We start from the raw sequence: 72,089 nt of genomic DNA, 5'->3' as shown, positions 1-72,089 counted from the left end.
GGGTTAAAACTTAAACAGGGGAAATTTAGATTGGATCTAAGGAAGAAATTCTTTACTGTGAGGGTGGTGTGGCCCTGGAATGGGTTACCCAGGGAAGTCGTGAATGCTCCATCCCTGGCAGTGTTCAAGGCCAGGTTGAACAGAGCCTTGGGTGGCATGGTTTAGTGTGTGGTGTCCCTGCCCATGGCAGGGGGGTTGGAACTAGATGGTCTTCAGGTCCTTTCCAACCCTAACTATTCTATGATTCTATGATTTCTGGAACTCTGAATTCTAACCCTAGCCCTAATTTGCATTGTGTCCTGCAGTCTAACATCCTCCAATCAGATGGGTGTCCTAGAGGAGAAAGGTGTGGAAAGAGCAATGTTAGCACACTGGTATGCCCCCCTTGGCATGCCTTTTTCAGCTTTAGGATCTTTGTATCCATAGGCTTTTCAGCTCTATGGATGCTAGCCATAACCCTAATACTAATTTGCGTGGCCTCTTGGAGCTGATGCTGATGGCCACCAGCCACATCACCTTACCATTTGAGGAAGGTGTTGAAGGAGCAAGGTTGGTGCAGTGCCGTGATCCCCTTGGCATGCCTTTTTCAGCCCAGGTATCCCCACATCCATAGTCTTTCTGGCTCTCTCAACCCTAATCACAACCCTAACCCTAACCCTACTTTTCACGGTGTCTTGGAGCTGAGGCTGACATCCTTCAGCTGCATGGCTTTCACACACGAGAAAGGTGTTGAAGGAGCAATGTTGGCACAGTGCCATGGTCCCCTTGGCGTGCCTTTTTCAATGCTTGTATTTCAGATGCTGTAGGCTTTCTGTCTCTCAAAATCATAATCCTAACCCTAACCCTAATTTGCATGGCATTTTGGAGATGAAGCTGACATCCTCCAGTGAAATGGGTCTCCCAGAGGAGAAACATGTTGAAGGAGCAATGTTGCAGTGCTGTGCTCCTGTTGGCCTGCCTTTTTCAGACCTAGTATCCCTGCATCCATAGTCTTTGCCTGGTGTCTTGGCGCTGAGGCTGACATCTTGAAGCCGAATGGGTGTCTCATTTGAGAAAGGTGTTGAAGCATCAAATTTGGTGCAGTGCCATGATCCCCTTGTCCTGCCTTTTTCAGCCCAATTATCCCCACATCCATCGTCTTTTCAGATCTCTAAACCCTAAACCTAACCCTAACCATAACCCTAACCCTAACTGTAACCCTAACCTTAACACTGTTTTTCATGGCATTTTGGAGCTGAGGCTGACACTGCATCTGAATATGTTTCCCGTATGAGAAAGGGGTTGAAGAAGCAATGTGGGTGCAGTGTCACTGTCCTTTCGTTCTGCCTTTGTCAACCGTAGGATCCCCAGTATTGTAAGCTTTGTGGCTCTCTAATCCTTAACTCTAAACCAAACACTAATTTGCATGGTGCCCTGGATGTGAGCGTGACTTTCTGCAGCAGAATGTGTTGTCCCAGATGAGAAAGTATTTGATGAAGCATTGTTGGTGCAGTGCTGTGCTCCCCTTGGTATGCTTTTTGAAGATCTAGTATCCCTGCATCAATAGGCTTTCTAGCTCTATGCATGCTAACCCTAACCCTCATTTGCGTGTTGTCTTGATCTGAGGCTGGCATCCTCTACTTGAATGGGTGTCCCAAGGGATAAAGCTGTTGAAGGAGCAGTGTTAGTGTAGTGCTGTGCTCTGCTCGGCACACTTTTGACAACCCCACTGTCCCTCACACTCTAGGCTTTCAGGCTTCCCAATCCTTAACCCTAACCCTGAACCCTAATTTGCCTGGTGTTTTGGAGCTGAATGGGTGTCCCATTTGAGAAAGGTGTTGAAGGATCAAAGTTGGTGCAGTGCTGTGGTACACTTGGCATGCCTTTTGCAGCCCAATTATCCCCACATCCATAGTCTTTTTGGATCTCTAAAACCTAACCCTAACCCTAGCCATAACCCTAACCTTAACCCTATTTTGAATGGCATTTTGAAGCGGAGGCTTACATGCTGCATCTGAATATGTTTCCCGTATGAGAAAGGGGTTGAAGAAGCAATGTGGGTGCAGTGTCACTGTCCTTTCGTTCTGCCTTTGTCATCCGTAGCATTCCCAGTGTTGTAAGCTTTGTGGCTCTCTAATCCTTAACTCTAAACCGAACATTAATTTGCACGGTGCCCTGGATGTGAAGGTGACATCCTGCAGCCAAATGCGTTGTCCCAGATGAGCATTGTTGGTGCAGTGCTGTGCTCCCCTTGGTATGCTTTTTGAAGATCTAGTATCCCTGCATCAATAGGCTTTCTAGCTCTATGCATGCTAACCCTAACCCTCATTTGCGTGGCGTCTTGGATCTGAGGCTGACATCCTCTAGTCGAATGTGTGTCCCAAGCAATAAAGCTGTTGAAGGAGCAGTGTTGGTGTAGTGCTGAGCTCCGCTCGGCATGCTTTTGACAACCCCAGTGTCTCTCAAGCTGTAGTCTTTCAGGCTTCCCAGTCCTTAACCCTAACCTGAACTCTAATTTGCCTGGTGTCTTGGAGCTGAGGCTGATGTCTTGAAGCTGAATGGGTGTCCCATTTGAGAAAGGTGTTGAAGGATTAAAGTTGGTGCAGTGCTGTGATCCCCTTGGTATGCCTTTTGCAGTGTCAGTATCTCTCAAGCTGTAGGCTTTGCGGCTCTCTAACCCTTAACCCTAAGCCTAAAACTAATTTGCATGGAATCCTGGATCTGAGGCGGAAGTTCTGTAACTAACTGGTGTCATGGATGAGAAATGCGTTGAAGGGTCATGGCTGATGCAGTTTTGTGCTTCTCTTGGCATTCGTTTTTCAGGTGTAGTAACCTAGCTCCCCTTGCCATTTTTTTGGCAGTGCCACTATCTGTTGAGTTGAAGCCTTTGGTGCTCTCTGAATGCTAACCCTAATCCTAACTTTCATTTCCATGATATCTCGGAGCTAATGCTGATGTCCTCCAGCCTAATGGGTGTCTCAGAGGAGAGCTGTCTTGAAGGAGCAATGCTGGTGCAGTGCCATGCTCCCCTTGGCATGCCTTTTTAAGCCCCAGTATCCCTGAAGCTTTAGCCTTTGTGGCTCTTTAGTCCTTAACTATAACCATCACCCTAATTTTCATGGCTTCCTACATCTGTGGCTGAATCCTCCAACAGAATAGCTTTTCCAGGGGAGAAAGGTATTGTCATGGTTTAAAACCCAACCATAGTCTCTCTCTCACCCCCCTCAGTCTTTCTTGCCTTCCCCCCCACCCCTCCGGCCCCCCCACCCTGCTCCCAGAGGGATGGGGAAGAGAATCGAAAGAATGTAACTCCCACAAGCTGAGATACGAACAGTCCAGTAACTAAGCTATAACACAAATCACTACTGCTACCACCACTAATAATAATGGTAAGGGAAATAACAAGGGAAGAGAATACGATATCACCTGCTGAAACGAGCCCAACTCGGAAGAGCGAGCCCTTCCCGGGAGCTCCCAGTTGCCTCCCCGGGCATGACATGCTGTGGTATGGAATACCTCTTTGGCTAGTTTGGGTCAGGTGTCCTGTCTCTGCTTCCTCCCAGTCCCCCCTCCTCTCTGACAGAGCATGAGGCTCAGAAAGTTCTTGGCCAGAGTAAACATTTGAGCAGTAACTAAAAACATTGGTGCTATCAACACCATTCCCAGGCTGAAAGTCAAAACACAGCACTGCACCAGCTACTAAGAAGGAGAAAAATGACTGCTACTGCTGAACCCAGGACAGGTGTTGAAGGAGCAAGGTTGGTGCAGTGCTGTGATCCACTTGGCATGCCTTTTTCAGCCCAAGTATCCCCACAGTCTTTCCAGCTGTCTAAACCCTAACTCTAACAAAGGGTTTGAGATACCATAACTTAGAAAGACACACTCTGTGGTTTCAGACAATATCATCTCTGGACAAAAGATACATTCTGTGGTTAAAAAGAATACTATCTTTGTACAACCTATGAAACTAAGCTTGTGTATGCTAGTTAAACAGTAAGTTGAGGTACCACATGTCTGCCACAGAGTTACGGAATCAAACCACAAATTGAGACATATAAATAAGAGGAAGGGGCATACGAAATCGAGTAAGGGGAGTTGTAAATGGAGGTGGACAGTTAGCATGTAGATTATATACATCGGATAGGCTATAAACCTTGGAGTACTCAACCAGTGGGGAAACAAGGAAGGGAGCTTGCTGACAGAGGTAGGAAATAGAAATCATAGTTCTGCTTTTGCTGTGTGTACTTACTTGCCAGGACACCATTAATAAACAGCTGCTTCACTGCTGTGTCTACCCTGAGCTCAAGTTTTTATCTAGAAACCATTTCTCACAATTTGGGGGCTCATCCAGCATCAAGTCAGTGTTGAGGGGACCTCCACTGCCAAAAGATGGGGAGACACGTCTCTCTGATTTCAATGGCCTCATGCAGAATTGAGAGGTGTTCTGCAGAAGCTAACTAAAATCCTAAGACCAGTTTTATAAGATAGACCCAGTGAACCAGAGGGGGAAAATATTAGATGAAAATGAGTGCACCACTGCAGCAAACAGGCAACTCTGCACAGAGCAGTTGCATTCTCTTCCCTTGTTATTTCCCTTATGGTTATTATTATTGGTGGTAGGAGTAGTGATTTTGTATTATTTTTGTTACTGAGCTGTTCTTATCTCAACCCATGGATGTTACATTCTTTTAATTCTCCTCCCCAACTGTCTGGGAATGGGGGGACTAAGAAGCACAGGGAGTGAGTGAGCAGCTGTGTGGTTGTGTGGTGCCTACGGGGCTTAAACAACAACACAAGAGAAACATGGTACTACACCAACATTGCCCTTTCAACAGCATTATTATCTGGAACCCTCATTCAGCTGGAAGACATTAGCTTTACCTCCATGATGCCGTGGAAATTAGGATTAGGGAGAGCAATAGGGTTAGGGTTCAGAAAGCCGTGAAGCCTACAACTCCAGGGATAACAGTGCTGCCAAAGGCGTGCCAAGGGTAGCATTGCACTGCATGAACATTGATCCTTCAACACCTTTCTCATCTAGGGTTCCCATTTGGCAAGAGGATGTCAGCCTCAGCTGCTAGGTGCCACGGAAATTAGGGTTAGTCCTAGCGATAGGGTTAGGGTAGAGTAAGCCATGAAGCCTAGAGCTCCACCGATTTTGGTTCTGCCAAAGACATACCAAGGGGAGCATGACACTGCACCAACATTGCTCCATCAACACCTTTCTCATATGGGACACCCAATCAGCTGGAGGACGTCATTCAGCTGGAGGGCTGAAATAGGCAAATTAAGGGGACCACAGCACTGCACCAACATTATTCTTTCAAAACCTTTCTGATTTGGTACACCCATTTGGCTAGAGGATGGCATCATCAGCTCCAAGAATCCATGCAAATAACGTTTAGGTTTAGGATTAGCATTCAGTGAGCCACAAAGCCTAAAGCAACAGGGATCTGGGAGCAGATTCTCTTGGAAGGCATGCTAGGGCACATGAAAAAGAGAAATGTGCTTGGTGACAGCCAGCATGGCTTCACTAAGGGGAAATCCTGCCTGACCAATTTGATGGCCTTCTATGACGGGGCTACAAAAGTGATGGACAGGGGTGGAGCAGTTGACGTCATCTACCTGGACTTGTGCAAAGCGTTCGACACTGTCCCACATGACATCCTTGTCTCTAAATTGGAGAGACATCAATTTGATAGGTGGACCACTTGGTGGATAAGGAACTGACTGGATGGTTGCACTCAAAGAGTTGTGGTCAACGGTTCAATGTCTGGCTGGAGATCAGTAACGAGTGGTGTCCCTCAGGGATTGGTGTTGGGACCGGTCTTGTTTAATATCTTTGTCGCTGACATGGACAATGGAATTGAGTGTGCCCTCAGCAAGTTTGCCGAAGACACCAAGCTGTGTGGTTCGGTTGATACGCTAGAGGGAAGGAATGCCATCCAGAGGGACCTTGACACACTTGTGAGGTGGGCTGATGCCAACCTCATGAAGTTTAACCATGCCAAGTGCAAGGTTCTACACCTGGGTGGGAGCAATCCCGGGCACAGCTACAGGTTGGGCAAAAGGGAAATTCATGGTAGTCCTGCGGAGAAGGACTTGGGGGTGTTAGTCAATGAGAAAATGAATATGAGCCGGCTTCAGTGTGCACTCACAGCCCAGAAAGCCAACCGTTTCCTGGGCTGCATCAAAACGAGCGTGACCAGCAGGTCGAAGGAGGTGATCCTGCCCCTCTACTCTGCTCTCGTGAGACCTCACTTGGAGTATTGTGTGCAGTTCTGGTGTCCTCAACATAAAAAGGACATGGTACTGTTAGAACAAGTCCAGATGAGGGCCACGAGGATGATCAGGGGACTGGAGCACCTCCCATATGAAGACAGGGTGAGAAAGTTGGGGCTGTTCAGGCTGGAGAAGAGAAGGCTGTGTGGAGACCTCATAGCAGCTGTCCAGGATCTGAAGGGGGCCTACAGGGATGCTGGGGAGGGACTCTTCACTAGGGACTGTAGTGATAGGACAAGGGGTAATGGGTTGAAACTTAAACAGCAGAGGTTTAGACTGGATCTAAGGAAGAAATTCTTTACGGTTAGGGTGGTGAGGTACTGGAATGGGTTGCCCAAGGAGGTTGTGAATGCTCCATCCCTGGCAGTGTTCAAGACCAGGTTGGATGAAGCCTTGGGTGATATGGTTTAGTGTGAGGTGTCCCTGCCCATGGCAGGGGGGTTGGAACTAGATGATCTTCAGGTCCTTTCCAATCCTAACTATTCTATGATTCTATGACTAGTGGGAAATGAAGGTCCAAGTGACTCTTCCAGTGGAAATGAAGATCTGTCTGGAGTGAGAGTAGACTTGTGTTCCTCAGTGGACCTGTCTGAGAGATCCTGCAAACTCTGATGAATTCTCTAGTGGCTAAAATCCAGGCCAAACACAAATTAACTGAAACAGAAAAATTGCAGCTCCTAGACAGATCTGGGAAAGTTTGGCAGGGCTAGACTCACATTTCTTTGGTGAATTCCAGTGCGGAAGGATATGCTTCCAGTACAGATAAGGAGCTTCAGCTTTAGTTGCATTAACATGCACACTGCAGCTAACCACTGGAATGGGGATGCCCATAAGTTGCACTATCTTTGGCTTCTTAAATCCTTTTCTGGAAGTGGAGGAATTCTTTTGATAGCAGCTAGAAATATTCTGAGGTGCTAAAGGAATATAACCAAAGCCTGAGATACTTCTTTTTACTCCTGTGGTTATTTATAAGGAGCAGAACTGCTGCAAGGACATTTTGTGAAAAATTTTATTGAACTTTTCTGGTGCTTTTCAGTGCAAGATCAAGTCAGAGTTGCCTTGCAGTGTACTGAATTGGCTTGATACACCTGGTAAACGCCAGGACACCTCCTACTGCTTTATTTATCTCTTCTCTGCTCTCCCACTTGTCTTCTATCAATACCACAGACCTTCGGAAGATGTTTCTGAAAAGGTCATATCTGTGGCTACTGGGGCTTGGGAATGGGTAAAAAGAGACTTCCTACTAAGAAATTCAGATTTGGTAAAACCTTAGGTTTCATAGAGTTCCTCCTGTGTTCCCCAAACTTTTCCAGTGGGAACAGCAATAATCTCCATTGAACAGGGGAGGATACCTTGCCTGCCTGTAGTTAAGATGGACCATGTCACATAATTCACATCTATGAAAGAGAGGAATCTCTCCTTCAGGAGTCTTTACAAGCTACGGTAAAGAGTGATATTTGTTGCTATTGTAGAGGTAGGCTGCTCCAGTGCTCTGGAGGGCTCAGTGTAAACTTTTAGTGGACCTGTGGCATGTCTTCCTTCCATGCAATACAAATCCATGCTGTAAATCTATAGAAACAATAGGATGTGGCTAAAAGTTTCAGGGGATTGATCTAGATACCTAGCTACAAACAAAAGCTTACACTGCTATCCATGGTTGTGAGACCCCTCTGGCTCTGGCTTGTCTGACAGCCTGGTGAACTGATGCAATGTACCACCTGCTAGAAAACTAACTCAGCAGAAAGAACGATTAGTTTTCTGCTGGGCATGTAAGCTGAACTGGCTCTGCTGTGACCTGCTGAGTTCTGCAGAGGGTGCAAGGGGAGCAAGAGAAGGATTGATGGTAGGAGAGGGCTCAGCTGAGCTGTCTCTGGGGGTAGCCAGACACAGGGGATGTACAGCTGCTGAAGTCCGTGGAGGGGCTTTTTTATTAATGTTTTTGCAAAGGGATGTTATGTTCCAGGATAACTTACTGGCTGCAAGAAACAAATATTGCACCCTTCTCAAAGTTTTATTTATCAATGAAGATCTGTTGGAAATGACAGCCACACAAGTGTTCTCAGGTCACAAAGAGGAAATTCTTGAGCAACCTAACTAGCTGGTACTCATGAAGGTGCTTGGCAAACCCAGGTCATGTAAGAAGCAGAGAATGTGTGTCCCAGTAACTTCAGTAGGAATTAGTTTTCTTTTGGAATATTCTGAGAAAGGATAATTCAGATTTATGATCAGCTTGTTACATTTATTCTTTTAGAATAATCTTTTTAGGTGTCTGCACATCATTCCGATTCCTACATTAAGCAATTAATTCCTTGATTTTTTTTTTTTTTCAACTCCATCCCGGTGAAATGAACTTTGATGTTAGTCAACCCTCATCCCAAAATCAATTCATCATCTTGATAAAATCAGCAAACCAACTGCATCCAATGCCAGCAATATCCGAACTTTATTAGGTCACCCAAAGTACTGGAAAATAGAGAGCTGGGTTTAGCTGAGGCTATATGGTGAGTTTCACTCCAGAGTAAGTCTTTGCAGTGGAGATATAAATCCTTGGACATAGCATAGGAATGCTAATGGACCCTCAGTTTCAGTGCCACTACCAGGCAATGATATCTGTAGTAGCAGCTAACAAAGATACAACAAAACAAGCCCTTCAGGGTTCAGCAACCTCTCCCAGGGTTGGAGCAGAGCTCATTCATTTTCTTCTCTTCATTCCACTAGAGCAGCTCCAAGCCATGACAGCACATGGGGATAATTGAAGCAAAAGTGTTCAACCCTGACTGCCCAATCTTCTCATAAAACAATCCCAGGATTGTTCTGAGGACCGTTGGCACAACAAACCTTGCACTGCAAATTTTGCTCCATAATTAGCAAGCAGTTGCTGTCATGCCTGTCAGATGGGTTTATGTGACAAAGTGAATAGAACAACAATTGACTGTCTTCCCTTACAACCAAGGAGAAGAAAAAACCGTTTGAGTGAAGCTGACAATTATGTGAAAGGAACTAAATGAATTTGGCTTACGGTTCACACTTACCCCTCACAGATGGAAGGCAGGACCTCTGAGGCCCGTTTCTGAGTTCTTGCCCCTTTGTACCTGACTGGTCACTGGCAAAGTGCCTAATGAGGTTCAGAAGAAACAAAACTAATACTGAAGGCTTTTTATTGTCTTTCTTTTCTTTAGGGAATCACCATGTGGTTTCCATCCAAGTTCAAAATCTGATCTTATCACCCAAAGTTAATGACAGACACAACGGTACTTTCACAAAGACAGAAAGACTAGTGATACCATGAGTTGGACAACAAAGGTAGAAAACTGAAGAATCTTTGGAAATTTTAGATACTCCACGCCTTCCCAAGCTATCTGTACACAAGGCAGTCCTGTTAGGCATTTCCCACTCACCCACTGATCACAGTGGTAGAAGCAGCAATGTAGAGGGGAGTTCTGAGATGTCCTGACATTTTACCATTAGTAATTTCTAATCTTGTCTAGGACAAGCCTCATGAGGAATATAGAAAGTCTGGCTCTCTGTGGACAGTAACAGCTGCAGATGCTCCTGGAATTGGTAGAAAGGTAGGTTTAGAGTGTAGGAAGACTGAGAGATTAGTACATGCTGATCCTGATCTCATTGCAGTAGGACCAGGGATGAACAAACTGAGCTATTTTTTCCATCAGGGTGAGTATTCTTTCTTTTGCTCTGAAATACATAGTATGTTCCTCAGGAAATGTCCCAGTACAATGTGACGTGTGGGATCACGTCTGGGTTGAACTTGCAAGCAGAAAGATGTATTATTATGCTCATGGCCCATAGAATTGATGCGGACCAAATTGCTCCTGTCACCTATACCCAGGCAGCTTGTCTGCACATCCCAGACTCACCAGGGACAGAAGGAGTGCTGCTGCCCAAGAACCTCAATGAATCCTGACATGCTAGAAATTGCCTGAGTGAATTGATTAAACTGGTAAAGGCAGAGCTTGGAATGTGCAAAAGGAAAGAGCTGGGGATGTCAGATGAAGCACAGAGGTGCATAATTCAGTTGTCTTCATTCCAGTTATAGCTGTCTTTTTCAAAGTGACACTACCTTTTTCTAACTATAATATTAGGTTATTAGAAGCTGCAGTTTTCAAATGTGGCTATGGATCTTGGAGCTGAAACTGTGCCAAATACTGATGGGTTCGGCTTTTTTAAACTGTATGTTTGAAAGGGAGAGAGAAGAGAGGATTGTATTTGAGAAATATTTTCATTTAGTGCAAAAACCAGCTGTCAGACACAGGCAACTCTGTTCTGTGACTTTAGAGAAGCTCCTACCAGAAACTTTCATGAAAGGAAAACCCAAGAGGACCTGGGGAAGGGAGCCTACAAATGGTGTTTGTCTTTTCTGCTCCCCTGAAGTATCCCAGTGAAGACAAGACACATTATTTTCATCATAGAGAAAATTCACTGAGAGGTTTAGGGCTGGCCTATCAAATTTATCTCATGATAAAATGAAAGTTCTTTTATTTTCCTTGTTTACTTCAACTTCGTTAAGAGGCGTTAGCTACCCTGAGGCAAAAAAGCAGCTTTAGCACTGAAGTCAAGCCAGAGGATCCCACTACATTCGCTGGAGAATAGAATGTGACACACTGTTTACTTTCTCTTCCAAATGAATTATTTATATGAATGTTTTAGCAATTATGTGATTATACAGAAGTTAATGCACAACAATAAACCAAAGGATCATCAAAGAAATGCTAATGGCAGGCAATGTTTTTTGTTTAAATTGTGGATTCACATTTTTTTTCCTTTTTCCTTGAGGGCTACAAGAAGAGAAGATTTGCAAACCTAATAGAAAATTCTGCAAATGTCAAATGTTTGAGTACAGGAAAGGAAATTAAATCCATGTTCCTTTCTCTTTTTCTCTCTTCCACCTCCCTTGAAATATGAACAGCTTTAGAAAATTGACTCTTTTGTTTCACCTTTTTGTTTTGGCCTAAATTATTTTGTGAATTCTAACAAGAATGACTCCATGGCTCTTGGGTGAATTCCAAAGCCCCAGGGCCTAGGTGGGCTTTTATGTAATCCTGCCAGGGAGGGTGGAGGGCTTGAGGAGGACTAGGTTGTGCAGGTCAACACCTGGTTGCACAGATGGTGTTGGCAACAAGGATTCAGCTTTTACAGCCATGGGAATCTGAGAATCAAGGACTGCTAGGGAGAGATGAGACCAAACTGAGCAAGCAGGGCAAACATGTTTATCAACAGGCTGGCCAACATGGAGGATAGACTCAAAACAGGGACAACAGTAAAGGGAGATGAAAACTCACAAAGAATGGTGAAGTGGCAGACCAATATGGCAAGCAAAGGACATAGGGTGGACTGGACAGGAAAGACCTCAAAGTCAAGAAATAAGACAGAGATAAGGCTACCCTAACATATGCACACAGATAAGGAAGAGGAGTCCAAGACAGATGGTTGATTTGCAAAAGTCACCTCCTCCAAGCTCAAGAGTTGTCAATCTCAATGTGCCAAAAATCAAAGGCAGAGAGGCCTGTATGAATTAACAAGGCACTCTTGACAAAAATCAAGCAGAAAAAGGAAGCACATGAATAATGGAGATAAAGTCAGAGGACCTGGAAGGGAGACATAATCTGACTATGGTGTTAGGAAAGGCCATTTGGGTAACCTCAATAGGATGGAGAAACAGGATGATGGGAACCTGGGCTGGGACATTCCCAAACATGGATGAGGCTAGGTGTTAAGTGAATTGAGAGCAGCCCTGTGGAATAGGACTTGGGGGTTTTGATGGATGAAAAACTGAATATGAGCTGGCAATGTATGTTCACAGCCCAAAAAACCAATGATATCCTGGGGTACATAAAAAGAAGCATGGCCAGCAGGTCAAGGGAAGTTCTTTATTGTGAAAGTGGTGAGGTACTGGAATGGTTTGCCCAGGTAAGTTGTGAATGCTCCATCCCTGGCAGTGTTCAAGGCCAGACTGAACAGAGCCTTGCATGGCATGGTTTAGCATGAGGTGTTCCTGCCCACGGCAGGGGGGTTGGAACTAAATGATCTTAAGGTCCTTTCCAACCCTAACTATTCTATGATTCTAAGGGAGGCGATTCTCTCCCTCTTCTCTGCTCTCAGGAGACCACACCAGTAGTAATGTGCTCAGCCCTGTGGCCCCCAAGCATAAGAAAGACTGCTTGAGCAGGTTCAGAGGAAGGCCACAGAGATGGTCAGGGTGCGGGAGCACTTACCTTTGTGAGGACAGGTTGAGAGAGTTAAGGTTGTTCAACCTAGAGAAGAGAAGGCTTCAGGGGAGACCTTATAGAAGTCTTCCAGGACTTAAAGGGAACCTACAGGAAAGACTGGGAGAGACTTTTTATCAGAGAATATAGTGATAAACTGAAAAAGTGTAGATTTAGATTAGATATTAGGAATAAATTCTTTACTGTGAGGGTGGTGAGGCAGTTGAACAGGTTGCTCAGATAAATGGTAAATATCCCCCCCTGGAAATGTTCAAGGCTGGGTTGGATGAGGCTTTGAGAGACCTGGTCTAGCAGAAGGTGTCCCTGTCCATGGCAGGGTGATGGATCTAAATGATCTCTAAGTTGTCTTCCAACTCAAACCATTCTATGGTTCTATGATTCTGTGAACCTCATGAAGTTTAACAAAGGGAAGGGTCAACTCCTTCATCTGGGCAGGAATAACCCTATGTACCAGGGCATGATGCTGGCCATCCAGCTCAAAAGGAGCTCTGTAGAAGAGGCCCTGGGACTTCTGGTAGATACAAAGTTGAATATAAAACACAACACTGGCCTTGCAGCAAAGATAGCTAACGATATTCTGGGTTGCATGAGGATGCACATCAACAGCAGGTCAGGGTATGCTATCCTTCCCCTTTGCCCAGCCATCGTGAGGCACATCTGAAGTGCTATATCCATTTCTGGATTCTCCAGTACAAGACAAGCACAGACATAGTAGAGAGAATCCAGTGAAGGACCATGAAGACGATTAAGGGACTGGAGCATGTGACATATGAGGAAAGGCTGAGAGAGCTAGGACTGTTCAGCCTGCAGAAGAGAAGGCTCATGATGATCTTAAGCATATAAATATCTGATTGGAAGGAATGGAAAAGATGGACTCAGGCCATTTCCAGTGACAGTGTAAGAGGACACTTAGAGATGAAAAACACTTTTCTTGTAGAGGTGTTTAAAGGAAGAATAGAATTTGATGTAGCAGGAATTTACTAGGTGCTTTTAGCTATGCTCCACAGTGTAGTGTTACAGAATTCTTCTGTTGGTGTTAAAAACTTTTCCATTGGTGCTCAATAGAGCATAATTGTCTGAAGTTTCAATTCACTCTAAGCTAGAACTTCAAACAGCTCAAACTGGCATTGTCAGAGTTGCATTCTTTATTCGTAAAAGTTTATTTGGTTTGTTGAAAATAAGTATTAAAGCAGTGAAATGTTCTCACAATAAAATATACTTTCTTATTTCAGCATTATGTTCTTCATTAAGATAAACTAAGAATTATTACTTGAAAAGTTCCAAAACTTTAACATTTTCCTTAAAGGATTTTCCAGTCTGAACCCTCCCCAAACAAAATTATTGTAGTGCAAGAAAATCTTTTTCTTAACAAGAAGGGATGCTTATGAAGTGGTAAAGGAAGCAATGGAACAATGGTAAATCACGGCACAAATAGAAGGAGTCGTCAGGTATATCTAGCTCTTAAAAGCAGGTGCAAATACATTCACTTTCATTTGTATAAGTTGGACAATCATCTTATAGCCTACTCAGTTGTCAAATTAGATTTGTAAATCTCTTTGAAATTTTAAACAATGCTTGTTTAAAAGAAAATTTTCAGGTTGGACAGATATGACCTGATACTTCTCCTTGAATAATTCCATTGGCATATTATTTACATTTATGCTATATAAACTTCTCAGTTCAGAAATCTGACAAAATGAACTGGGTTCACCTTGGTGCACAGTAGTGATGAAGTCCTTCTTTTCTTCCATTCTAGCTTCATGTCAAGTATTGCATTTGCTATTCATTTCCCACTGCACAGTAATACATTCAAGATCTAGACTATTATGTACAGTTCTGGTGTCCTCAACCTAAGAAGGACATGAAGCTGTTGGAGCAAGTCCAGAGGAGGCCCACGAGGATAATAAGGGGGTTGGAGCACCTCCTGTATGAAGACAGGCTGAGAAAGTTGGGGCTGTTCAGCCTGGAGAAGAGAAGGCTGCGTGGAGACCTCATAGCAGCCTTCCAGTATCTGAAGGGGGCCTACAAGGATGCTGGAGAGGGACTCTTCATTAGGGACTGGTGTGACAGGACAAGAGGTAATGGGTCTAAACTTTAAAAGGGGAAGTTTAAGTTAGATATAAGGAAGAAATGCTTTACTGTGAGGGTGGTGAGGCACCGGAACAGGCTGCCCAAAGGAGCTGTGGCTTCCCCATCCTTAGTAGTATTCAAGGCCAGATTGGATAAAGCCTTGGGTGACATGGTCTAGTGTGAGCTGTCCCTGCCCATGACAGAGGGGTTTGAACTGGATGATCTTAAGGTCCTTTCTAACCCTATCTATTCTGATTCTATGATTCTATCTCAGATTGGCTGGTAGTTCCAAGTTTGGAGCAACAAGAAGAAATTCATTGCTTTAAGACATGTGAAGTAAAATGATGATGAGGAAAAAGCGCTATGTCAGGAAGGCTTCTTGTACTCTAAGGGCTTTGTGGGATATATCACGGAATATGTGTTATGAGTAGCATCCTTTTCACCTTTCTATACTGGGCCACCCATTCTTCTGGAGGACCATAGTCTCAGGTTGGAATTGCCATTCAAGTTTGGGTTAGGGTTAGGGTTAGCTTTGAGAAGCCACAAAGCCTATAGCTCTAAGCATCCTTGGGGCCACTCAAGTTATGCCAAGGGGAGCACGGCGCTGCACCAACATTGGTCCTTCCACATGATCTCAATATCCCTTAGCAAGTGTTGCCTCAACCTTTTCAGCTTCCTCGAGACTCACATTAGGCATCAGTATTACAAAGCTTTCCCTGCAATCTTTTCTTGTCACACTGCTTGCACCGGTAGTGGTGCAGGACTGAGGACTTCAAGAGTTATACTGTGTCTCTAGCATCACTGTTCAATGTGAAGAAATACAACACAGCTGTCCCCCTTCGTGTGCCAAACCAAATCTAAGTTTAATTACTCCCTTGCTTCTGATCCTTGATAATGCAGATGAAGGTGTGAAATCTGAATCCACCAAGTTTCATATTAGTGTGTAGAAAAGTTATGGCATGAATAAGCTGGAGAATACTGCAGAAATAATCTCCATTAAAAGAGCTTAAACCAATGGTTTGCGGACAGGCTTTTGCTGTGTATGTCCCTTAGAATGAGAAGCATAATAAAAGTTTCAGATCTTTATTAGTATAAGTCTTGTGTGGCAGTCCTTTAGTTGAAGTACAAGGCTATGCAGCATCCAGGAAACCCAGCTTTGCATTTCAAATATTCATATTCGTTGTGAATGCATGCTTAATAATATGTTGCACTGTGGTGCTGAGCACAGGCACAGTGGGAGATAAAGTAAGAGCTTTTTGAAAGTCAGTGGGAGATTGACTGCCTTGAAATCAATGACAAGTTTCAGCCTTGAATCACACTGCTGCTTAGTGGGAGGTGGGAATGATAGCGATGACTTTGAGAGCGTCAAATTTGCCCTGTGCAGTAGAGTTGTCTCCACCAGACCAGGGATCCTCAGGGTATGCCCCTTGTGTTAGCTTGATCTGCTCTTTTCTCCCATGCCATGCATAGTAGCTATGGCACAGTAGACACAAAGTATGTGCTATAAAGCAGGTTTTGTGGTTTCTTTGGACGTTTGAGATTGAGACAGTCCAGGTTTTTTTAGGAAATCCAATTTAGAACACTTTTCAGTGGTGACTCAGAGCTGAGTTATTTCTAAACAATGAAAAACATTATGCCCTGCAACTCATAGAAGACAAGTAACTAAACTGTTATTGCATACTGGAATGTGTTGTCTCTGGCACTGAAAAGATCACAAATTTAACATCTGTAATGGTATCAATGAATGTTTGAGGCTGAAATCCTGCTCCTATTTTGAACTGTTGAACCCCAGAGAGGTTGCTCTTTGCTGTAAGCCATAATTTTTTTATTTGTTTCTGTTTTATATCCTACTACTGTTAACTCTTTGGGGGCCATTCTGCTCTCTATTGAAGTTAATTAGGATTTTCACATTGAGTTCAGGGGAAGCAGGACTTGACCTTTATTGAATATCAATTGGAAATGGAAGCCAAGTTTGTGTTCTGGATACTATTACTCTATTTGCTGTTGGAAACTATGCCTGAGTTATATGGATACTAAAAACTTGGCAGGAATGCACCCTAACAGATTACTTTTGACTCTGAAAGGGGTTCAGTGAATATCATTACAATTTAAACACTCACCTTTTTGCCTCTAGCTTCAAATTGGTGTCTTATTCTCTGTGGACATCAGTATAAGACCCAGAGACCTTAGGTAATTGGGTAAAACAGCCTCAGTTCAGTAAACCAGCACTCAACTTCCTGCAATTTGGAAATGTGCCAGAGAGGAGGCAATGCTGCTACCTGGTAATCAGGCAAAGCTAGTGCATATAGCTAGCTAATGCTTAGCCTGGTAGAAAGAGCTCTTCTAATGCTCTGCATCCACATTTTAGCTTTAATCTTCTCTTCACCAGTAAAGACAGTAGCTTAAACATCCCCTTTGCTGGAGCACCAGCTTTGTGGACAAACTCAGGTAAGGAGGCTTAAAGGCATCGAAGGAAACTCTAAAAACTACATTAAATTAATTTTACTACTTTGGTAGCACAGGAAATATGCAGATGTAGACAAAATAACAAGCATTTCTACATTATTTTCTTTTTCTTGGACCCCTCACTGAGCTTGAGCAGTACTGGAGTATAAACGAATATCTGTTTTCACTTCCTCTCCTCTAGATCAAAGTTCCTTTTTCACGTGAATCTAGGTTTTTTCTTCCTCACTAAAATACTGCAATGTAAGATGTCTCAGTATGTGGTACAGTGATGAAGAAAGGCCAGTGGGAACAAACAAAAATGTTATCATGAGCAGAGGGAGTATTGTTTTATCCTCTTCCTCCACACCATTACCTCCCATATCCTCCCTGCCTTCTCAGTGCTGGTTGTCCACTTCTGTCAGTACTCACCAGCTGTGCCAGACACCTTAGCTCAAATCCCAAACCAACCTAGAGGGACTTGAACCCATTTCAGACACTTCCTAGGAAAACATGCTGAAACTTTTCCTGGGTAGACTTCGTTTATGGATATCTGATTTAGACTAAATAGACAAGACAGTATTTGACTAGAAAGAATGGCAGTTAAGGTACTTGGATGACATGAGAAGAAAATATGGCATCCAAAATCTCCCTCAGGCATGGATAGATCCTTTGCTATATATGAAGGGCAAAATTTGAGAAACAGAAACTGGGATACTCAGAAATGCATGCCCAGAAAATTTATACTTATGCATGCAGAGCACTTTACTCTTGGATACTTAGTGGTGTTGAGTGAAGAATTTGAAAGTCTAAATTTTGGACTTTGCCACCTGAAGTAGTACTTAGGAGCAGCTAGGTGTTTAGCTGACTCTGTGAATAGTCCATAAGGAACTAAACTTGGAGTTGTGGAGGCTGGGGTTGAGGTTATAGGGAGCACTTGTATTCTAAATTTGAAATTAAATACTTTCTAACTTTGCCACCAAACATAAAAGTCCAAATCTATGTTAAGCTTGAAACACTTCATATGTAATGTGAACCACAGGAGATCTATTTTTTCTTTTGAAATGTCTGAGGCAAATCATCTGAGTCTTTAGGATTTAAAATGCAGGGAAAAGCAGTCACATTTCTGACTTCTAAAAATACATCTTAAAGAGAGGAAAGTCAGCAGATACAGGACAAACCTGGTGATCCTGTACAAAGGACAAGGAGAACCTGACAGCCAGTCTAGCCAGTCGCACTTTCCTGGATAATCTGAAGATACAAGGTGCCTTAAAAAATCCCACTCTTCTTCTAAGGATCTGCCTTGTAATCAACAAATCTTCCTGGTCAGGAGTAGCTTCACTTTGCAGGAATATGCTATTTTCACTTTATAGGTACAGTGCTGTTTTTCTTTTGGCAGGTCTCCCACTCTTGTCTCACACATTTCTTCATATCTGTCAGTTTCTCTAAGTACCTGGGTGCCCTCCACTGCTCCTTGGTCATCTTGACCAGATGTCACCTCTGTTTAAATTCTGGCAGGCAGCCAGGGAATACTCCTTTGGAAAACCAGAAAAAAGCAGTGAATTCACAGCCAGCACACCAGTCCTACATGGACATCTTTGGAGAGCCTGAAGTTGCTTGTCCTTTTCCAAAACTGGCATGTTCAGTCCTGTCTGCAGGAGAGTCACCAAAATCCTAGTGCACACCTCAGGGCAGTTGGTGGAAAGGGGGCTGATGACTGTGAGTCAAGAAAGAGGAACGTGGTGGGGAAGTACCTGAGATCAGCGAACCAGCATGCAAAACCCAAGCAACTTACAAACAGAAGCAATAATAAATATGCCCTGCACTGCCATGCAGCTACCTAGGGACAATGTGTGCTGAAACGCTTGCTTATTTTGGAAAAAGATGAGAGCCTTTTTTTCTGCTTGGACAATTGTTAAAATGTCTTTCACTTTACAACACTAGGGCCTACTTTCTATCTCATACCTAAGCTCCTAAGGTTAAAGGGCAAGCCTTGGATTCACATGATCTTCAAGTAAAAGACACAAGTTTTAGCAAAAAAGGGTTGAACAATGAGAACCTATCTTCTGTGGTCCGGGTGGCAAAATTCCAACACTGGGCAGTTTTATAAGGATATTTGATCCATGTCAGTTGTAGAATCTCTGTCGGTTAAGTTATACAACCTTTTGCAATCCCTTCCAGTTTTCCTTTATTTTCCAAATTGCATCTGTAAACTAATGCAGTGCTAGTCAGCCTGAAAAATAGGAAGCCTGGCCATGTTTGCTGTGCAGCTGAGGTAGTTGAGGTCCTGAGGTAGTGATTGATGAGCAGCTGTGTTCCTTGTAAGTTGGATGACTATGGCACATTAAAAAGCCAACACAGATGCTTGTGGTGATCTACTGAGAGGCATGCAGATAAGGAAATTTCCATGTACATTGATGGCCTGGCTTCGCCAGCAAAGATTTCGGGAAGGACTTTAACCACGCTTACTACAAGCAGGATGACCAAGGGCAAGTGGGATATGCAAATCTGATTAGAAAAGGGTGCTTAGGCAGTCAGGGAGTGTCTGACCAGGACTGACATCTCCTGAGCAATCTCGAGCTACCCATAAGCTGGTCTGCCCCCATGCAAGGTTGGATCTGCAGCTTCCCATGCACCTTGTCGCCTGCCGGTTCAACCCTCACCTGTCCATGCATACAAGGGAGAGCCAAGCCCTTCCAGCCTGCACAGTGGATGTTTTAGGTGAGGCACAGCTTGTGCAGAACTGGCCCTGCCCTTTACACCTGAGGTTTAACTGCCATGGCCTAGAGAGCTAGGACAGTGACAGCAAAGTCCACAGGTCATAAGTTTTATAAGAGTGTCCTTCTCTTAGATGGCAGGGCATACAAGGCTGGACGAGCTCCATTAAGCCAGGTTTGAAGATAGGAGTTTTCCTTCTCCTATGTTCTGAGCAAGACTGTAATTTCCTGGTCAATCTCCAGCGACCGTTATCGTGAGCCCACCAAGGCTCCGGCAGCTCTGCGGTATCACTACATCTAGGTGTGATTCTGACTTACAGGCATTCAGCCATAAGCCCGCAGATGGTTTCCTCGCACCAGTCGCTCCTCAGCCAAGTGCACACACCAGGGGTCTGAACCTGTGGTTCCTCTCATACTGAGCAGGATTACTATTGCAATAACACATCACCAGTAGGGTAAAACTAACCTGTCTCATGATGGTCTAAGCCCAGCTCACATTCCCTATTAGTGGGTGAACAATCCAACGCTTGGTGAATTCTGCTTTACAATGATAGGAAGAGTCAGCATCGAAGGATCAAAAAGCAACGTTGCTATTATTTAGGCATGAATAGCATAAACTGAATGTGCAACAGTGCATGCAAGTAGAGGTGTCAGGTGTATGCCTTATGTATAGATGAAGAAATCTACCGAGAAGATGCGTAATAGGACAACAACAAAATGCAAATGCACACATGTATGTGTGTGTGTACGTATATATGTATATATATGTACATATATACAAAAAGGGATATAGTTTGGATTTTTTTCTGGTGTTCGGTCAGTTAAGAATCTTGTCCTCTTTATTAGGTCTGATCAGATTTAGCTCCCAGTCTACCCAAGAGCTATGTGGGTATATGTGTGGTATGTAGGAAGCTGTAACTGTGATGAACCCAGTGCTGAGCTTTATGGTTGGGAAAAGTTTAATCCCTATTGAGGCCTGATTCCTTAATTTGTAAAGAAAAGAGCATTATGAACAGTCTGGAGCAGCCATGGTTCTGGATAAGCAGCTGTCCTCATGTAGGCTTCCCAAGGCTCTGCAGCTGGTCAGAAGAAAGGGCAGCCTAAGGGAGGATAGCCAAAGGCAGCAGGCTCTGCTCTTCTGAACTTCACCAAAGTCTGTGACTATTTCGACTCCTTGCTCAGCTGGGGCCAGGTTATTATTTAATGGCTATCCACAAATGTTTGCACAAAAGGCTGGCCTTGCCTGCTTGCGCAAACTTTTTGCAATAGTTAATCTTCAGTCAATAAATCATGGTTTGGGAGCAGAAATAAAATAGAAAATAAGCAGTAGTGACACAGAGCTCTCCTCAGCTGTGCCAAAGGATAATCTAAAACCTGCATGTTCTTCTGTGGCCACGGTGGATATTGGCAGATAATCTCCTACCTCCCAGTCTGTGACAGAGCTCCTCCTGGTCATGTTCAGGCATGGTAACATTTTCTTATATGGGTGGATAACTGTTGCAGCTATAATTGCAGATAGTAAACACATTAGAAAAGATAAAGTATCCTGGTGAGTGACTCACGAACAGGAAAAAGGACACATCTTGTGAAAGGCATCCACAAGAAGTGGCTAACTCTGGTTTTCCTCTGGTTCAGTGAAGCTAGGTTTCCAGCAATTCAAGCTGCACTTAGGCTCAGCAGCAATTCAACTGCAGAAGCATAGATCAAGGGATCATGTCAGAAAATTATAACCTAAGAAAAGATCCCTTGAACAATATTGTCAGGTGTTGTGGTGCTGGTCTTTGTCCCTCTTCATTGATTTGTTTACATTGGAATGGAAAGGTAAAATAATATTCAGTTTTGTAAACAGATCACCAGTAAAATATCCTTTGTTAATATTAATAAATGGCTTGCTTAAGAAAAAAACCAAGTCCCTGTGGTAGGTATTAGCCTTTGGTTTCCAGTTACTCAGCCTCTTTACAAGTCTTAGAGATCTCATAAACTTTGAATGTTGCAGTAAAAATATTTATAGGATAAGTTAAAGAAAAACATAAAATTGCATTCAAGTTTTGATAGGAGTAAAACTACTTATCCTGATTATTTTTTATTATAGAAAACTGGATGCTGTGACCTCACTAAAAAATGATAGCTATTTAAGTAGAAATGTTGGAAAGGATTCTGTGCATGTTAGTATTTCCTTTCTGAAGTATTAATATTTACCTTGGGAAACTCTTAAGTGCTTACTTGGAAAAGACAGACAAGAGGTGCTTGTGATATCACAGGCTCTATATGGAGTTACAACAAAACTCTGCATGATAATTCCTGATGATACTTCAGTCAGCATCTACGCTGACCTGTATTTTCACTTGTTTAAGATTTGGTCTAAATAAGGGCTAGATCTCCTATGAACATCTGAGTTCCACCTCAAGTGTTTCAACTCAACAGTCAGATCCTAGAAAACCCACTTTCAATTTTGTCTAGTTGTGTAGATGCCTAAAGCCCCTACTGCATCTCCATTTTCACTGGCACCCCACCCTGATCCAGATATCAGCGAGCTGCAGCAAACTCTAGGTAAGATTTTGCTTACATTTGCTTTATCTTGCTTCTGAAGCATGAGCCACCTGGGAGGCTTGGAGCATGCTTGGTGCCTTGGACTTTGGATGGTAAACGTCACAGGCCACAGTTTCCAGGATTGGGCTACCTGCCTGATGCTCTGTGTTGTATCCACCTGGAGGGGAAAGGAAATGGAAGGGTAAGGGAGACCTGATCTTAAATTCTCACCTAGTTTCAGGTCCTCTCCGATCCCAGGGAAGTGCTTGAGGCAATCTGAGATGTATTTTCCTCCAACTCCTTGTTGACTTTGGTTCTATGTTGTACTTTGATACAAAGTATCTATGTTAGATACTTTGGGGAGGCTGTAAGTGAGACACACTGATTAACCTCTATGTTTTAAAGATACTTACATGAGGTATGCAAAAGGTGCAGTCAAGTCAGACCCAGGCTGAGAGAAATAAAGTATGCTAGGTTTCTGCTCTCTAGTAGCTAGGCTGTTTAGGAGACCTGGCAATGAACATCCTAAATCATTAATCTGGCTTAAAAATTCAGGCCTAAATCCCATAAAAGAGATTAAAAGCTTGGTCTGGGCTGAGAAGAGAAGCAGAAAAAGGTCTGCAACTGCTTTGCTTAAAATGCTTGTGTTAACGGTGAGGATTTCCATTTTGTAAGAGACTGCCTAATTGAGAAGCTGCTTGACACCAACAGAGACAGTCTAATGACAGTTCCTGAAAAGCAAGTGCAATATAGCACACCTAGTACAAGTCTAAGAACTAAATTTTTGAGGGGCTTGAGATACCATTTAGGCGCTAAAACAAGTGGCTGAGGTTTTCTAAGATCTGAAGTGATCTTAAAAATTGTGTTGGTCCTGTATCTGACAGCACTTGAGCTGAAGGTACCTCTGATCACCCAGCTTTCACCTGGCTTCCTCCATGAGAGAGCAGCTGAGTGGCTGCCGGAAAAATCTTTTCACAAACATTTCCAAATGCAAATTCCTTTTTGTCACTTTCCTGGTGAGGATCAATTCTTCTCCCTCAGCAGCCGGGTTTCAGTGATGTCTGATGGTGTTCAGACTGCAGGGCACCTCTTCCCCACACTGAGAGCTGAGGGCCTGCTCAATGGGAATCTTTCAGGATAGCCTCTCCTGTAAAAAACATTGCATTCCTGATTTGTTCTAGGTTTTGAAATAAAAATTATGTAATAAAAAATTAATTTTTCTATGGGGCAAGCACTAATACCTCTCCATATTCTATAGCCTTAGGAATGCATCCGTGTGTTGCTCTGCAAAGGGAGCCTAGCCCAGGGGTTTTCTCATCCTTGCTGGGTGGCAGCCCATACTGCTGTGCTTAACACTCTCAACTCTGACAGTGTTAACACACACCTTGAGATTTTTATTACTATTATAAAATGGGAGTTTAGGTAACTTATTGTCTGACCATATTTAGACAGAAAATACCCAAAGATTTTAAGACCACAAGCCAAAAGCTTCAAAATGTGCTATAAGTCCCTGCCTCTGTTTTGAGAACTCTTTTTCATTAAGAGGTGACAAATATATGACTGTCCTTTCTCTTTCTGTGTCTTTTGTAGATGAGGCATTGTGACTTCTCTTAAGGTTGGTTTTTATGTATAACAATACAGAAAAAATTTCAAAAGAACTCTCACTTCTTGCAGCATCAGCTACAAGTTACAACATAAAACCACCAAACCCTTGAAGATCATGAGAGAGCTATAGTTTGATGAGCCATTAAATCAGGTAACCATTATTCTGGATATTGCAATTAAAAAATGTTTTAATGCTGTCTTTTTACTGCAGTACTTACTTTGCATGATCCTGTTTTTAATCATCTCCCTTGGTAAGAGCCATGGATAAATACCACCTTTGCATGTGCGCACAAGTTCTGAACTTTGCACGAATGCAGTTTGTTAATACATATTAATCTATTTACTTACTTAGCCTGTGTCTGGTCACAGCCAATAAATCCACAAATCCAGGCACCGCTGATTGTATGGCAGGCATGTAAGCACATAGTACACAAATTAAAACCTGGAAATTCGTCAGCTCATGGAATGCTGGACCTTACTTTGTAAAATGGGATGGTGCATATGCTAAAGATGTGTCTTCAGAGGTGTGCTGCTGTTTACCACACACTGGTAGCTCATGTGGTTTTGCACACAGTGCAGAGCAGGATGCTGCTCTCACCTCAAGGATGTAATTCCGAAATCACTGACTTGCTGGATGTTACCTATGAGCCCAGCCTCAGCGAATGCACCCAAGCCTCATGCAAGGCATTCAACCATGTTTTATGAGGGGTTTAAACGGGTTTTCCTCATCACGCACACTTGGTAGAACCTAAAAAGGGTTCGATAAGAGTTCAGTCTTACGTATTTTACATGTACGCAGAATTGGTCGCTTTGTAGGATGGACACACAGATGTTAATTAGGTACAAAGATGTTGTGCAACCTCACTGAGGAGGCATGTGGTACTGTCTTGTTTTGGGTGTGTTAATGCTAAGCTTGATGTTGTAATGACTGTGTGCCTCATTTGAGGGCTTAGGGATAAGTGGCCTCCAGGGATATTGCACTTTGAGTTTGAACTGAATACTAAAATCATCTGACTTCTTTGCAAAGAGAAAAAAAATTAAAATCAGTATTTTAGGTCACCTTCTGAATGGGACAAAAGGCTGAGGAGAATCCAGGTGCAGCTTCCTCTGTACAATCTCTCCATCTCTCTCTTGTTTTTGATATTAAGGCTCACCAGCACACAGATCTGGGACAGAGCATCTGGAGAGTAGAGCTGTGCTTAAATTTGACTGAAGAAGTGCTACTAGGTGGAGGTCTGGGGGGTGTGGGTCTCTACCCCATCCCCCCAGCTCTGCTTCCTATAAGCGCCTCTGGAGCTTGCTTCATGGAGTGTACAGGGGGTCCGGTAACACTTTAGTGAAGACAGATGTTAATGCTGAGTGAGCAGAAGCTAACAGATTTGCAGAGCAACCTTGGCAGCAAGCCCCATTTTTTACATTTCAATGTACCTACAAAGACTTAAAAAAAAAACGAAACAGAAGAAAGCCTCTCTACATTTTGGCCTCAAGCAAACTCTGGTGTAAGTAGTTCATCAAGACACACTCTCTTTAGCTCCTTAAACACACAGCTAGATCAAAATAAAGTATGAAAAGCATAAAGTAACTCACAGACACCGTTTATTAACACTGAGGCCTGCTGCAGGAAGAAAGCAACCTAGTAAATATCCTCCCCGAGTAGTAAAATAGCTGCTGTAAGGAGTTATAAGAACTTTAGTGAGCTGTAATTCCCTAAGGAAAAAAAAAAAAGAAAAAGAGAGAGAAGTTTTTACAATCTTTCATCTCTGCTTGAAAGCAGAAATAAAAAGCCTGCCCCTAAACTACTAGGTGCTTGTGATCAGCCTGCTAATAATGTCATCTTCTGTCTGGTCTTAAAGGAAAAGGAGAGATATGGAAAAAAACCAAATGCACAAACAGCACTGGTCAGCTTTATATGTGCTACAACTTCAAAGACTGGAAGAAATGCTCCCCAGACTGGCTGTTTTGAGGATCAAGAGTTCAGGAGCTTTAAAGGGCCTTTATTAGGAAAATTCTTCATGAGAACCTAACAGCCCCAATAATGCTGCAAATGGATATCTTGCAGTGGCAGTCCTGTGTGTAACGAAAAGCCAGCACTACTTATTTTCAGTTGTAGATATTGTATTTTAAAGAAGCATACTTTATACAAGACTGCAGTGTGGTGATGTGTGTGGATACCATCCCCTTTTTACTGGTGACTAAACTGAGATGGAGGAGAAGTGCAGCCAAAATTTTCATAAGCAATCTTAGGTTTGGGATCCTTCCATCTGAGTTGCTGAATACTTAGATACACAGACACGTCTATTGGGGAGCTCCAAATAAGTGTGATGAAAAAAGATCTGGAGGGTACTGCTCTGTCCTGAGTGGGTGCTTTATGTAGAAAGGAGGAAAGAATTGCAGGATGTTATGGGGAAACAGATTTCGTAATCCAAATGTTGTCCTCATTAAAATATCCATTCTCTGTTTTGCAAACAAACAAAAACATGGCATTTTAGTCCTTTCGGTTTGCTTTTTTATTCTTGCAAAGTGTACTGCATTAGATTTACATGGCACATGCGGTAACTTTGACAATGGAAGAATAAGACAGATGCGTAAGTTCCTTAGACACTCTGACATCTTTATCAACACTGGGCAGGAAAACCAAGACAGAAAAATTATGCTGAACTATGTCCAATTAAATGTACTTTTGCTTAACCTCTCTGTACCCCCTTTTTTTTTTCCCTGTAGCAACTGCTGATCTGAGTTTAGCTGCACAGGGTCTAAGAAAGTTTATAGTAAATGTTTTAGCAATTAGGAACGTGATCATCCTCAAAGGATTTAGGACAGCAAAGGGAATGCATATCAAAAGAAAAGCTAGAATGATCTCTCCATTTGCCATACAAAAAACTGTGAAATATGCTAAAACAAAATGCAGCAGATTGTGTGCTATATGCCAGAGTTTGCAAATAATGAGTTAACCAGCAAGTTGACCAAAATAAATGTGCTTTTTTTTTTCTCTTCTGTGGACAACTGAGTCTCTAACAAGAACTACGTCTGTAATAAAAGTTATGATGTCTCTAGCAGGAACTGGTAGTGCAAATCAAACATACCGTTAGCTTGTCAGGCTCAGCCAAGTGAAATAACAAGCAGCTGGGTAGTGCTGTACACTGAAATGGAAAACTGTTGCCCCTTAACAGAAGATTTCCTCAGAGAAAATTAAGCATGAGGGGCAGCGACAGACCTGGTTATTCATGAGCACAGTGTCACCGGGAGGTCAGTGGAAGGACCTGACTTAAACCATCATTCTGTTTCAGGAAATGCTGGTTGACTCCTGAAGTTATTGAAGCAAACTCTCCCCAACACCTTGATGAGTAAATCAGGGTAGTGGGGAAGTGCCTGGCACTGGGCAAAAGAAACAAGGAAGGTGTAACATGTGATTGCCCATGTGAGTGGCCATGCTCGGCCATGGGACTCAAGTGCTTTCAGCTCTGAGAAGACAGAGGGGAGGATGGAGTGTACCTGGGTAAGGGAGGAAAGGAGATCTCTTCTTTTTTCTAAGGGTACTGAAGAAAAAACCTGGAAAGTGAAACATTTCCCTGTGGCAGACAGGGAATTGGATGCAGACTGTGCTGGGCTAGATGAGTTTTTGTACTTTGGGCTCTCAGCTAAAATGAAGCTGTTTGTGTTGTCGCATGCTCTTTTACAAGCTTTTGGCCAATGGAGCCTGGGTGGCAGAGTGGAAAATTGTCTGGGAGTTTCGCATAGCCGTGTGTGTGTTCTGCGGCCCCGAAGCCAGACATTGTTTATTAAGTCCTGCCAGGGATCCTGGTAATCACAGCTGATTTACAAAAGCATATCTGTTGCCCATGTGTATCAATTAGGTTGCAGTATTTGTGTACAAATCACAGGCTTGATATTGATCCTGCAGCTTGTGGCCAGCTAAGAGCATTTTTACTCTTGTCTGGAGGGAGGTAGTGCTATTAAGCCATGATACTCCGTTTCCAAAAAGATCTGTTGATCCTGCAAAAGTGCATCCAGCTTTCAAATGCAGCTCCTTCCAATTGACTTTCAACCTGCAGAATGTCCACAGACATCTGATCACAACCACCTGCCTGGCCTGCCAAGATCACCTGGATCATGAAAGCCCCGTATCCGTTTTTGGGCCAATGGTCCATGCAGGAGAAGGTTGGGTTGCATTTCCTAGAAGCCAACTCTTGAAAGAGGGCTTTGTTCAGTTTTGGTCCCTGATACACAAAAAAGATGTGGACAGAGGACCACCTTGTGAAAAGAAGGCCCATGGAATACCTTATCACCCTGTTCCAGTATTTAAAGGCTGACTACAAAGAAGATGGAGACTGGCTTTTTACAAGGAATCACATGGAAAAGATGAGGGGTAATGGGAACAAGTTACTCCTGGAGAGAATCTGACTGGACACAAGATAATTATTCACGCTAAGATCAATCAGCCATTGGAATAATTTCCCCAGGGTAGTGGTGGTTTCCCCAACATTGGACACTTTTAAGATTCGGCAGGACACTGTGCTAGGACATCTAGTGTATGTCATGCTTTGTCTAGAAAGGTTGGACCAGATGATCCTTGAGATCCTTTCCAACTGAATATTCTACAATTTTACGAAATGTGTTTTTTATGGCTCCGAGTGCTGTTGGTTCCTGTCCTCTTTTCAATGCTGGAATATATACAAGTCTGAATAGAAAATGAAGGAAACAGCATTTTGACCAAAAAGCTTTCTTTTCACAGAGCAATGCTAAACCACTTCCATGTGCACATGGTGCATGTAGGCACTGCTTCCACCAGCAACGTGTCTAATCCAAGCCCAAACTTCTCTCCTGAAGAGGAGCTGCCAGGCCATTTCTGGGTCAGCAGAGGTGCCCCAGTTACTGCTAGGCGCTTGGGCTCTCAGTATCCTGGGAGGGGCAATAGAGGCTCCATAAGCTCAGCCCTAACTGTCACCGTTTGGGGCAATTTTCAAGCTCCAAATTTTCAGAATAAAATCTGGGGTGTTAAAGACACACAAGCTTTTGCTCCAGCTCTAATAACTGGAATTGGTTAGAAAAATGCTACAAGCATAGTGCAAAAAGAAAATCTCCAAATGCTTTTCTTTGCAACTTTATCTTTCTTTTTTAAATTTCTTCTTATTTTTTCTTTTTTTTAAATTAAAAAATACAGTTCAGTCAATTTTTTCATTCAGGAACAAAAGAGAAAGCTCTCTTTTCCTTCCTTCCCTGCCTTGGGAAAAGGGGAAAAAAAGGAAGGGAGGAAGAAAAGAGTGTTACTGGGATGATAATGACTTAAAATGTTTTTTCTTGAAAATTTAAAGTATTTTTGACAGAAATTGTCCACATTTCTTCTGCTTTTGAAAGATCCTTTTCAAGAAAAATGCTTTAAACTCCAAGTATTGGCTAACTTTATAAACAAGATTCTTTCCTTGTTTTATTAAGGGAAATAAACAAGGCACAAGTGATGGCTGAAGCAACAGTTTCCAAAATGGCTGACACACGGGAACTTTTATCTTTTCAGCTATAAACTTCGATTGGTTTTCATCCCCCTGCCTCACTTCCTCCTTTCCTCTTTCTGAAAAATATTGCCTTTCAGTTTGCTTTAATGGTGTTTATGTAATGTCATAAATATTCTTGTTTAGAACTGCTATTATTCCCTGCGATTAATTCTGAGAGGTTGTGCAAGTTTTTCACTGGAGGGTATGTCTTTTATGCTCATGTGTTTCTCCATGTAAAACGTAATGTGCCCATTACTAAAGCTCTGCCTGGGAAGGCAGGGTTAATGCTTTTCTTTCTTCCTGTAGCAATATTTGGAAGCAGTTTTGTGGAGTGTTTAGTATCATTCCTCTTTGGGTTGGGATTAAGGTAATTGACAAGGCTTTGGGCCAGGGGTCCTTTAGCAGTACAACCTCGGCTGCATGGGGTAGAAGCATGCCATTGCCAAAGTCACTTCCGTTCTCTTTCTTTTAGATCCCATTAGTCTGCCTGTGTTTTCGATTTCAGAGGAATTCCTATAAATACATAGACTGTAGCTGCTAATTGTGGGTAAAACATGAAATATGTGGAGACGGTGGGAGTTTTCCCAAAGTAAGGTCTATGGGACTCAGCCACTCAGCCCTCTCTGTTCTCTGAAATGTATTTTCAATTCATTGAGATAACGATCAGCATTTTTGTGACAACTGTTCTGTGTTATGACAGGGCAAACAGTTGAAATCGGACCTGAAATAACTGGCTGTGTCCAAATCAACACTGCAGAAATGACTGACAGTGCATAAAGGGCAGATGAGGTACATGGTGCCCAGCACATTTACATTTGGTGGTGTGACTCACGTAACGGACTAAAGGAAGATGGATAATAAATAACAAGACCTTTGCGTCCCATGGCAAAGGAAAGAAGCTTGACGGAACCAAGTAAAAGTTATACTTCGAAGAATATGTAGAACCATAGAATCATTAATGTTGGAAAAGACCTTTAAAATCATCAAGTCCAACCATTAACCCAGCACTGCCAAGTCCATCACTAAACCGTGTCCCTATGCACCACATCTACATGTCTTTTAAATACCCAAGGGATGGTAACTCTACCAGTTCCCTTGGCATCCTGTTCTAGTGCTTGATAACCCTTTCAGTGAAGAATTGATATTCAAAATATACAGATTGTCTGCTTCAGTGTCTTGTGGGCATATTTTTACCTGGAATTCTTTTTTCTAATGTCTTAGCAGCTTCAAATGCCTAATCTTCTGGAAATGTTTGGATGTTATTTTCTTAGATGGTTTCACAAGCAATCATGCTAATGCCCAGATGAATTGACTGTGATTATTCAGCATAAAATGAAAGAAGTTATGTACTATTTGGGGAATTTGTAGAACTTAATTTTTGTTCAATTCATTTGCAGAAGCCCTCTAGGCAGCTTCTAGGGCTGGCTGGGGAAGGCTTTGTAGCGGGGATCAGCATGCTGCTGTTTAAAGAGGAATAGCTGGATGCAGAGGGGCCTGCTCTTGGCAATACAGGAGCCCTGCAGGAAACTCTTGGTTTCCATAGGAAAACCCCTTGATGCTATGGGAGTCCTACAGTCATGGAAAGGGTTGGCTGGGCCTCCGGGGAGCAAAAAACTTAGCACCTACAGAAAAGAAAGAGCATTGGACACAGCTCTCTCTAGCCAGACTGTGGTTTTGCCATGTTCTATCAGTTATACCTGTATCTAAAAAAGATTGAAGAAGTGACTAGAAATGCAGTTTAAATAAAACAGTCTATAAAACCAGGCATGAAAATACTGGGAGACCTCAGTGAAAAATCCCAGAAGAGGTGGGTGTCCCAGTGTGTTCCCTTTCCAGGCCCCTGTCACAGAGCCGGGAATCTCATTAGGTCATGTTTACCGAAGGCGCTTGTTTTCTGTCTTCTGATTCAGCCAGCAACAGGACATGTCCTAAGTGACCACCGATGGAGCCAGCCCTATTCATGGATTAGGGCTGCCATGGAAACTCGGTTTGCAGAGCTCACCACTGCAAACACGGAATGAATGGCCAGGTCAGCACCAGAGATTAAAGGGGAGGGAAGAAGAGAGTTGAGCAACTGTTTGCTGAATTCATTTCAGGAGCTTTCCTGGAATAGTGCAATATTTAAAAAATTGGAATAAAGAGTTTTAGTTAAAACCAGAGAGAGGATTCTTCTTGTTTGAGAAAATGGTTGTGATTTGGATGCATTCAACGAATGAAGAACAGCAGCAGAGCGGAGCTAAATACTGATTTAAGTTCAGAATAACCTTAAAAACCCTAAAACAGGTTTAATGATCAGCCATACACTGAAAATGAATCCCTGAGGGTTTATTGTTTAATGTAATGATTTACACAACTTGTTATCATCCACTACATTAGGAGTTATACTTGTGATTCTGATTCTGATAATTGTGAGAAAAATCACATATCCAGGTTTTGACTGTATGGATCCATTGGCCAGCTAATTCCAGGTGTGTTAAAAGTAGGACTAGATGTTTCACCGCCTGGGAAATAAATCTTCTCTTACAACCTCAAACAATGAAGTCTGCAGCAAAGTGTATTTTAACAAGCATCTGTTTTGTTGGAGGGGGAGTTCAGTTTTGTCTTTTTTTAGGTTTAGGTTTTGGTTTTGGGTTTTTTTTAGTATCTGAAATGATGCATTTTTTCCTTCTAAGTCACATAGCTGGGGGATAGCCTGTGACTGGGGAGACCTACATTTACATCTTGCTCTTTTATAGTCTTCCTTATGAGCTAGAACAAGTTTCTCTGTCACAGGAGTTCAGAGAAATGTAGGTGTGCTTCCACAGCTTGGTGGTATCTACCCCAAGAGCTACTTGTCTCTTGTGAAATGCTCAGCTGGAACCTGGGTGCCTGGGAGCCAGCTCTGCTGTGAAACCCAGTGCAGATGCATGGAAAACACCTTAAAAGCCTGGAATGTGATTTGTCACCTCAGTCTTTAGACCTGGACGGAGCAGTGATGACTGATGTGGTATTATTAAATTCTTGCTTAAACCATTGATCTTAGATGCAGCTGTGAACAGTACAGTCAGGTTAGAAGAAAGAGATAGTACTGTTAGATATAGTAGTTACATGAAAGCCTGGGAGATAGTTCCAGTGATCTGGTAAGTGTATTTTCCTAGTTAGATACTGATGTCCTGAATGCTATTACTTGACTGTGTTTTTCAGCCAGTTGGGCACCCATTTTGGAGAACTTTGGTTTAAAACCCATGTCTTTAGCAAGGGAAATGTCAGAAAACACATTATTAAACTCAACACTGAACCCACAGATCCTTTTCCAGACTGTAAAACATTTTCTGTCTCTGTGGAAGACACCATGGTTTGATATGCTTCGTTCTTCACAAATCCAATTTAGCCAATTCTTTTTATCAGAGTTATTCCTATTTGCTATGAGGCAGTTGCTTGATACTGTGTTCAAGCATCTTGCCAAAGTTAAGCTGGTCAGTCATTCCCCAGATTTTTCTATTTCTGCAGAAGATAGTGTGTCAATGTTTCTCTAATTCTTTGGGGCCCCATAAACACTCAGGCCCCATAAACGCTCATGATTTTCTAATGGCTCATCAGTTTACCCTGGTTAAGCTGAAAACTCTATTTCCTCACTCCTTCCTCATGTTGGGCTTACACAGAGAAGTTTGAGGGTCTAAGACTCTGCTGAATGGAAAAAACTCAAGTAGGGAGGAAGTGCTGGAAATCACACAAAATCAATGGCAAAGCCTCCACAGATTTGTTGGAAAGGAGACCACGATCTGCGGACATAAAGCTAAAGAGGGACAGATGGTGGGTTACATAAAGCTAGGCCCAAGCAGTAAACACAAGAAAACATTCAAGACTAATATAGTGCTACCTAAATTACCTTTCTGTAGCAGTACACTGCAGAAATATGAATTAAAAGAGGGGAAATTGCTGAAGTTTGATCTCCTAATGTGAATATTAGAGCAACTGGGACCGTCTGTGCGGGTGTAGATTTACAGGTTGTCTGTGGGCATGGGCACTTCTGCAGAGGTAGTGCAGGATCCTGATTCACACGTGCACATGCAAAACTCAGCCACCTCTGTTGCACTGATTCTCCTAGGAGATGTGACTTGAACTTTTGTGATTTTATGCTTGAGGGATCTGTTTTGATTCAAAGAGATCTGAACAAATTTTGTCTCTCGGCCTGTGTGACAATATGTGAAAGTCCACATACATGTGCAGTATGGCTTGTTCTGTCTGAGATGCCTCAAAGCTGCTTTTTCTGTTTATAGAAATATTAATAGTTTCTTGCTAAATACACTAAAGAAGTTTCTTAGATCCCCATTTACATATGTTTTGTATTACCTGTTTTTTTGCATTTCATGGTTTATTCTACCCTCCCACAACTTGCTACTATCCCTTTCATTAACCCTAATTGAAAGCTGACATTTTCTGATTTATTCTTCAAAGTCCTCTTAAAGTTTCAAGTCAGAAGAATAGCTGTGCCCCTGCTTAGTTAAAGGAAGATATTTAATACCAAATTTTGTCTTTCCTTTGCTTAAAAATACTTTTTCCTCTGCCCTCAGTAAGAGATGAAAAGATGACCCTGCAGAGCAAAAGTCTCCATTAAATCAGCCATTGGAGAGGAGGCAACCTGAGGTTTTCATTTGAGTTTATTTTGGTTTGTGCTTAAATATATTTTGTTAACCCATGTCGGAAAAAAAAAGGCGGAGGAAGTTGCTAAAAGAAGGGCAACTGCATCCTCCCACTGGAGTTAGACTCCGGCTCCTACAAGCTACCCTTTCTTGGGAGCTGATGTGATTTCCCTTGGATTTTGCTTCTGCAGGCAGAGTGTTTTATCTGCCTTTTAACCTCTGACCCAGAGGTGTGACCTTTTCACTTTTATCTCTTTCAGAGTAAGCCTGGGCCCTGTCAAAATTCCCTGTGAGACTAATGGTAAGTGCAGAGCAAGAAGGGTCATTTCTGACAGTAAAGAGGACAGAACACTGCTGTGGGTGGTGGTGAGGTGCATCTCCAGGACAGGTAGCTGTGGCTGTGCAGCCCCAAGCAGCCGTCTCTGACAGCACCCCTGACACCAAGCAGCAATGATGGCCTGGCTGCAAGCAACAGAGGGCTAATCCCCACTAAACCCATCTTTGCCTCCTACCCTAGCAATGCAGCAGCAAGGAATAAAAGCATGACCAGTTTTAGGAGAGATGCTTGCATATATCCTTTTGTTTAAAGCGGACAGATTAGTCCTGATATAAAACACCTCATGCCTTCTGTCTTTCACAGAGAAGTCTTCTCTGTGGCCTTGAATGCAAGACGCATTGAGCTTTAAAAATGTATGTTCAGTTCTTGTATTTTACAGATCCATAAAACCTGGGTTCTGGGTTGTCTTAACAGCAGCAATGTCAGCAACAGTATCTCTCAAACTGCCTGACAAGGGCAGAAAATCAGCCTAAGACAGATGTATCTGTGACACATTGCTGCATGGGAGGTCTCCTGCCTGGATCTTTTCTAATGCTGGAGCAGGAAGAGAAGCTGCATAAGTGATGTGTTTGTTTCCCCCTTGTGATGCTGGCACCTGTTTCAGAGCCTCAGCAGTGACTTCTGTGATGGGTCCTGCTTGTCCTGCTCAAGCAGCAAGGGAGGACAGCCACACAGGAGACAGGAGACAGGCTCACCCTGCCTCAGGCTAGTTCATGATGCCTCGGTATGTGTGAAGCAAAAGTATTCCTTCAGGCTGCTTTATTTCCTGACCTTAGTGGAGAAGAGGAAAGGAAAAAGCAAGTAACACCTACACACTGTGGGATTCCCTCCTTCTGTTTGGAAAAGAAAGTGCAGAAGGGAGTCAGAGAGCCAGAGAAAATGAGTAAGGTGATTTGTGTGCTTTTGATTTAAAGCCCACAGCCTGCCTGTGTGGTTCCACTCTGTTCCAGTGGGTGTGAGTTTGGATCAGAGCTTGCTTTGAAAAAAGGGGTGTGAGGGGTGCGCAGAAAATTCCTTTAAAAGAGAAGGTCCTGCATCACAGGGAAACCTCTCCACCACGCACTGTGAGGAATATAGTCTAGCTGGGGATCCCCATTGCAGGGAAGTGTGGGGAGGTAATGTATTGTGTTAGGCAAAGGGAGAGTTTGCAAATATTTGGGTTTCATTTGGAAAAAATTCCCACATAAATTTTCTGTGGAGATGAAGGATTTATCACACAAATTCCCTACAAAGAACACAGCTTCTGGCTATAAAAACCTTTCTAGTTTTAAATAGAAACATTTCTGTCTAACTTATCCTAGAGGAGAGGACTCTGGCCCTCAGCTAGCCTCTGGAGGGGAACATGGATCTGGAGTGCAATCCTTATAGATATGGCTAGATATAGCTACAAAATGGAGGGTAGCATGCACTCAGAATCCAGTATAGAAACACTGGATAGCAAAGATTTAGGAATCTTCCATCTTTAGTTCTCTTGTGACCAAAAGATACTTTGTGCATGTGCTGTAGCTTTAATAGCTCTGATCAGAGCCCACTAGAGTAAAACCAGTTACCCATTAATAACACAGAACAACAAAACCAAAATGCTTTGCTATAAACAACACTTCTGCTTTTTTCTACAATGCAAATGATCCTAAGCACAAAGTTGTCTTGTACACTCTAATACACATGGCTCATTTCTTCATTGTTTTTCTAGTGTGTACTCTTTGGTGGGGTCTACTCATCTGCAACATCTCTGCTCCTCCCTTAGAGCTGCCCACTGCATGCTGGCGTCTGGTGATCATCCCAGCTTCCAACATGTGCCAATGGAACATGAATTGTGGCTGGTGTTTGAGCTTTGCAGATGAAGTTTTAGATTTCCAGCTTTTTGATTGTGACAGTGATCTTATTTATCTTGATGATTTTTACTTATAAAAATAATGTTAAGATAGGAAAAAGGAAAGTTCATGCAGAAATGAACCATCAGTGTCCACCTCTCAGTGGTACAGAACATTGATTCTACATTTATTTTCTAAAATAACTTTCTTTCAAGAAACTTTTTTTCCTTTTTTTTTTTTTTTGGCCTTCATTGAAAGTTGTGGGCAGAAAATTCATCTGCTTCCCATTGATGGTGTCCTTTAAGCTAGTGGCTGAACTTGGCTTCTAAAAAGCACTCATTATTGTAGGGAAATGCATGGAAAGTAAATAGGTTTTCAATGGTCAGAATTAGTTGCAGTAATTAATCATAAATCAGTGTAAAGTACAATATCAAAGAAAAGAAAAAAAATATTAAAAAATAATACATTTTGCCACTGTGGTGGATCTTAAAGTTTTCAAATGTCTAATGTTAATTTTATCAGCTCTTCCTTGGAGGCAAAAATGCTTCTCAGCCTCCCATAGAAGCTGCTCCCCAGAACTGGGACCAGCTCTGCTATATAATCTGTCCTTCTAGTTTTCCTGTCTTCCTGCCTTAGAATTTTTAGCTGCCACCACATTACAGTAATTTCTGATGAAGTTTCAAATGGCACTTCCTCCGGGTAGGATTCGAAACTGGCTATCTATTGCTTTTCCCTAGCTGTATTTGTGTGTCTTTATGACAAGCTGGCTTCAAGGCCACAAACCCACAATCCACCCTCTTACCTCACCAAGTAATTTATTAAAAAATAACTGACTTATGAAAACAAAGTTAGACAAAAGGGGAAGGGTCCAATTTGTGTCTAGAAAAGCTGGGGTACAACTCTCAGCTCTGCCACAAAACTTCTCTGCAAGTAATTACTCTTCTTTGCACTCCACACATAAACTAGAGATATAAAAATGGTCAGTGGAAAAAACATCTTAAGCCTTGCCTCAAAACTTTCCATGTCACTAAACTGTCATGACTTGTTTACCTTTCGAATCTGAGCCATTTTCAATCTTCTGTCTGAAACCACTTGGTTAAAAAGATCTTGGGCAACAGGCTTTTGGCAAAAGAGGATCGCACAATAGAATTTCCAATGTTGGCTTATGGGACATCTCTGCTCACCTTCAGGCTTTAAGCTTGACATGTTGTACCCAACAGCGGTGTTAGCTGGAGTTTTGATTTTGGAAGCATTTTTATATGAAGCAAGCCATAACACAGCCTCTGTTATGCATGCATGAAAGGGCTTTGCTGAGATGTTATACTTCATTCAGGCATATACCTGTTACCTGTTGGCAAAATGGCTTTAAATGATGCACACTGCTTCTTTGACAGTAGACTTTATTTATAGCAGTGCACTGGTGAACAGTAAATTTCTTAAAGCAGGGAGACTCCTCAGATCCATATTTGTTTCAGATTTGTCAGAGACAGACAGACATTCCAACACCACAGGTGTTTTTGCAATCCCCATTTCAGACATTTAATTGCAGGATGATTCAGGACAAAGCAGCCAAATTCCCCTATACAGTCAAAGCAAAGCAGTGTCTGTAAGTGTTTTCTAAGCATGGCTATCGGTTGTCCAGTGCTAGACAGTATGATTGTCTCCTCCTCAAATAATTTGGCCTCTAACAAGAGAGTCATGAATAAGGCTGAAAAAATCACAGGACTTCTTAAAAACAGAAAGGGAAATTTGTTTTCTTAATTAAGTGCACTCATGTCTGGTTTTTGAGCTGATCCTCCCCAGCCATGATGGCAACACGTTTATTGTGTGGTTGAGCTCCATGTGGGCTCTTGGTTCCTAACTCTGGGACTTCTTCAGTAAAAAAAGTAGAAAGGCTCAGAAAGCAGCTGATGGAGAGGTTTTCTTGCTTTCCTGCAGGCTGTTCACCCAGCAGCTTGGCAGCCTGTTGGCAGCTGCAGCTGGGAAGCCTTGGGGCCATGGCACCAATGGGCAAGGGTCACCAGTTCGGAATCCCTCATGGTATGACAATCAGGGACCATGGGCCCATGTCCCCGAAGTTGATATGAAACAGGATTTTTTTTTCATGGAATGGAGGAGAATCTTCTTCCTTTCCAGCTTCAAAGGGATCCCATAGGTCTGGATCCTACGGGGCCCTGAGCACAGATGAGGTGATATCCAAGCATCTGATGTGCGCACAGTGTCCAATTTGGTCTTAGGTCATTGCAATTACAGATTTTCAGCTTCAGTGAGTCCACTTCTGCCTTGTTTTTCCTCAAGTCAGGCTTCTATTCAATTATATCAACCACTGCTTGCTGATTACAGATTGATTTTCCAATCCTGTCCTTGGAAATTTGGTGCCACAGCTTTCATAAGGCTAGTTTGTAACATTGCTTCTTTTATGTCACGTATTGTCTTCTCTTGATGACACTCAGTGTGGTGATAGCACATTCAGACTGTACTTTCTGGGTTATATGGTGATTTTAGGCAAACAAAAGAAAAAAAAGTGGAAAAAAAGTGGTTCTGGAAATATTCATTCTGTTGCCTGAATGCATAAAGTGGCAAGAGGCAAATGAAAATTTTCATTAGCCTGTGGGAGGGATAGAAAAGTTTGGGTTATAAGGACCTGTTATTATTTCAGATTACATAAGGCTAAAGAGAAATTCTTTATGAGAGTTTTTGGATTGGATGATCTATTCCCTCCACATTTTATAAGCACACTGTCTCCTTTGATGTGAGCAGATATGTAACCTGGCTTCTGTAATTCCCATCAAACCTCCTTATAACATTGTTCATTCTAATGATGCCACTGATAACACTAAAACCAGTCAGTTCCCTAGGATACAGTGCAATAAATAATTTATATAGCATCCTCCCTATAAAGTAGCTTGAGGAAAACTTGAGAAATGGAGGAGACAGAAAAAAAATAAGGTAACATAACTTTCACAGGGGCAGTGGGAGAAAGTTTTGTACATTATAGAAAAGTTAAGTATAGGCTGAGTCAAGACACAGAGGTGACCTGCGGTAGAAATGGGAAACGCGCAATAAGAAAGTGCTCTTTTTCTGATAAGTGGAGAAATTGAGAATATATTTTGAGATTCAGGTTCAAAAAAGTGGTAATTGAAGAAACAAAAGAACTAGTAAAAGAGCAGATCAGGGAATAGACATGGGACAGAAGGACTGGAAAAATGTCAGTGTCTGGGGGCTCACAAGATGAGGCAAAGCTAAGATTTTAAAAATTATGGACCACTTTGGCAATGCAGCAGAAACCACTGGAGTGAAATATTCTGCTCCCAGCAGGCAGCACTCTGCCAGTGCTCTGACCTCTCTCCTCTTTGAGATACAGGATGATAACAGTGTATCTGAGCCTGTCTATATCAGGCAACATAGTGAACACACTAATGTGATGGATCTGATCCAGTTCATTTTAAATGGAGGAGGCTCAGGAGACTCGAGATGAGCTGGCTTTTGCTGGATCTGTGTGACTGTCCTCATGTGGACTGTGTCCTCATCTTAAAACTGGATCTTCTCTCACCACACAAGCTTCTAATAGTTGCCTTCAAGAGCATCGAGCAATCCTGTTGGAGGAAAACCCAAGGTCTTCTCAAACACATTTTGTTTTACTGCACTGAACATAAGGCTCAGCAGACATGGTTGTTGGCAATGTGCTGTGAGACAATAAGTGGCCATGAAAAGCCGTGGCATCTGGGACCCTGTTTCCAAAGTGCAGGAAACCTGGCGTTATGGAGAAAAAGATGATCAGAACATTTTACACCCCAGCAGCTTCTCTGCAGCAAACAGGCATGAGCCTGTGAGGATTTAAATACAAATATTTCTGATTTTGACCTGCCTCTAATTCCTTTTAATCCTTCAGATTAAACTTTGTTCTACTTGTACAAGTGTAGTGCTGGTATTGTAGAGCCGCTGTTTTTTGGACTACTAAACACAGCAGCACTCAGGAGGAGTCCTCGGTCTGTCTTCTATTTGATAAGAAACAAAACATCTTGCTGCCTACTCTGCCAAGGGTTTATTTCTCTTTGAAAATCCTTTCTTTTTATCCTTGGTTTATGATTGTCTGAGAAAATCTTCTCATGAGCACTGAAATGCCAAATGGGGCTCTCCCTTGGAGAGATGCTGCTGCCCTGATGTTTCTGTCCCTGTGCTGTGCCCATCTCACACCCTGACCGCTTGATGTCCATTTGATGGTGGCTGAAAGGGGGAGTCTAGTCCTCAGGAGAACAAAACCTGTATCATGAAATACTCTAAAACTTATGGTAAAATTAATGTGTATTTTCCTTTTGTCTCACTTGGCTCCTCAGAGTATTCAAGTGACCTCTGCCTTTAAATGCTGGACATTTACATTTTCATTCTAGCATCCCCATGTCAAAGCCACAATGGAGCTTTCAAGGGAAATCTGAGAAACAGAAGCAAAACGATAATGGAGGCTTCTGAAGCGGTGACGGTGACAGCCTAACCAGCTTCACTGCATTTGAGTCCTTCCTATTGAGAATTTTTCTCACTTTCACATAAAGGACCAGTATCTGTTACAGCCACATGTGTTGACTCTACAGATGCACCCTGTTGATTACATGAACTATGTGTATCTGATCTTGGTGGTGTTCGGAAGGCCAGACACAGACAAGATGTTCTTATTATTTGTGCCTCTCCTACTCAGGTGCTGTGTATTGCTACTGTAATTCAACCCCTAAAGATTTAGCCCTGAACACTCCATTCTATGTGCATCTACCACTATCTATAATGCTGGTTATTGTAAGCTTCTCCATGGTTGCAATGGGGCTGCCTATAGAAGCAAGCTCTGTGTGCTGGCTGGGCCCACTGTAAAGCAAAAAGGCAGTCAGTAGGGATAGAGAATATGTTAAATACTTTGAAGGATGCAGGGCTTTTGAAAAGCTGAGGCTAATCTTGCTTTCTAGCTGAAGGTATGGCTGCTTCTGTTGCAAAACACTGAAACAGGACAAATTCAGTTAGGCTGTCATGGTACTTGAGTCATAATGCGTTGATATATTCAGAAACTACATGGAGAAATGGGCTGAGTCTGAGATGACAATGATCAGCAATGGGATGATCTTAGGGAAAGGAAACTTGTCTCACAAGGTGGAGAGGGATCTCACAGTTCTGAGTGACTGGGTGACAAAGTGGTAGTTGAACTATGTAATCCTGACAAGTGAAAACACTTGTGCAGTATTCAGGATTGTGTAAATAACTGTATAAGTGGCTAGTGCAGCATAGACAGTAGACTGAAGAAAGTGAGGCTTCCCCTGTACTTATTAGACCACATCTAGAATACTGTGTCCATTTTTGAGTCCCCAGTATACAAAAAACTTTGGTAACCATGAGTTCAGTGGAGTTCTACCAAGAATGTGGTGGCTGGAGCACTTGTGCTGCAAGGAGAGGCTGGAGACGGGGGTCAGTCCAGCCTGGAGCAGAGATGGTTTTGGCAGTATTCCAGTATTTCATGGCTTTGAGCAGGCTGTTGGGTTCTCTGGCCTCCCGAAATCCAAGCTGAGTTCTATTATTCTATATTCCTTAGGAAAATTTGTTCCAGTAAGTAATTTTATCTAAACATCAACTTCAAGGATGGGAGCAATCACATGAAGTAAACAGAACAGTAGGAATCACTAGGAAGGGAGCACAGAAAAAACAGGTGTTATCAATATCAAATAGTATGACTACAAGGTGTGCCTGGATCATGAACATCATGTGCAAACCTGTTCTCCCACTGATCAAAAACAATAGAATAGAACTAGAAAACGAAGGTGAAGGGAAAGAAGGGTAATTAAAAGCTTGAAAAGGAGACAGTAATTCAGCTAGGACTATTCTTTTTGGAAAGAAGGTAACAGGGGAGGTATAATATAGTAAATACAATCATGATTATCATGAGAACATGGAGGGGGATCCAAGTAGCAGGTTTAAAACAGTATAGGATGTCTCAAGAAAGCAGCTGGCTTAAGACTGGATAGCAGAAAAAGGCTGGTTTTTATCAATGACACATTGTCAAGATTTCCATGCAAATTTTTCAGAAAATGAAGAAAATTTTTAAAAGAATGCATTACAGCAACACTGCTCTTCGAACACATCTGAACAATACATGTATTTATTATTTTACAGGTTTATTAAAGAATGGCTTTACCTTCACTTACAGTTCCTTTTATCTCTATTCCAGTATAGCTTCCTGGAAAAAAACAGGTTATAATTTTATTCTACTGAAATTTTATTCTATTTGCTACAGAACTCAAGACTAAAAGCATATACCTACTTATATGTATGCAGTGATATACCTTCTAAAAGGTGTTTTGCATTTTACCTGGTATTGTTATGTATATATGGGCAGACAGTGTATGTGGACACTCTTGCACTGAAGGGCACTCAGTCACTCTCACAGCCCATAGGGAAGATGCTGTTGCTACTATCTTAGAAGTGGTACTCTATGTTCTGGCTGCCTGATGGAGCTCACATGCCATCACTGGAAAAAACAATGGTGAGTATGGAGATAGCTGTGTCACATTTCCCATACCAATGAGCAAAGACATTCCCTGTCCCAGCAAGTGAAAGCCTAAGTCATTTGGCTGCTACAGTTTTCCTCCTCTTTATTAATTTGCTCAGGGTTTTCTTCTCTCCATACAAAATGAATTTTTTAGTCCACTCATAATTCAGGTTTTGGGGTTGTTTTTCCCTTTATAAACTTCATATTTTTTATACTCTTTATACACTTTTGTATGATTTAAAAATAATTCCTTGTGAGTTTATTGGCAAACTTTTCATGTAGTTACCTGATATACAGTTCACATACTGATTGCATTTTGTTGAAAGTCTCACTAAAATCTCATAAGAACATTCATTAATGTTCATTCTTAATAGCCATAAGGACACCCATAAAAGAAACAAAACTGGTCTAGAAGGGATTCATGAAAATGTTTCTGATCTACTTGGTTATTCTCATATACTGAATATTCCCAGTTTCATCCAGGACCAGGCTTAGGTGAGTTTATAGAATGAGAATGTTACTCACACCATCCCATTTCTACAGACTGGATTAAATTCAGACTCTTTTGGTGCTGTTCACAACACTGAAAACCTTGAATTTGACGGTAGATCCTGCTTCTCAATTCAGCACTAGGAAACCTAACTTTTTCTTAAAAAAAAAATCACCATTATAACTAGGCCTTTTAATTTTATTACACACTAACTTATTAATGCTAATATCAGAAGTGTCTACAGCAGCAGACAAAATATGCTTTCTCTTTGTCAGGAACAAAGGGAGATCAGCAAGTGCCATGTACAGATTGCACAGCTTCGCTTTAAAAACACTGAATAATTTGAGAAAACTGTTCTAGTTCCTTTTTAAGGAAATAATCAATGCTAATTCTCTCTCCCTGACTTAGTAAAGAAACTAACTTTTTCTTAAAAAAAAACCTAACTTTTTTCTTAAAAAAAAATCACCATTATAACTAGGCCTTTTAATTTTATTACACACCTTCAAAGTTCCTCTTCCAGCTTTGACTGGGTTCAGTCTCAGATAGAGCTGATCTTATTAATACTGGAAACTGTGAAGCTGTTTATCCCCAGAGAGCTGAAGGTAGAGAGCCTGTAAAATTTTCCACGTAGCACAGAAATATGGGGAGAAAAGAATTCAGAGAGGAGACACAGGGCCTTTCTCACAAACTTGAAATCCTGGCAAATGCTCCTTGAAGTTGTGATTGAAAATCAATCTGATATATAATTAAATTCTAGTCATTACATATGCACCAACTAGTCTCTTCAGCTCTTAGCCGAGGCAGTGGAGGAGCAGAGGTATCGATCAGGGAGGCTCCTGCATCATCAGCAGCACTCCGTGGCTCCGAGTGGGCCTGCCCTGGTGCTCGACTGGCAGGCAGCACTGCACAGCTCCAAGACTGGAGGACAAACAGCCGACTCCAGCAGAGGTGTCCAATATTCCCTAATCATTTAAGTGCATTGCACAACAAGCCTGGACTAGTCCCACAGTCTCCGTGCTGCCATCAGTCTTTCCAATAAATGAGCTCTGTGTGGGCTCCAGAGAGAAAAGGAAAGAAGGCTGATCAATTCTTTCCAATATTAGGTTTTCATTTTAACTTCTTCCCCTCAACTGCTACTCAGCTGAGGTTCTCTGTAATTATATTCATCAAGGTCTGTCAACATGAATTGGAAGCCCTGGTTTAAGGACATAGCTCTAGTTTCTTTACTAAGTCAGGGAGAGAGAATTAGCATTGATTATTCCCTTAAAAAGGAACTAGAACAGTTTTCTCAAATTATTCAGTGTTTTTAAAGTGAAGCTGTGCAATCTGTACATGGCACTTGCTGATCTCCCTTTGTTCCTGACAAAGAGAAAGCATATTTTGTCTGCTACTGTAGACACTTCTGATATCAGCATTAATATTAACTGTCTTGTGCTTCTCTTTGGTGCTACATTATTAATTTGTCTAGGTATTCACAATGACCTCATCACTGTATGCACTGAACCCTGCCAAAGAGTGCACACTCAAACACTGCCAACACTGAAAACCTTGCTAACTTTAAATAAAATGACATCAGTAAATACATTTTTTATATAGAACAGGCACATTATATCTAAATGGAAAACTAATCATGTCTAATGAAATTAATGAAATTCTTAAAAAAATGTCACTAAATAGCTCAGCAGGGGAATTGATTGACATAATTTATTTGACTTTGCAAAAAAGCCATTGATAAACTCCCTTAAAAAGCCCCTAAGGTCATCATGAGGTGGAGGGGGATGGGAGGGGAGGGAAGAAATACCCCAAGTCAAACAGCAGTAAGAGTTGGGCTGATAGCAAACCCTATGAGGCTGGGATGGTGGGAAGGGGTTGCAGGCACTTGCCTGTTTAGACGCTTCCCAGTCCTAATTACAGGGCTGGTTTTCATGCTTATAACTTTAACTGTTCGTGCAGAAATTTTCTCTGCTGATGCCTGCCTCAAGCTGCCTCTAAAAGAATCTTCTCTTCAAAACCAATCCAGCTCTCTTAGCAAGAAAGAAGTGGAAAAAACAGTATTGCTTTGCTCCTGGAAAGAATCAGGAAACAAGCTGCACATCAGTAACTTCTTGTCTGAGCTTCCAGTGCACCCGTGCTGTGCCTGGCTCACCTGGGGTGAAGGGCCATCCTGCACTGGTACCCAGCACTCTTGAACCTTTGCACCCTCCTTCACACCAGCACTCTGCCTCAGGCAGCCCTGCTCTCAGCGTTCTGCTCCTAACATGGTGTTGCCTGGTTCTGGGAAGGTCCCGAAAGCAGGAACAAAACTCAGCACAGTATGGTTGCTATTAAGATAAGCTATGATTCAGCAGAGGGGCAAGCTCATCCTTGTGTTGTGTATGACTGTGAAAGCAGGATGGGCCCCTGGGTGCAGCTGGGCAGCTGAGTGCAGAGAGAAGAAAAGACCTTGTACGTGTCCCCAGGACAATGAAAGGATTCAGGAAAGGACAGCAATGACACACAGCAATTATTTTATTTGGGTGTTCTCCTTCTGCCGTGGGTAGAACTGCTACAACGTGTCCTTGGACAACAGCCAAACCAGGACTTTTTCAGGACATTGGTCTCATGTGGGTTGTTGTGCTAATCCTCCGCCTTAGGAGGAGAGATGTGGGCTGCCCCCTCCTCCTGCAGTTTTTGTGTTGTCACCAGAACCACTTGCCTTCCCCTGTTTTCTTTTCCTGAATTTCACCACTCCACATCTCAAGGGCAGCTCTGTGGGGTTTTTTTGTAGTGTTCACTAAACCTTACCTTTAAAGGGACCAGTTAGGCACATGTTAAGATGGCTAGGTAAGAGGAGAAATGGCAGAAAACCAGAAATAGGGACAGGAGGCTGAGATGAGACATGCTGGGACTGCAAATCTGTCAGACTGATGCTGCAATAGAGTCCTGGTAAGCAAGGAATCCATTGGTTGGCAGATGGTTGCAGAGACAGACAAAAAGGCAGCCTGGAGCAGAAGGGGTCAAGTTCTGACTCAAGTGGGGTATGACACGTTCCTCTTGAAAAACAAGACAAAAATTGCTCTGTCTCATCATTCGTCTGACATCCTTATGCAAAGTACTGCATGCCCTGCTACTTTCCTCTGCTGTGTGAGGACTAATAGTTTGCCATGCCTGCTTTGTTTTCTCAGGCATCTGAAATCCACCTACAGCATCCAGCAGTCACTGGACACTGCACCAGCATCACAAGGATGCAGCCCAATGGTTGTGTTTTATTGCTTTGTCCAGAAGGCCCATGATGAGAAAATCATCATTAAGAAACACAGTGTAAAAATGTTACCTGCAGTATTAAATTGGATGGTTATGATGCATAATTACTTTTTCTGTGATATGTTTTCAGGACATGGAATAGTTCACTAGTTTGTGCTGGGGTCAGTCAATATTTTCTTCTAGAAAAAAGGTCAGAGGAAAACTGGACCTATTTCATTTTGCCATGAATTTGAAAGGTTGTGTTTGCCTATACTTTCCTATTTATTGAAAATAGCAAGTACATACAAGGCATTTCGATTTAGATTGAACAGAAGTACCCCCTGGTGGGGGATAGCCCCATTTTCCAGCTGGGAATCTGTTGCAGTTTAAACCCAGCCACGCAGCTCGTTCACTCACTTCCCCCCTCCCTCCCCCAACTTCCGGAGAGTTGGGGAGGAGAATCAAAAACAATGTAGCTCCCACGGGTTGAGATAAGAACAGTTTAATAACTAAGGTATAACACAAATCACTACTGCTACCACCAATAATAATAGTAATGATAAAGGAAATAACAAGTGAAGAGAATACGACACCTCACCACCCGCCAATTGATAACTCACCCCACCCCACCCAACCAAGCACTGACCAATACCTTGTCCAACCCCACAGTCCCGTAGCCCTTCTGGGTAACTCTCAGATACCTCCCCGGGCATGACATGCTGTGCTATGGAATACCTCTTTGGCTAGTTTGGGTCAGGTATCCTGTCTCTGCTTCCTCCTGGTTTCCACTCCTCCCTGGCACAGCATGAGGTTCAGAAAGTCCTTGGCCAGACCAAATATTTGAGCAGTAACTAAAAACATCAGTATTATCAGCACCGTTCCCAGGCCAAAAGTCAAAAACACAGATCTGCACCAGCTACTAAGAAAGAGAAAAAATGACTGCTACTGGTGAACCCAGGACAGAATCTAAGGCACAGAGGCTCAGGTGAGTGACTACCTGCTTAATCTGGAGCACCTACCTGAGATACCAGGACCTTGAGTTTCTAGCACTTGGTATCAGACTGTACTACCGCTCTGTGCAAAGTACATTTTGCATTGACTTGATTCATAAGCTTGGAAACTTCAGCAAAAAAGATCCTGAATCACATCAGATAAAGGGGCAACCCCAGATTCCTCTTCAACGTGTGTGATTGCTTGGAGATTCTTGGACTTCTCTGATCACTATCCCTGCAGTGGGACACTACTCCTTAAAGAAAATAATTTTCACATTTCTAAACAAAAACCTGAGGGTCTGATGCTATGTAGTGTGTTTTGCTACACAGAGAAGATCCCCCACTAGCTGCTGAAACACCACTCCTTTTACTTCTCATTAAAACAATGAAAAACATTTGAGTTTGTGTAGGCTGCCTGGAAGAAAAATCACAGAAAAAATGAGAATTTCTATTTTGACCCTTCCCAGCAAATTCAAGTCCTCAGTTACAAATTAAAAATGTGTCCAGGGGCTAGGGAAATACCAAAGAAAAAGTTATGTAAAATTGTTTTCCTTCAGAAGGAATAGAAGACCATATGCAAACCCTTTTAAGCATCCCACAAGGCTTGCTTACATGCTAAGGCCTTTCCCTTATATTAAGAAATGTGTATTTGTATCGCTTCTTTGAGTTGGTTGGAACTGCTGTTTAATGTGCTTGGATAGGACTCATGTAGGGGCAGTATGACTTCTTGGCCTCCAGTAAGATCATCGAATCATAGAATGGTTTGGGTTGGAAGGGACCTTTAAAGGTCATGTGGTTGAGCCCCACAGCATTTTTAGTAGAGTCTTTTGGATTAAGTGATACATGCAGGTACAGTTAGATTGGAAGCTCTGCTAGAAATAGCCATCTTTTTTTTTCTGTGCTTGCTGGGCAAAATCTCAGTACAGGACCCATTCTTACATGTTGGTAATCACTGTCAATCAATCAGCCTCTGGTTTGCTGTGTTTCTCCCATTCTCCAGTCCAGGAAAACGCTGCCCTGATAGCTCCTTGGTGTGCACTTCACTACCATCGGTCTCTGGCCAGGTATCTTTTCCCCACTTTTCATACATTTTTTTTCATTGGTAGCTATTTGTCTTTTTATGGAATGTGATTTCCTCATGACAGAAGCCAGGCCTTTTGGAAATATGCTATCAGCTCTTGGCACTCCTTAAAATGCATAACTAATAAAATCTGGACTGGTGCTTTTTTTTTTTCCGGTGAATGGGAACAGAATATAAAATACCTCTCTCAAATTTCTCTACCTGGCTCAGTCAATTTTTGTTCTGATGACCATTAAAAACCTGGATTTGAGTACGGACCTGTATGGGAGTTGTCCCACCTTTTCAGTGCAGTGTTATTCCAGGTATAAGTCTAGCCTCTTCTGCCCTCTCCTGAACCATTTCTGTTTGCTTCAAACTCGAGTCATTTGTCTGGCTGTTGTTTTCTCTCTCCACTCCTAGAAAGCCATTAAAATTGATTACTGTAAGTATTTTAAATATTTCTGATGGTCCCTGTAGGGCTGTCCCAGAGTCTGCATAGGTTGCTGTCAGTTGTGATGGTACTGGAAGAAGCTTCATTCACACCACGGAAAAATCCCTCTTGCCACATCCTTCTGTTTCACATTTATTTTCTGGGATTCTAAGCAAAAGATTTTCCTGATGCTTTGAAATAAATAGGCAGTGGAAATGAATATGAAATCCTGGCTCCATGGAAATCAATAGCAAAATGTCTACTTGACTTCAAAAGGCTGACCTACAAGGTTAATGGCACTAATTTAATGCTGCACATAAGATAAAATCCACTTGTGAGCCTTGTACGGTACCTGAGGAGCTGAGGGTTAAAAAGTGACATTGTTACTAGCTGGTTTAGTTGAAACAGAACCTCATTTTTCTCATGGCTTGGACAATTGTGGACTTTGTCATCCTTTTCCTATAAGTAAGCTAATCTTTTTATTAATATAGTGCACACCAAGTACTACAGTGATTTGCGATGTGGGAAAGTCTTTTGTTGCAACTTCAGCATGGCCCTGAAAGCAGTTTTGATGACAGAAATGGAAAAAACAGTTACACACGCCAAATCATTATTCTGAAGGTTCCTCCAAATGATATGAAGGAGTGCAAGCCCTACAATACAAAGATATTGTGGAAAATCTGTAGGCAGCATGTGAATCATTTTGTCATGCTTCTTTATGGCACGCATGGCATCACACATTTTATTTAAGTCAGCACCCTGCAGATCAAATCCGTTTGGAAAAAAGGTGATTGGTTCTGTGAAGCTGCTGGGCATGAACCAAATAGGTGTGGGAGACATGTCTGCAGTCATCTGTGAAAATGTCAAGGCAAAACAGGGGCATTAGGAAGACTCCAGAAGCTGGATGTGAGGTTTTAAGTTTTGTCCTAACTGGGCTTGGCAAGGTATTTCTGTAGATTCAAGTTAACCAGTTTAAAGACTTATTGCTTTCATCAAATTTGCACAATGGAATTATAAACACATATTTGAGAAAACTTGAAATTCAGTAGTTAATTACTAAGTTTCAGGGTTTTTTTCTTTTTTTTTTCTTTTTCAAGAAAGTGCCTAGAAATAAGATCTGGGTGGCAAAACAATTCATTGAAACATTTTTGACATTCAGTCAAATGTCTTAAGTAATCTGACACACTGGTGGGATTTTAAATTGCTTTTGTTCTTGTTAAGGCATTGTTCATCTCTGCCTGCATAGTCCTGCCTGCTCCACTTCTCTCTCCGTAACAGCCCTGGTTTGTGCACAGCAGAGGAGTGCAGGAGAAAGACACGATAGGGCCCAAATGGCTTTCCTGCTGAAACATGCCTGCACCCCACCCAAACAGAGATCTGTCTCTGCCAACTTATTAGCCAAGTTAGAATAAGAGGGTGGTAAGGTCCACCTTTAGATGCCTTTCAGTGGTTTCGTAGCCTGAAAAGTAAAAAGAATTTATGAATGCCAGAGAGGGAATAGGACAAGGGGCAATGGGTTCACACTTAAACAGGGGAGATTTAGGTTGGATATAAGGAAGATATTTTTTACTGTTGAGAGTGGTGAGACACTGGAACAGGTTGCCCAAAGGAGTGGCAAATGCTCCATCTGTGGCAGTGTTCAAGGCCAGGTTGGAAGGGGCTCTGAGCAACGTGGGCTAGTGGTAGGTGTCCGTGACCACGACAGGGGGGTTGAAACCTTAAGATGATCTTAAGGTTCCTTCCAACCCAAACCATTCTATGATTCTATGTAGTGCTATTTACTGCCTTACTTTAGCAACCCAAAGAAACCTAAGACTAATATCTTGATTTGGCCATGCTGGGAACCCCACCTCAGAGCTGCCTTGAGTATATTGTCATTTTGTTATTTGCACAGACTGTACTGAGATATCAGTCTGGGCTTTGTAATAACTCCATCTTTGGGCAGAGGTCATGGGATTTGCCAGTAATTATGTTCTGTCCTTGCAGAACAGTCACATTATGTACAGCGCGGTTTCAACATAATCTCCCTCCCAGCAAATGGAATTTCTTCAAAGGCTGTTTGCTAGTATAACTCCAGTTATACCATAATGGAGAGGGGAAGGCATTGCTCTCACCACTGCCTTGCCTGCCAGCTCTGAGGGAACTACACAAAGGTCTCCAGAAGTAGAGTGGGTTTCATTAAGCCTAGAAAATCGCAGACTTTTCAAGCTGGAGTTTTGAACTTCCCTTTATATGCTACTGCAGCATCGAAACATCTGTTTTCAAAATATTTTATCAAAAAGTCACAGTTAACGTAATTCAGCTACTCATGGGTACTTCTCATTGTAAATAATCCTGGTTTTAAAAACTTCATACAGGAACGGTAACATCAGAATAAAGTATTAGTGAGTAAATATACTATGATAATGAGCACTCTGTTTAATCAATTACAGCTTAACATAATTCAGATAATTGATATGATTTTTATATAGTGCTGTGGGTGCCACAGGGGCTGTTAGACCTTATTATTACATGACGTGGAGCAGTTGGGTAAGTTATACTGCAAAATGAAGAAGAAAAAAGATTAAATTCAGTAGCAAAGCATGTTGCTTAAGTGTTTGCTAAACTTGATTCTTACAAACATTTTCTGTGTACAGAAAACTCATTGTGTGGTTTTGATAGCTTCACAGCACTATAGCATCTTGTTGAATTGGATCTCAGCTGTAATTCTTACAATATGCTAGAGGATGACTTGAGTAAATCCAAATCATTATTTAACATCCCATTCCTCTTTGAATACGAGGAAACTGTCTCCTTAAAACTGTGATCTGACTAGCTGGACAGAGAGTAATGTCTTAGTTTATGGGACTATTTACATATACATGTGTTTAAGTTTTTATGGAGAGCACAACATTTTCTCTGCTGTTCCGCACCCCAAAATACTCACAAAATGGCAGTTTCTCCTGTTCTGAGCAAGGAGACAAACCTTCACCAGCTGTCTTCGGACTCTTGATGGTGCAAATGAGTTCATGCTAAAAGCTTTATGTGGACAATCAAGGTACCTCTATTGTTTTAAGATAGCAAACACTGTCATTATATGTATTACCTGAAATCACATTAAAAGTCTTCTTTTTAAATGAACTGTGTGAGAGAAAAGGAATTATTCTGCTTTCTATGCACAGCACTTTGACTTGCCCAGGCTGCAGCACTTGCGTTGTGTGCATCCTCCATTGGGGCAACTCTGCAGAGGCAGTAGCTGCGTGACAACATTATCGCTGTTCACATTGCTTTCCTTTCTCTGAAGTCCTTTAACACCATTATACTATGGGTTCAGTGGGAAAAGAACCCCTGCAATTAAGCCACAGATGCATGCAAATGCTTCCACTTTTATTTTTTGATTGAACCCTGCTGTCTGCTCTTCCACTTAAAAACTGACCAGAACATTTGATCTGTGGTCATGAAACATACCTGAGATTACCACAGCAATGGTAAAGTGATGTGTGGAAACTATTTAAAGTGTTTAAGCTTATTTTATGACATTCTGAACTGTAAACAACAAATATCTTATGTGATCAGTGTGTACTTTGCTGACTATCAGTTACCATGACCTGGCAAAATGACACTACAATACTTGCCTTGTCCCACTCCTAAACTCTTATCCCTTCCCCTGTGCAGGGTGACAGTGGGCAAAGACTTGCAGCTGTCAGAGTTTCTGTCCCTATTATAGATTGTTTTAAAACCAGGCAGCTTGCACAATGAAGACATAGAAATTAATGTAATTGTCTCTACCTTTCTGAAGCTATTCATCGGGTTTTGGGGTCTCCTTAAATCACGAAGTTTCATCAACAGCAAATAATAAGGGATGTCTAGTTTCCACTAGGGTTAATATCACTATTTTGCCTGATTATTCTTAGTACATAACTAAGAATTTGGAAACAATGCATCTTTTGTAATAAAGCTTCTACCAGAAACCTTGGATGTTTTACAAGAAGGAAACACTGGCTAAGACTGCAACATAAAAATGTGATATATGATTCCCATATAGATGTGTAGCATTAACATATGCTGTCATGCCAAAAGCTTGCTGGTATGCCACATTCAGAAGGGGAGGGATAAGGGAAATATATTTTTCTGCCTCCTTTCCATGCCTTTTTTTTTTTTCAAGTGAGGGATGTAGTACAATATATTAATGTAATAATATGCTTAAAATCACTTGTGTTCAAATGAAGCAAAGAACTCCAGAGGATTCACAGCATCCAAAACTATGCCCTTATGGTTTCAATTAAAATAAAATTATTTGCTTTGTGGAATTTTGCCTGGATCTTTAATTCTTCCTCATTGTTTGGATACAGCTCTAAAAAGCTACTGTACTTAAAGTTGTTAATCAGATTTCAGTTGGTAACAGTTGTATGTCATGTCATATCATGTCACACAATTATTGATGATTCTGTCCAGTCTACAATAATGATGGTTTCATACCATCTTCTTTCTGGCCTTTGTATTACCCAGTTTATGCACTCCACTGCCCAAGAGTATTTTCAGGTTTTCAGATTATTTTTTTCTGATATTTCCCAACAAAGTGGCAGTTTAAGCTTTCAAAACATGACATTGATTGCATTAGTTTTAAGCTGAGCATATGCTGATCTTTCCTTGACAAAAGAGGAATGAATGTAAAAGCTAGTGGCAATGGCCAACTAGTCATTAACTGTGATTGTTCATATACTGCTTAACTGTCCAGTATAGTGAGTTCTGTCAAAACAGATGATGAAAGGAAACTGCATCCCACCCAAATTCATTGAGTACATACATCACTCTGTGCTCAAATCCCCAGCGTGTAGCAGAGGTTTTGTGCAGTTGCAGTTACACAAAGCAGACACAGTGTACATAGCTGGTGGGTTCAGAGGCTTCACCTTCTGTTTGTTTGCTGGTTTTCTTCTAAAGAACTCAGTCTACCATACCTTCATCTTCCATTATTTTTCCCTGTGTCATCAGCAGCTGTGAGGATTCAGAGTACTGCATCAGCCACTCAAGGGAACAGGGTATTTACTTTTCACCAAAACCTGCAAAATGCCAAAATTCTTGAGTTGCAGTTTCATCTTGAAGTAAGCATTTATTCCTTTTGTGGTCCAGCATGAACTACTGCATCTACATTCAAAGAGCTGCTTAACATAGCATACAGCAGTCTCCTGCTTTACACCCTGCTCCTACTTACTAATGGTGAGAATGTTCTTGACTTGTTCACATAGCAGTATTTTCTGCAATTCTACATAAAGAAATTAATTGTTGCTCATTTAGATATGAAGTTGAGAGTTATCAGCTAAGCAGCTGAGTAAAAGGAGTGTTTTATTTAAAGTGCTGAGTGGGAGCAGATGCGTTACCTTGTAAGTTTCTCACTTTACCTTATGATATTTTGTAGACTAATTAATATTGCGACAATGAGGGAACAGCTTCCAAAAGAGTCAATTACTTAAGTCCAAAATGGATAATAAAAATGTCCTATGAATTGACATGAAGTTCAGTTTGAAAGGAAATTATTTCTCCCTGGAGACTACCAAATGGTTTGGGAAAAAATGTGTTTCACTGTTCTCTTCTTTGTTGCAACAATATATACTGGAAAATATCCTTTTATTACATTTGGTTGACTTTAAAGACATACTGGTTCAAATAAATTGATGGGAGAATAAACCAAGGATGACGTCTTGTAAATGCTGCTAAATTAAAATCGGTGAACTGTAAGCACTTAAGGCAAACAAGTCTTCATCTACTCAATATTTCCTTGGGCATTTTTCTGGCCTATTTTGTAGCCATTGGCAAAACCAGCAGCTTTCTTTTCCTACAGCTAGTTGTTGTTGCTTTGTGTTGTTGTCACTCTTAATATATTACTAGCTTCTGTTTTTTTCCTTTTTCATCTACTGTCATATCTGATCACATCACTCTAAGAAATCTTTCCAAGAGCAGTCAGTCCACATCTGGTTTATCTCTGTATTTTCCCTAGGTTTGGCGCCTTCAGCTCGATAGTTTATGAGTGTTTTTCCACCTTCATCAGTCAGACTACTTTATGAAGATAGGTAAACAATATTATCTCCTCTTGCCAGCTGGAAGCAGTGATGCAGAGAAAGAATGAGGGGCTTCTCTAAAACTCAATGAGTCAGTGCCAAGTTACCCAAGGATCCTGGTCTTCTAACGGTCTTCTAAGGCTTTCTGACCTGCTGTGGCACAGCTCTTGCATCTGTGGGAGAAGTGAGGCCATAGAGTCTTGCAGCACTGTTTGGTTTTTTTTGGGTCTGCTGGGCATTGGTGTTATGGGTAAAGGAAATACCTGCTGTCAAATTTTAAATAATAATAATAATAATAATAAAGTGTGTATTAAAGTGTTACCTGAAAATATTTATTGAATATTATCAACAAAACTTTTGGTGTGAAAATTAAATGAAGTTCAGCTGCAGTTCAGCAGGGATTCCTCAGCTGGTTTTGGCTGAGATAGCCAGATGCCAGCAGCCACATAGCTGCATGAGTGCCTTGCCAAGACACAGAGCATTGGACCAGCCCAGCTATTTCTAAGTTATATTAATGCAACATCTGAAGATGAGCAAGCCTGTCTTCCAAACTCCCAGGATGTGTCAAGGCATTTCTTGCCAAGTAATATGCACAAAGGGTTAGTTGTGCTGTGTTCTGGGAAATACAGACTCTGTAGAGACCCTGGCCTTTGTTCCTAATTACAGGGGAATCCCAAAAAACTGACATGTGGGTGGGTTTTATACTTTTCAGAGGCCAGAGAAAAGCCTTTTCCTTCCCCTCAACCTAGATTAATGATTTCTTAGTTCATCAGTAGCCCTTAAATAAGGTTAGTTTCTGGCCTAAGAAGTTTCTTATGGTTCCTCTTCAGCAGAAGAACTAGTCTATACTTGCTTTACTGTAATGTTTCTAGGAGCACCTGCATCTTGCCATACTCAGAGACCTGAAACTGAAGTAAGATATATATGTTCTGGTAATACAGTTAAATTGAACTTTTTTGGAAACTTCCACATTCATACACATAGATGGACAGAACCAGAGAGTAAGTATGGTCTTGTGCTGCACCTTTGCTAGAGTATGTCATGTATTAATGCCCACACTTTGTTAAAATTAACAAATCCCAATTGAAATCCAGAACAGTGAATGGTCTGGATTTATCTGATTTGTTCAGGTTATGGTGAAGAAATGGAAGTACAGAATCCTCTGATGTTAATTTGATTCCTAGACTTAAAATTTCCTGGGTTTCTCTGTTGCTAGTGCATTTGATCTCTTGGATTGCTAAAGGCCATCTCATTGTACCGTGATACAGCTTAACTGAAATACTTAACTGTCACTCTTAAAAATACTGATATCTAGAAATATCTAAGTCAATGCAGTTGCCCTATCAGGAATCCCTCTGCACAGATTGCATCCAGTTGAATGAGGGTCAGAATTCTACTTACAAAGGCTTTTGGACAGGGAAATACCCATTTTCTAATGCACATAAAAAGCTTGCTCTGTATTTGCTGGTAAAATTCTGAAGCTGCAAGCTTGCTTTTAAAGGGTATTGCTGTTGCTTGTGTAGGAAAATGCTGCAGCTCTATTTTCACAGTGTTCAGTAAAAATAGACAAGTGTGCTTGGACTGTAAGCCTGAAAGTCCAGCATGCCTGCTGCTGTGTTTCTAGATGACAATCCTCTTTCACAATTGCTGAACGAGCACTACTCTGCAAGTATGAATAAATAATAGAAGTTATCACTCCAGTATGGAGATATTATATGACAGTGAACAACTGGTTTAAAGTTCATTACAGCTACTGTGACACACAGTCAGCTTCCTGGCTCCCTCTTCTCAGGCTGATGTCTTTGGTTTGCAGTATGTATCCATTTTATCACCAGTGATTTGTGAGCCCGTGTAAGCACCCATGACATACAGCAGAGCCCTTGGAGTGAAAAAGCTTTTTGTTTTCTTCTTCTCATCTTCACTGAGCATCTGTTTGGCTGCTGCCTGATGAGATGAAATGAAATTAATAAACTTTAATGCCTTGGACACAGGAACAAAACATACAATTGTTAAGTAACTGATAAAAATGACATAACATTATACGCAGTTCCAGCTTAACATATGAGATATAGTATCTGAAAGAGAAAACGGTGTCTTTCAAGTTAATATTTTAATGCAGTATGAGGTCTTTGCCCTGAGAAAGCATAACTGGTAGAATCCCAGATGGGCTCCAAGCTGTCTGTTTCTTACTCTCAAAAAGCTATCATGAAGGCCATTCAGAGAGATGTCTTTTCTCTTTCAAATTAATTTGTTCTGAATAAGCAGTGGAATCTTACTATCACATCCCCTCAATCCAGCCAGTATCATCTTTCTATTTCCTTTTCATCACTAATCTAACCAACAAGATACCAGTTTTAAAAAAGACCTGTGGAGGAATTAGATACACTGATTTTGCATTCTGTTGCTTCTTTATCCTGTGTGTAAAGAAGGTCTGAAAATGGGGGGGGTGGGAGGGTGAGTTAATACTTCATCAAATCTGCCTGCATGGTTTTATTGAGTGATTTGTTGATGTGACAGAGGAGCTCTTGCTGGCACCCTTCTGATGGTTCTTTACAAGCCATTAGATAGATACAGTGGTGATAGGCTGTGCTTGTGGGCCTGGACAAGTTAAGGTTCTCTTGGGGAACTGGAGTTTGAAAACAAAAATATCACAAAAGCCAAAGCATGAATTCCATTTCTGTTTTACATGAACACCTGGAGTGGTGAAAATAAAAACATAAAAACTTGGTGTCATAAAACCTCCTGAATAAACTGGGGGAACAGAGCTCATGGCATCTAATCATGCCCTCCCAAACCCATGGAGGGAGAAATGGCAGGAGAGGAAGAGGGATGGGCAGAAGGGTTATATTAGGGCAGGGCACAACCTAGAGTGCTTGGGAATCTCACACTGCAGTTACACGTGTGATTTATCCCAGAGCAAAGCTGTTTAAAAATCCCTGCTGCGAGCTGCCATTCTTCCTGCCTGCACTGCAGTTTGCTGCCTTCTTCACCATGCCATTGTACTGCTTGCAGGGTGTTCTCAACCAGACATGGAAAAGTTGCATTAAAGACAGAAACTATCCCAGTAATCCCACAACTGTTTCTTGGAATGTTTCTTAATTCAGATCGTTTCCATGATTTGCGTTATGGCATGGTTTAACAAACAGTTGCACTCTTGCAAGCAAAAAAGATGCTGAAATATAGCACAAGGACAGAAACAACAGGCCATGGGCATCAGCTTCTTAAACAAGCTTTACTGTTACGGAAAACACTCTCTTAACTGCAGCCTAGGGCAGTGCTGTACCAACTGGGCAGCTGTGGGAAGTGTTTTTGCAACTAAAGCCTCCTTTATTCTTTAAAATGTTGTTGTTCCCAGCCCTTTCTGTACTAACAATGCCAGCAAAAGCTGAAGTGTGGACACAGAAAAAAAACTGCGAACAGTGGTTCAAAAAGTTCTGGAAAACAATTATTTTCATTGGTCCTATAAACTACTTCTTTGCTTCCAGGGGGTTGATAGGGGAGCTGTGAAATGGAGAAAAGGTCTCTGATGGCAGTGCCTTTCACTGAAACATTTTTCATGTTGTGTGTTGGCTACATAAGGTGATCTTAAATGCATGAGATTCTGTTCCCTTTCACCATGATGTTAGCTCATGGTGTAAGAGCTCTTCCCATGTTCTGATCACACTAGTGTCCTGGTTGGGGCTTTCCCAAGCTCTTCTGCAGCCCAGTGCTGACTCCTTCTCCCACAGGGAATATGAGCAGTGGAAGAGCCACTGTCTTGGTCATCTCCCCCCATCCCTATGTCACTGAAGAAAGAGCAGGAGGTGCAGCGAATGGGGTCAGTCAGGTAATGTTCCTCCTAGCATCCCTGCTTTTTTGCCTAGGGGATATTTGGGTGGCCAAATGTCTGCACTGAAAGAGACCCATTTTATATTTTCCATTTTAGCTTTGCCTTTCCTGACTCCAGGACATAAAACAAATGTCCCTGTAACACTGGTTATTCCAACAGTTGCAAGAGTCTTTGTATTTCAGATAATGCTTTGTTCACTTGTTTTCTGCTTTTCTAAACTAATCTTTCCTCAAGCTTTGTGACCTTTGGCATATGGACCTTGTCTACTTTTGCATTTGTACATTTCTTAATATATGGGCATTTGATGCTGTTCAGTGTCTCTGCCACAAGCATAACAGATGCAGTAGTGAAAAAGAAATCCCAAGGCTTGTCAGCCCTGATATGGATAAATTGCACCTCTGGGCTGTGCCACAGTATAAGATGTAAAATGCTATTCAGCCACTTCTATTTGAAGTAGTTTCCCTCCTACCCACTAGTATCGCTCAGCAGCTTCTTGAGAATAGGATTATAAACTGCTTATATGGAGCAATCCCACTTGTGTGCTGTTCTAGGATAGCCCAAATCCTTCCTGAAGACACCTGGAGTATGTTTACTGCTCACTTTTCTCATGTTATATATCCATCCTGACAAGCTTGCAGTATCTGCATTTGCTCTTGAGTGACATGATTAAGAAAGGAATCTGATGTCTTGAAAATTTAGAGACTGTGAACAAAAACCTAGTCATAACTGTTCAATCCTCAAACAGTATTACTCTAAGAAGGATTATTTAGGTGACTCATTTGCCTTTGTGTATCTTTTTAGTCTATTTTTTAATGTTTAATCACAATTTCCTAGGTTTGGATTGCCTGTCTGGGGATAATAATCACATTTCTGTAATATTTTACCCCTAAGATGTGATACAATCTCAGACTTAAGACCAGGTTAATGTAGATTTTAAGAGCTAGAATACTTTCCAAACTATCCATACTGGATGTAGGAGAGGCTCCAAACTGTGATATCCTGTTGTTCCAACATACGGGAATCACATGTAGGGAAAGCCCAGTATCAGAGTTACTATATGATGGACAGTTGGACAACTATTCTGCCATAGCCTATACAGTTGCATCACAGATATATTGTAGCATATAATAATTGCAAAAAAAAAAAGCAATAGAGATAAAACTAGTAGCTGTGATTTAGTTTTAGTATTACTGCTGACATGGGAGAAATTAGGTTGTGATTCTGGCTATTTAGGAGGGTGAAAGCAGTCAAAGATAAATCAAAGAGTATTTGAGAGACTGTAAGGGCAATGAATCCTAACAAAAGCAATTCTCTTCTTTCCCCATCTCTTTCCCTATTTTGAGTCTGTTCTAAGTTGCCCCTAGCAATTATGTTTTAAAAAGGATAGTCATTCTTAGTAGGACAGTCTTCTCTAAACTAATGCCAGTGCATTGGTAATAGCAGCTAGGAAGCAGGCAAAACTGAAAAATCTGTTCTTTGTTTTCTGTGGGAAGAGATTAAGAGCTGTGGTAAGGATTTTTCTTAAGCATCATCAAGTAAATATGTTTATTAAAGATTACTTCAAAGGCATATATATTCCAGTTCTGTGTATAATCATATTCTGTGATAAAGACTAAATCATCTGCATTGGAAACAATGGGATTTGCATTATGGTCTTTAAGGATTATGTGATATACAGTTTGAAATAGATGAAGAAGAGCCAATACTTCAGGAATCAAAAATGTAACTGCAGGATGATAACAAGGTGTGACTCAGTTCTGCTGGACTCTGAGCCATCTCAGTCCTGCAAATCACTTAAATGCATACTGAACTTGTAAGTTAACATTGCCCTTTACTCCAGGGAGGGGCCTGCAAGGTCTGCTCACCTACAGACAGTGATGTAAAGACCTATGATTACCTACAGCCTAAAAGGAGGCAAAGATCTGCCTTGACTCACAGGAAGATGGATGAGCTCCTGGGTGGGCACATGTTGGGGTTCCTAGCAGACACAGCTGGATGTTTTTCTAAAGAAGCTACCACTTTCCCAGCAGGAGAAACTATTCCCACTTTCAAGAATTTAGAAGCAGACTTTTATAAGAATTTGACCAGCTCACTCTCTGCAGTGCAGTGTTGAGGTTGGACAGGAGGGAAGGGCACTCACACACAATCTGCAATGTTTTGAGATGCACTGTTGTGATACACTCCTGTAAGGTTCATTCTTTATCAAGGTATGTTGTGGTAGGTGTACTATATACCTGCTCTGACACGTTCCTGCGGAAAACATTTTAGTCACCAGCAACTGACCCTATGTGAATTAAAAAATTTATTTATTAGAATATCAGATGAAAGGTAGCTTTATGCAAGCCAGCTACAGTTGTGAAAGAAAGCCAATCTAGATGATAGGGAACACTTAGTCTGAAGTAAAATATGTACTGTGTGTTTGGTCACATCCCTGGTGTGATGGAGGATGGCTTCCTACCCACAAATGATGATACTGTCTTCAGATAATTGCTCCTTATCAGATAAATCACTGAGTTTCTCATTAAGAAATGGGTATATTCTTCTTGAGGATGCTGTGGTGCCAGTCCATGACATGTGGGTGGGGACAGAGCCCCAATGCAAAGCCGGCAAGCCCAGCCAACTCTGCTGGGAGACTGTGCTCCGTGCTTCCCAACAGTTTCCTTTTGTTCGTCTTGACGGCAACTTTGGGCAGTGCTGCAAATGTCCCATAACCCCAGTGCCTCTTGTCTGTTCTTGCTCTGACACTGGGAACTGCGGGTTTTGGTGCTGTCATCTCTCCCTCTGCACCCAGTGAGGAGAAAGCCATTGCCTTATTAAAAACTGCTCAAGACCATTTGGATAAAGGACATTCGTGTCTCAGCATTGTGCATTTGTATGTGTGCACAAGTAAAAATGGGGTGTCTCAAGCTTTCATGGCATCCTGTAGCTATGTCTGAAACGTGTGAGTGCACACTTCTGGATATTTTCGAGAGCTCTTCTGTTGACCCTTATAGATGTGCATGTGCATATTTGATAGACACCCTTCACACACTGCAGTCCCACAAGGATGAGAACTGGGAGCTCATGGCCATTTTTAATACCTCCCTGCAAACAAAATACTTCTATATCCAGAGGAAAGGCTGCAAGAATATTTATGTTGTGTATGACTCATTTCCAAAACAAAATTGAAGATCAGAGACAAGAGCTCCATACATTAAAACTTCCCCCAAAGTGGACACTGAGGGTAACACTGAGGTAACACTGCGTATCTAAGGAGGTGGCCTATAAGGGAGGCAGCCTGCTGAACACAGCCAAGCACTTCAGACTGCCATTTCACCCACATGCCCAAAATATTATTCCAATGGAAAGGTGCAGAAATATATATATAATGATCAAAATTACCCAGTATTTAATGGAAAAGTGATTTTTTAATGACATGGTTGATCAGGCTGGTGTTGCGTTTGTGTTTCTAACATGCCCTTGTTCAGGTGGTCTCCGTGGCTTTGGATGGCTTTTATCACTTTAGAGTAGGGTAAGGCTTTCACAGAAGAACATTTTTTAATGAATTTCTGAATTTTGCTGTATTTTTAGATAATTTACAAGCACACATGTAAAATTAATCAGCTCAGTGACTAATTGACAATTCACCTAGCTGCAGTTGGGTTGATCAGTGATTTTTTCAATAAATAACAAAATAACTGCATATTGCTGATTTTAATTTTGTTAACATTCCTCAAGAAAGAACTAGGGAACTTTGATGGCTGGCTGTTATCCCAGAAAGCTTTCAACATGTCTTGTGGCCTCTCCTCCATGTCAAGCACAAAATATACATGAGCCTTGCCATAGCAAGCAGCTTGCCATATTAACTCTGCTGAGAACCTTTACATTCCTTGTTACAACTTTTTACTCTGAGCACTGAAGGGGAACCTAGAACAAGTAATCACATGCTAAAACTCACATGCAGTAGTTCGATCACAGAGAAAATATAATGAGGAACTTATTTGTATTAACATAGTGCCACTGATTAAAATTGAATTAGTCCTGATTTACACCAGCCTGATCTGAATTAAGTCAGTAATGCTCATCTCCATTCAAGGAAGCACTGTGAAAAGATGCCTAATCAGTAAGACTACTGGAGGGAAGATAATTCCTGTCTCAATAGCTCAAACTTTGTCTATCATGAATGGTATGGTAATTCCTCTTTGTGCTGCAAATGAACTGTTAGCCTTTCTAGCTCCTGCAATAACTTTCAACACTGATTATACTCAAGATCAGCTATTCATTTTGACTTTTAGCACTTTGTGTTTGTATGAGAATGCCATAAGCTGTCCGGACCTAATGTTCTTAATGATCGGAAAGGAACTAGTAATATAAGTCTTGCTTTTTACATAAAAACTTCATCCTATCAGCAGTTTTTGGAGATGGCTGCAGTTGGAGCATATTATCTCATTTTGAATGTCCAGTTTAAAGAAGGTTTCTTGTTTAAACAACAACACAAAAAAAGTCTAAATATTTTCATTGGCAAATATCATAAGTCTTTGGGTATCTGCATTGTGCCCTTAAGGGACAGTGTACTGCAACTGCCCAAGTCTGTAAGCAGAAGTCAGAAGCGTGTTCACACAAATTAAAAAACAAATAAACAAACAACAAAACAAACAACTTTGCAACCCTTAAATCAGAAGGAGAAGAAGTTTTCATGTTTTTCAGAAGAGTGACTAAAATCTCTTCAGGCATAATTTATGCTGTTGATAACCACTGCATATATAACATCAGGAAGTCTGGTTTTAATTCATGTAATATTCCTGGAGAGGTAGGTGGCTTAATTAATAAACTTGATCTTTCACCTTTGGAATGAGATTGAGTTCCCTTGTTGAAACATGCCTGTCTTTAATTTGGATGCTAGTTTACTCATGAAGGTTACCTGCTGACCTACAGGAATCAGAAACTGATATCTAACGCACGTCACCAAGTCCACAGCAGACATGCAGAGCACTAAAGTGGTCATCCATGCTAGGCAGAAGGTCAGAACAGCATCTCTCGGTGGACCAAGAGAGCCACAGGCATGGGTGGAGGAGGGGAAAATGATGTTTTCACCCAGTTATCATCCTAAGGAGGCATTTGTTGCTTCCTGCTTCCTGAAGTGTCTGGAGACACATATTCTGTCCCACCTCACCCATGTTGCCACGGTTGGTGTGTTCCGGGGGTTGATGGCATCCACCTGGTCCAAAGGAAGCAGCAAGGTGGGGATGGTGGGGGGATGGCTGCAGGGTCAGGCACCAGTGAAGACACTCAGACAAAACAAGTCAGCATTTACAGAGCGTGCCCCTTGTAAAACAGAGGCCACCAGAAGCAGGTATTTTTTTTTAAAGTAACTGATTCCCACACATTAACACAAACTCCAGCCTTAACCCTACTATAACCAGGAAAAAAAGCCTTTCAGTAACAAAGAATATTCCACCCTGATGCCCCCACACACCCTGTCTCTTCCCAACTCTCATGTCCCTGGGGCATTTAGCAATTAAGAAGTTCCTGAATGCCTTAGATTCCTTAGCTTTTACTTGGATCCATTGTGAAATACTCAGAAAACGATCCCTAAAATAAAGAACAGCATCAAATTTTGACTCCTGCTAACTCAAGACACTTCAGGGTCTTTAAGATGATCCCTCACTATAAAGACAAGTGGACCAACCTCTTCCCCTGCACTAGTCAGCCATGCAACAAGGCAACAGGCCACTTTGTCAGGGGATGAGAAAAGCCTCCATCTCCACTAGCAGTAAAATTATATATTACATTATAGATCCTGGAAAGTATTAAAATAATTGACTTTAAATGCAATGGTCTCTGGATCACTATGCTAATACCTTTAAGTGCTAGACAAGGACCTAGCCTACCAATAAGTGTCTGCTCGCAGACTTTCTGTGCCCTGCCTGATACAGCAAGAAGGGTCTGTGTGCCTGCTTTTGATTTTGAAACCCTAATCCTAACCTTAACCCTGAGCACAATCTATAATGTACCCAGGTAGCAGTTCAAACACCAAGTGACCCACTACTCAGTAGGCTTTAGACCCATCTTACATCCCCTGTCTCTCTGTCTAGCCACTACAGGATGCTGCAGTGATAATATCCTAAAATGCTTTAGGCTCTGGACTCCTAAATAGCTTTAACCTCAGATGTACTCAGGGGACCAGCCACTTCTGTGAATTGTGAGGTGAGTGCCCCACTAAAAGCAACTTGCTCCCTGCCTTTCTGGCCTCCACAGGTTGTAACAAGATTAACCTGTCTGGCTACTTTTGCTTCTCTGAATTAACTGATTTCAGGAATGGGATGGCCCCATGGGCTACATATCACTTTAGGGATAGATTTCTGTTTGCAGAAGTTAATGCCTTCAAAGACGTTTTTACTGAGGCATCCTGTAAAGCATAGGCAATAAACTGTAGGAGCTTAAGGCTATTGTGTCCTGCTATGTAATTGCATTTTGCAATAAATTTTAAGTTAGAGTTAAAGAAAATGAGGCAGCTAAACAAGTTATACTAGCTGTATCCTGTACACACCAGAAAAATAGGGAGAGGATTCGTGCTAAAGGAAATCACAGATTTTAATGTAGTTTACGGTCCCTTGGGAAGTTATGATGTTAGGGATGGGATTACAGTTAGGATATAGGGATATAAAGCATCTAGATTTTTGTGCAGGGCACAGAGAGACACCTGTTTATGGGCTTAAGGCTGGGGCTGTCTTGGAGTATATTCACCACTGTCAGGGTGATGTTTAGAGCTAGGGAGAAAACCCAAAGCAGACAGAGTGGCTGTCCTTCCTACATCATGCAGCTTCTGAAAGGGTAGAAAAGGTCAGAAGTTAGAGACACTTGAGTAAGGCAAGACATGATCCCATCTACATAACTGCCTTGGTTGTGGGGTGCAGATCCCAATGCATTTAGAGATATTTTTCTTAAACTGTTCTGTAGCAACAAGGCTTTGAAAAAGAATAATTCTGTTCTGGAGGTTGAAGTCATTGCATCATTGTGCACAACCCAGTATCCTACATATTCCAAGAAAATGTCCCATCAGGAATGAGAGAATTTGCTAAGATAATGTCAGGTTTAAGGTTCGAGTTGGAGAAGCAAAAGAAAATATTCTTGATGCCTTCTGCAAAGCCAGGAGGCCTCTATGGAGGGGAGGTGTATTTGAGGGGCAAGATCCTTTTACCATTACTTCAGGTAGATATGGCTTTTTGATTATTTCTGAGCTTACAGACAGGGATTGGTATGAGACCCAAATGCCTTCCCTGTGGGGTAGTGTAGGGGCCAGGAAGAGGGTCAAAATCTGGTGAAGGGCTGAAGGTTCATGTCTCTGTGTAAATGGTGAGTCCTTGTACATCCCAGGCTGAAATTTCTGTCTGGGAGTAGGGATAAGAAGCTGAAAGCAACCAAACATGTTTTTCTTGTTGTGCATGCAGAGCTCAGGAAGATGAGATGAGGTGTCTGGCAGCCCCTAGTCTTTCTGCAATGATTTCAGGGAAGGTGCTACCCACATTTTGGGGGTCCAGGTCTTGACGTGATATCTAGGATGCTACAGGCAGTAAGAGTGGAGACAGCTGGTAGAAGGATTGAGAAGCTTAGTTTGAGTCCGAAATAACTCCTGCTTAAATGCATATCTGGCTGCTTTTGGGTGGGTGTTGGGGTAAAGCTGAAGGGAGCAGAGTGGTTTTACAGAACCAGACCCAGCCAGAAAGTTTATTATTCTTTAGTACTGCAGAGTACACAAAATTTTGATGGCAACAAAAACTCCGGTCCTTGTATTGTTATTTATTGCATGGGATAGACAGATTTTTTTGTTATCTAGATCTTGTCCCTATCTTCCTAGAATGAAGAATGCACAGCAAGAACAGACTTTCACCCTGCTGTATTTTCTTAAGATGCAACCCTATCCCCTCCCTACCTTGGTTTAAAAATCACAATATATACATAAAGTGAGATGTCTCCAGGAAGCCAAATGGTACCTGAAGTCATAAACAAGCTCCTGGACCTCACATACACCACTCCTCCCCATAATGCTATTCTACCTGCAGGACATAACAAAAATAACCTGTCTGGCAATTTTACCCCTGTACCCTAAGCCTAGCCTGAAGTGCACCCACATAGGAGTTCAGGAACTAAGAGTAAGTCTAAGCCCTTCAACTCTACTATTAGCTGCTTCTCCCTTAGTGTTTGAGAGATGCATACTAATACTTTTAGCTATATTCATCCATGGACCACAGTCTGATAGGTCATCAGGGAGCCAAATACACTCCTTCCCCTAGCCCATTAACTCTGACCTTTGAGTCAACACAGGTCTGTGAGAAAAAGTTTTGAGTCTGTTAGTTTCTCTAACTATACGTCTAATCTTATTAAGCAACAAGATTTTTTTTTTCCCTGGGACCTTAAAATGTAATATACAACTTGAAATTTGAATTTCACAGCTCCTTTCTTAAAATGTCCCCAGCTTCCTATATAATGAAAATAATTCACCTGACTGCTTTAGATTCTAACTGTAACTAAATAATAATCTTAGCATTAAATGTAGAACAGTAGTTCATAGCCTGGAGCACCACAGAAGGTAATCTCTCTTTTTTCATCCCTGAAGAAAGTCACTGTAATTGTAGTACTAGCTCTAACTCTGTCCTTGTGCCTATTTGTGCAGTCAGTAAGTCAGATATTCAGAGGTATCATAAGACCTTCAACTGATAAATTTGCAGTTTTGTTTTACAGTTTGGGCCTTAGAGGACACCACAGAAATAGAGTCTTTAAGTTGGGGCTTTCAGGTGGTAGGTCATTTCTTCTTTTAATTCACAAGACAAACCCTGGAAACCCCCCTAACATCAGTCCTATCCCTAACTCTCCAGACTCTTCACAGTCCTGCTAAAAGAAACTGGTGTTTGCTGTATGTTTTCTAACCATAATCCAAGCCATCACTGGTCCTAGTGTAACTGTAAAACTGAATGAATACCAGTCCTGTTCTGTGTTGCTGTGCCCTAGAGTGTGCAGCAAGACTAACATGTCTGGATGCTTTAGGTTGTCTAACACTAACCATGAGCTGAATCTTAACCTGAAATGTACTCTAGTTTGTGCAGTAGATGACCCACCAAGACATAACAGGGAGCCTTCAGCATCACTAACAACAGCACTGTCTTGTACTTTTTTTTTACTGCAATATGTCCCAGTAACAATGCTGAGAAATTAATTAGGTCCTAGAACTGAAACTTAAATCCAGCATATCTGCTGCCTATATTAATGGCAACACAGGGCAGAGAACCCTACTAATACTAGTCTTCATCATATCTGTCTGGCCTCCATGTGATAGTGTTAGTGTGTGTAGATCCCCTAGCATCTCAAACACCAAACCTAAGTTTAATATCCACCTATTAGGCAAGGCTTCTGGGTCATAAACCCTACATTATGCAGCACTGAGTACTACTGCTGTTCTCCACAATAGTATGCGATCTGAAAGATGCAGCAAATGGCAAATGCAGCTTGTCTAGTTGTGTGTTCTTCTAGAATAAAACCTGCTCCTGCTTCTACGTAGGTAATAAAGAAAGTGGCTTATACAACAAAAAGTAATACATAAGTTGCTCAGACCCCTCTGCTTTAGTTTTTCTTCCAACCTTTCCAACTTTCTCAGTGCTTAAGACAGTTTGTTTTTCAAGATGCTTTTGGTTTCTCATCCCTAACAAAAAATTGTAGGATGCCAGTGGCCTGTCATTACATTGAAATGAAACAAGACTTGAAATACTTACAGTACTTAGTTCATTAGTTGCTTTCTAGACTCTGAAGAATGCAGCAATAATTAATTTATAGAGTTTTACATTCCATAACACTGATCCTAATCTTAACTTCAAAATTACCTAGATGTCGATCTATATTGTCAAAGGCAACTTGGTATCTTCATAGTATCTTCGGTACAACTAGTAGCTGTCTTGACCCGTACCATAGCATTGCTTTAGTATGAGAAATTAAAAGTATCTGGAGGCTTCCAGAGGCTCAGTCTTACCATCCTCTCTGCCAACCCTTTCTGGCTTCTGCATGAGAAAGCAAGAAGTGCCTATCCATGCCTTCAGGATATGGATTATTTGCCTCAGTTCTATTCCCAAACCTAGGTGCACTCATGGGGCCAGACCTCACTTTAAATCTTAATATAAGGACTCATAATACTAAAATGATTCCTCACTGCATTTTTCTAGACTCTTTATGGTGTAACAAGAATAACCTGTCTGTATTTTTAGGTTCTAGATATCTAATCCTATCTGTGCACTAACTTTTGAGTTAGAAACTGCTAACCCTTCATTGAAAAGCAACGCAAAATGTAAGATCCCACAGCAGATGCTTTCAAATCACTAAAATGCCCACTTCTGTGGACAGGCTGGTTGTCCTAGACTCTGTAACCTAGTAAACTAGTCTATGGCACATAAAAAAAACAAACAAACCAACAAAAAACCCTGTATTGGATTGTTGTGGTTTAAACCCACCTGGCAACTGAGTACCACATAGCCGGTGGGTACTTAGTAGCCAGGTGGGAAACATCCAGTGACAACAGGTACATCCAGTAGGATGGTGAGGAGAATCCAAAAAAAGGTGAAAACCTTTGGGTTGAAGTAAGAAAAATTAATAATTAAAAATAAAATAATTTAATAATAATAATAATAAAATAATTTTTAAAAATAATGAGTGGAGGGGGAAGGGGAAGAAAACCTTCCCCCCAAAAGAAAACCAAAAGTAATTCACAATACAATTGCTCACCACCCTCTGGTCGATACCCAGCTCATCCTTAGACAGCAATAGGTCCTTTTTGGGTTTCTCCCCCCAGTTCATGTACTGGGCATGATGTGCTGTGGTATGGAATACCCCTTTGGCTAGTTTGGGCCAGGTGTCCTGTCTCTGATCCCTCCTGTCCCTTGTGCAGCTTTTCATTGGCAAGGCTTGAGAGACTGAAAAGTCATTGATCAATGTAAGCACTACTTGGCAACAACTGAAACATCAGTGTGTTATCAGCATTTTTCTCAGACTGAAGCCAAAATACAGCACAGCACCAGCTACTTTACCTATCTTTGCTGGCCCAGGAATCTTTAGTTAAAATATTCTACCTGATATATTTTCCCATATCCACACAACAAAATTAAACAAGACCTTCAACACTACTAATACTGGTCCTGTCCTTAACCCTTTGGGCTCACTCTCATGCATCCAGCCATATGAACAACTCTAGATTAATTTTGTTCTGGATCCCCACCCTTAAACCATAAATTGGCATATAGCCATGCAATACAAGAAAATGTAAGGTGTCTGCTAAACTGATTCTACATCTTCTGCTACCTATTTGTGCCTTGTACCTATTTCTATAGGCCATATTATAATCATCAGTCCTAATTCCAGATCCAGCTGTTTCTTTATTATACCCAAAGTGTATCCCCCACAATGACAGTGGTTGGTGTCTGTCAGGTCTTGTCCTCTTTTTACATTTGGGGGAGGGGGGGAAAGGGGGGGAGTGGAGAGGGCAGAATCTCACAGAGTTCTATTGTAAAAGAAGTCATTGAAAGTTTACCTAATCTATCCACTATCCCACTACAACCTAACTTTACTTTTGTCTAGGAATGTGTTCCTCAAGTCAAGAAATATGTTAAGACTATAATTTCTCTTCTTAATTTTGTGCAAATGGTGTAATCAGACAATATTTTAGACACTTTAAGCTCCTGGTCTTGGAGACTGCATGGAGGAGACCACCCAGCCCCCAGGTCAACTGGCAGTGTCCCTTCTGCTCAGCAATACTGAAATAGTACATGGAAAATGTTGCACCTAATAGTAAGGTTTCAATTTTTCATTAAGATCTTAAAATAGCTGTTATTTCATGGAACAAGCTAGAGAAGAATCCATCCTGGCACCCATGGGCAGGTGTCATCTTGGAGAGATCTGGACATCGAGAAGATCATGCCCTTACTGACAAACAAGGAGCAAACTTCAGTGATGGTGTGGAGCACTGCAAAGGTTTGGAAAATATGTTGGATGTTAAAAATTTTCCATAAGAAAGAAAAAAAGAAAAAAAAGCTACTGGGAATTCTATTATTCTTGTAACTAGTTACCTAATTCAGGGATGACAATGGTTACGCATCTTCCCAGTGTATACTACCATGCTTCCTTAATTCTGGATGTTTCCTGGATCTCAAAGACCCACCAACGGAGCTGCTCTGCATCACACAATCTAGCAGATGCTCTCAGGTATTTAATCATCCTGCTGACCTGGGCCAGAAAATTAAGTTGGGAAGATCTATTGGGCAGAAAGTGCTTGAGAGCAGAAATGGGAGAAGAGAATTGCAGTGCTTGAATGCTTCCACTCCTCTGTGCCCTGCATGTTGTTTCTCCGCTGTAATTCAGTACTACCATAAAGGCAAGGAGACAGATGTCACTGCTTTAGCAATCATGGCACCTCCAGGAGTCAAAACCTTGTTGTTTATGTTACTTCTTTGATTGTCAAGTCCTGTTATGCTGTAGGAAAATTTTCTTGCATCTCTGTTGGTTGGCCATGGATTTCATCACAGTAGGGAAGAAAATGGACCAAGTTCAAGCAAAAATAAACCATTATCTCCTGCAGACTGTCTCTATTGGGGTTGTAGCTTTAATGATCTCTACTGTGGCAGAGAGGATTTCTCCTTATTGGCATCATCTGGGCTCAATTAAATTGACATTCTTCATATGAAGAATTCAAATGCAAACTTTCAGCTACTTTTGGCTTGTGTTACCATAGACATTGCTGGAGAGGTAATCTATAGCCATCTGTGACTGTAATTCCACTCCTGTTGCTTTTTAGAAAAGTAGGGTTTTTCTAAAATTTATTCAGCATTTAAGGAGATAGGTAGATAGAGATTTAACTTACATTAGTCATGGGTGCTATCCAGTGTGGATATCTTGCCCACAGTGTTATACTGAGGTCAGTATTTTGTGACAAAGCCGAACTTGCCAGTACCAGAGACTTAAAACAGTATGGAAAAAAATAGTAGAAATTAGCTAGAGAGTAGAAACAAAATGTGGTGATGTAGATATACACAAGGGCTCCAACAGTACTCTAGAACTGGGTCCTCACCATTCTGAAAACAACCATTCACAAGACAAGATCGACTCCCGCATATTCCATATCCTATCCCACATCCTGTTTTAGGGAGGGATTTAGAGGGGTGATTCCATCTCACAGCCTGGAGGAAGCAATAGGCACCATGCTGCTGATGTCTAGAAGCCATTGCAAAGGAATATGAGCTTCAGTTACCACAAATGAAAAGGTGTCCTCCCTTCTAGACCTTAAAACTGGGAACAGACTGCCTTTAATTAAATAGTTGTTTAGATAGTTCTACTACAGTACTTCAGCTGGATTAGTCTCTTTGTTCT

This window comes from Melopsittacus undulatus, chromosome 1 (assembly GCF_012275295.1).
Source record: "Melopsittacus undulatus isolate bMelUnd1 chromosome 1, bMelUnd1.mat.Z, whole genome shotgun sequence".
In the NCBI taxonomy this organism is placed as follows: Eukaryota; Metazoa; Chordata; class Aves; order Psittaciformes; family Psittaculidae; genus Melopsittacus; species Melopsittacus undulatus.
Note: the sequence above shows the minus strand (reverse complement) of the source record.